Source organism: Artemia sp. Qi Xiang Cuo, chromosome 3, assembly GCF_049724085.1.
Source record: "Artemia sp. Qi Xiang Cuo chromosome 3, ASM4972408v1, whole genome shotgun sequence".
Taxonomy (NCBI): domain Eukaryota; kingdom Metazoa; phylum Arthropoda; class Branchiopoda; order Anostraca; family Artemiidae; genus Artemia; species Artemia sp. Qi Xiang Cuo.
The window spans coordinates 33,071,386-33,143,474 of record NC_142796.1 but is presented as its reverse complement, the minus strand read 5'-3'; the positions used below and the strand labels follow the sequence as shown (position 1 = coordinate 33,143,474).

At 36.4% G+C, this 72,089-nt stretch overlaps 1 protein-coding gene across 2 annotated transcripts; it reads left to right on the top strand.

The window, feature by feature from the left end:
• The first annotated feature begins 16,204 nt into the window (after positions 1–16,204).
• Positions 16,205–71,146, top strand: TfIIA-L (transcription factor IIA L). 2 transcript variants are annotated; one of them, XM_089086888.1, is made up of 7 exons: positions 16,205–16,340; positions 32,197–32,395; positions 40,554–40,738; positions 46,600–46,741; positions 47,899–48,065; positions 53,914–54,003; positions 70,914–71,146. In XM_089086888.1, exons 1-7 carry the CDS (start codon positions 16,320–16,322, stop codon positions 71,019–71,021), a joined length of 912 nt encoding a protein of 303 aa, XP_088943014.1. In that variant the 5' UTR covers positions 16,205–16,319; the 3' UTR covers positions 71,022–71,146. The 2 variants fall into 2 exon arrangements, with proteins under 2 accessions (XP_088943014.1, XP_088943013.1); XM_089086887.1 differs by lacking the exon at positions 70,914–71,146 and adding an exon at positions 55,289–55,752.
• Positions 71,147–72,089: the final 943 nt, after the last annotated feature.

The following is a 72,089-nucleotide window of genomic DNA, read 5'->3' as shown; positions in this document are numbered from 1 at the left end:
CAAATAGAATCAGACACACACACAGAGACAGACAGACACATTAGACATTCAAACCCACAAAGACAAATTCTTGGACCTTCAAACACCAACCCAGACATGCAAACAAATAGAATCAGACACACAAACAGAGAAAGGCTGACACATTAGACATTCAAACCAACAAAGACAAATTCTTGGACTTGCAAACACCAACCCAGACATGCAAACAAATAGATTCAGACATGCAAACAGAGAAAGACAGGCACTTTAGACATACAAACCAACAAAGACAAATTCTTGAACTTGGAAACACCAACCCAGACATGCAAACAAATTGATTCAAAAAAGTACTTTAAAAAATGTGGGGGCCCGGGGGGCTTTGGGGCCCCGGAGGGGAGGGGGGGGCTTTGGGGCCCCAGAGGAGGGGGGGGGGGTCGGCAGCCTTTTGGGGCTCGGGGGCATTTGGGGGCCCAGGTGGTCCTTTGGAGTTGGGGTAGGGGACCTCACAACACTGTTCAAATCGAACTTGTGTATTATAACGACCATAGAGCTTCACCCCAAATAATCTTCTAAATCATCTTGTAAAATCATCTTCTAAAATGTCTCTAACGGTTTCGCCCAAATAATCCCCTAAAAGTAATTTCTGCGTGTTCCTTTTGTTTTGGCATCCCTGCGTGTCACATTTGAAATTCCCAGGGAAAAATTCCCGCGTTAATCTCTTCATCTCTAAGATTTTCCTAGCTACGCTATAATAGTTTCGATAGAATATCAATTTATCACTCCGACCTAAAGATTGGAGAATCTAGATTTAAAAATAGAATATTAATTTATCTCTGTCACTAAAGACCAAAGAAGCCATATTTTAAAAGAGGATTTCTATCTCTTTAGAGTCCCGCATAATTCCTAGGAAACAAGTGATGTCATTTCTAATTGCGTTAGACTCGATCAATACATTCCCCACCGATTATGTAAATCAATTTCTCGGAAATCAGTCCCCTTTCGTGGATCAATAATCCTTGAATAAATTATGTAGGGTCAGTATTCAATAGCATTGTACCGTTAGTATTCAGTGCGCATGCGCAAACTTCGTCCAGGAGTCAATACACCTAGAAACAGCAAATAAATCGACCTTGAAAAAGGGGGCCGTTGACCCCATTAGACTCGATCAATAATCCTTGAATAAAGTATAGCCTGTCAGCGTTAGACTCAATTATAGATGGCAGCACGGTGTTCATCCTGAAGTTATTATGCCCTCCCTACTCATATAAGGTTTTACTAGAAGGCGTTGTCGTAGAAACTTCAAAACAGGCTCATTCGATTTGGAATTCAAATGGCTAGTCCCCTTTTTTAAAGTTAAAAGTGATTGGAGGGCAACTAGCCCCCCACGCCCATCATTCCCCCAAGCACATCCATTCAGAATTTTGAGATAGCCATTTTGTTCAGCGTAGGGTAGTTGATTTTCAGATAGAAAATATGTTTTTTAGGGGGATACTCCCCCACAATCCTCAGGGCAAGGGTTTTAAGTTATGCCCTGGGGTATATAAGGTTTTTATGAAAAGGCGTTGTCGTAGAAACTTCAAAACAGGCTCATTCAATTGGAAATTCAAAGGGTTAGTTCTCTTCTTAATAGTCGAAAGGGATTGGAGGGGAGCTAGCCCTCCCCCACACCCATCATTCTCCCAAACACATCCAATTAAAATTTTGAGATAGCCATTTTGTTCAGCGTAGTTGATTTCTAGATAGAAAATATGTTTTTGAGGAGGATACTCCCCAACAACCTTCAGGGCAAGGGTTTTAAGTTATGTCCTGGGGTATATAAGGTTTTTATAGAAGGCGTTGTCATAGAAACTTCAAAAGGGGCTCATTTGATTGGAAATTCAAATTCGTTCCAAGATAACACAATACCTGACATCCATTGCTTAGGTAAGCTTATTACCATTATCATTTTTAATAGTTGAAAGTGATCGGAGGACAACTAGCCCCCTCCCCCCACGTCCACCCTTCACCTAAACACATCCAATCAAAATTTTTATATAGCCATTTTGTTTAGCGTAGGCTAGTTGATTTCCACATAGAGAATAGGTTTTTGAAAAGGACACTCCCCCACAACCCTCAGGGCAAGGGTTTTAAGTTATGCCCTGGGGGCATATAAGGTTTTTATAGAAGGCGTTGTCGTAAAAACTTCAATAAAGGCTAATTCAATGGGAAATTCAAAGGGCTAGTGCCCTTTTTAATCGTCAAAAGTGATTGGAGGGCAAATAGCCCCCCCCCCACCCCCCTCCTTCCCCCAAACACATCCAATCAAAATTTTGTGATAGCCATTTTGTTCAGCGTAGTTTATTTCCAGATAGAAAATATGTTTTTGAGGAGGACACTCCCCCACAACCCCCATGGCAAGGGTTTTAAGTTATGCCCAGGGGGCATATAATGTTTTTATAGAAGGCGTTGTCGTAAAAACTTCAAAAAGGCTCATTGGATTGGAAATTCAACGGGCTAGTGCCCTTTTTAAGAGTCGAAAGTTATTGGAGGGCACCTCTCCCCCCCCCCCCCACGCCCATCATTCTGCCAAACACATCCAATAAAAATGTTGATATATTCATTTTGTTCAGCGTACTTGATTTACAGATAGAAAACATGTTTTTGACGAGGATACTCCACCAGACGTTGTCGTAAAAACTTCAGAAAAGGGCTCATTCCGATTTAAAATTCAAAGGGCTAGTGCCCTTTTTAATAGTGGAAAGTGATTAGTAATATTTTTTGTGGTTGTTGTTGTTTAGACCAGGGCACTTCGTATCGAAGGAGTTGTCGTGGGAACTCATTCGATATAAAATAGAAAGGGCTGATGCCCTTTTTAATAGTCGAAAGGGATTGGAGGGCAAGTAGTCCCCCTTCCCCTCCCCCCCTCCACTTTTCCACTAATTTTTAAAAAATAAAAGTTTCCTTAAGAATAAAACAAAATGCACAGTGATAATGCTAATTCCCAATGAGGCATCTCAGCAAAATCCCAAGAACGACCGAGGGTATTATGTTCAAACTTTCGAGGCTACTTCTGCTCTTAAAATTTAACAAATCCAAAGTGTAAGTGTATCAAGGCTATCAAAGAAAGTAAACAGATTTTTTTGCGAATGGTATCAAGTTTTCCATTTCAGGTCAACTAGAGGAGGTATGAAACTAAGTTAAACAGTACTATTTGTGTCCAGATTTTTAAAATGGTGTATGTTGTTAAAAATTGCTGAAAATTTTTCTCCAGCATACAAATACCAGGTCAAACTATAAAGTATTAAAAACGAAAAGATTTAAAGTGTTATTTTCTTTTTCCCTGAAAAGACTATGTCAATATAAAGCGAACAGAAATTAATTAAAAAAACTTTTCCACAAAAAAAATTTTTGAACGAAAAGTAAAGAACTCCATTAAACAAAAAATGAGCAAAAATAAAATCAAATAATCTACCAAGCTCAAAACTACCCCCAATCAGCATAGATAAGTAAATGAAACCTAAAACAAACAGAAATTAATATAAATAACCAAGTCAAACTCAAAATGAGCAGAAATTAACATAAGTTGGGCGCAAAACCCCTATACCTTCCCAAGGCCAGAACAAAATTTGCACTTTACTGAAAAAATTATTAATGTTTTTACTTTTATAACTTTAATAAATCAAATAATATTAACATTTTGATTACTAAATATCAGTATATGTATATTAAACTGACAATGCACATTCATTTGTATTTTTTCAGTAAAGTGCAAATTTTATGAAAACCAATTTCATGACAAATATTTTCTTTTGTACTTAATGTTGAAAATAAACATTAAAATTATAGTAACATTTTGAACTGATGAGCTTTCAGCAATTAATATCATTATACATCAAATATTCAGTTTAATTTATTAGTAGAGTAGTACCTTATACTTTGCTCACGCCCCTAGGAATTCCCATGCTATTTGCTTACGCCTCTGCACCTTTTCAAAGAGAGTCAGAACTCCCTCACACAGTTTTTTTTTTTTTAAGCTGGCAAGGTATAATGTGGTCAAACAAGTTTTGAGAGTATGGTCATAATTATATAACTTAAGCAGACTGGTTTTTGAGTCAACATCCGTTTTTTAGGAGCCAATCAGAGAGTGGAGGTTACTCCATATACGATAACTTGATTGGTGACAGGATTTGAATAAAAGGAATGGTTTTCTTTACAATTCATATTAGTAAGAGAATTGAATTCAAAGAGAATAGTTTATTTGAGAGGATATTAGTAGAGAAAAATGAGTGGTGCATTTATATTATTGGAGATTAATGATGGAGCCGATAGCAGCAGCAACGATATACGAGTACCCAATGTGTACTGGGACCATTTTTCAATAGATTCAGCCAGATCGTCAATAATCAGCCAAGAGTTTGCTTCAATAATGTTGAAAACATCAAGCCCCTGTATGAATTGTATCTGCACCAATCCCGTCGTGGCAATTGCTTTTATTTCAATCCCGTCGTGGCAATGACTCCTGCCAAATACTGTACTAATTTTAGATTTTTTTTCGGCTTTTCACAAATATTTTACCGAAATTTTTTATTATTTTAGCTATAAGTGTGGCTCTTCCTGGCGCTGACAGTCCACACAGACGTAATCTGCCTAATGCTTCATAGTTAAAAATGTTACTGTCTATAAGTCTCATGGACCGCTAACCGTAAACCATAGCTGACTTCTTTCTAAATGAAATCCCCTATTCCTACTCTGTGCGGTCAAGAAAAAAAAAATCAATAAAGAATCATATTTCTTATATTAAAAACAGCACTTTACAGAACACAAAGAAAAATACACTTTTTAAATTTATTTATAAAAAAAATGCACTAGAAAAAGCACTTAAAATAATATCACTTTTTCTTCAATGCAACATGTACAAAAGAACAAAAAAAAATTTGCTCTAAGTAAAAACAAAAAAGATAACTTTGGTAGTGGCGGTGCGCCCCCCCCCCCCCCGCTGGCGGCTGCCCCCCCCCCGGGCCGCGAGCCCCCCCCCCAGGTTTTGAGAAAAATTAACTGGACTTTATTCGAACCGAGAATTTCTCTATGGATAACACATTCGGCCCAGTCTGAAGTTAAATAGTGCCCAAGGGGGAGGGTAGTCACACCGTCTTGACAAACATAGACCTTGTCAGAAATGGTACTCATGGCAATTTTTTCTACATTTACAGTAAAGTTCCTGTAGTTGAGGGAACAAATTGCCAGCAATATGGCTCGGGGAATTGTATTTTGAACAATACAATTCCTATAAATGTCCATTTCGAAATGCTTATCCACATAGCACGTGGGTACTCCTTTGCAACGTTTTTTGATTTCCTCGTCATATTTCTGTATAAAGTTCACCTTCGGACTTACAAACATACCACGGGAAATCATGTCGCTTCCCGTTTCTGATTTAAAAAATAAAAGCTGATTTTGCGCCCGACGTTTCACTAGCTCTGGGTAAAGACCACTCCAATTGGTGTAGTCCTTCCGTGAGCTGATGATTTCACCGTGCGCCAAATCATCAATTAGATTTGGGGTTTTTACTTTTAACAGTAGAGAATCTGTGTCCCCGTAGCAGACCTCTACTTGCCCCTTTTCCGGCAACTGTACCCTACCCACATTGTAGTAGAATTCGAAAATCAGCTTTTTAGATATCTCCAGCATAATACTGCTTTCAGCAATATTTTTATTTAATACAATGCTTCTTTTTTTTCTATTCAGGAGTAAAACATCTGCGTCTATGTTTGGTAAGAATTTGCAGTTTAAATTGAAAATAATTTGTGAACAGTGAGTGGGGTGGGCAATGTCGGTATAATACCCTCTTATGCGAACTCTATCACATATTTTGCTACAAGCTGGATTCAAAATGAACTTATAAATTTCTTTTTCGGCTTTCGTTTGTGCTTCAGAGCGTTTCTTGACAAAAGTGTCAACAAACGTTTTCAGATAGGGTTTTTGACTAAACTTGAGCGCTCTGTGAACCTTTGTGACGCTGAAACCATTGTTGCACATCCATTTTAAAGCATCATGATGTACAACAATAGTTTTTTTTTCGGCAGAAGGTCAGCAATAAGTTTTTGTTTTGAAGGTGACCAATATGATTTGTCCATCTCGACTAAACTCCTATCGAATGGGTTGAAAGAATCTTTAGTCACAGATAAGCTGATGCATGAGAAAACAAATCTTTTAACGAATCATGGAGCTCGACTGGTATCTCCCAATCAATTTCAAAAAACCATCCAACCGGTCCATTCTCCTCAACACTGTCAATGTTGGGGAAATGGGGAGCATGAGGGTCATTGAGCCATTTATAGTCATCGCAAGGATTTAATCAATTCGCTTCTGCATTTTTTTTACTAATAGAAAAACATCGCTAATTCTAATAAGCCGTGTAGTGACACCACAGTTTATATAATTAGTGATTGACACAGATTATATAAATCTGACACAGTTTATATAATTGACACTAATCATAAAAACTGTGTCTGACACAGATGGGTTAAAAATTGCAAAAGGCTTCAACCCAACTAAAGGTCCCATGAATATTTTCTGCTCGACACTAAGCTGGCTAAGGATTTCTTGTGGACTCAAAAAAATGTAGTAGTATCTGACTAGTGCCGTAATTTCGTCAAAATCTTGGGGGGGAAAAGCTGGAGCTCATTTTCCCAAATTAAGTGAACATGACAATGAAAAGCATGTAGTACCATAAAGGCAAATATATACCGTGCCCTCTAGGACGAGAGTCACACACCTCTTCAAGACAGGAATTACAACCTTTAATTTTTACAGCATATCCTCTATGCAATTTACACGGGTTGCATAATCTACACTTTTCATCATACTCATCAATCATTGTGCAATTCTCACATGATGACTAGCTGCCCAGTGTATACATACATAGCGGGCATGTATGGAACATTTTTTCATGTGTTGACATTCTCACTGCCACAGTGAAACCGAGCTACCAACAACAAAAAATTGTCTGAGATAGAGAGAGGAGTAAATCATCCTTGAGCACCATCTTTCTCATGAAAAAAAGTCCTAAATTTCTAAACTAATGTTCAAAAGCATCTTCAAAATATCATTTTATACCCTCGTGATCAATATATCAATAAATTGTGTAAATACATTTGGACCGCGATGTAGAAGCTTCATACAATAGTCTAATGATGGAGAATCAGTTTTCATTATATCGACAAGCATTCCCGGAGAAAATATCTTCCTTTGAATAGACAACTCTAGAAAATCGTCATCTAGAATCAAACGTTTTTCCATAAGCACTAGATTCCCCATGATTCGCTCTTTCTCAAATCTATCCATTCTTTAGAGTCCTAACTCTCTCACAACCAACTACAGACTAACCAGAATTTGTTTTTCTACTCTAAAAAATATACGCTAGTCTACTATAGAAAGAAAAATACCTTTAATTTAGAAACAATTTTATTGAGTATAATTACAATAATAATAATATTCACTGATGCATTTAGTTCTCATCAATATATTTCGATAGGACATCTAATGCTGACCGAAGTTTATTTATATGGTGAATATTCACTTTGCCAGCAAAACATAGTTGCTCCTCCTGCTTAAACTTGCTTAATGATATCACGTATCTAGCATACATATTGTCCCATTCAAGGCATAGTCTACAGCCTCCAGATATTTCCACAGCCACATTGAGTACTTGTATATCGTTCCTGCTGCTATTGGCTCCATCATTAATCTCCAATAATATAAATGCACCACTCATTTTTCTCTACTAATATCCTGTCAAATAAACTATTCTCTCTGAATTCAATTCTCTTACTAATATGAATTATAAAGAAAACCATTCCTTTTATTCAAATCCTATCACCAATCAAGTTATCGTATATGGAGTAACCTCCGCTCTCTGATTGGCTCCTAAAAAACAGATGTTGACTCAAAAACCAGTCTGATTGAGTTATATAATTATGATCATACTCTCAAAACATGTTTGACCACATTATACCTTGCCAACTTAAAAGAAAAAAAAAAAAAAACTGTGTGAGGGAGTTCTGACTCTCTTTGAAAAGGTGCAGAGGCGTACGCAAATAGCATGGGAATTCCTAGGGGCGTGAGCAAAGTATAAGGTACTAATCTACTTTTATTAGCTCTTTTCAAAGTTGTTAAAGACGAATATAGTTTCAATACAAACAAGTATTTGGATACTGCCTCCTTTCCTAACTGTAAATAAAAACCAAAAGCCTACTGCGTGATTGGCTCTTAACTGAAAACGGATTATATTACAAATATTTTCTTTTCAAGTTCTTACAGCATTGAAAATAAAAATACAATTACAGTGAAAAAAATTCTTGAACTTATGGATCCTTCATCAATTAACATCATTATACATCAAATATTCAATTTTATGTTATTTATACTTTCCAAGATTGTTCAAGACGCATATAGTTTTCAGTAAAGCGCCAATGACGCAGTAGGTTTTAGACTTTTACAGTGAGAGAAGGATTTCATACCCAAACCTTTGTTTGGGGTGATTTTTGTTCGTTTCATGCTTGATTTGCATATTCAATTTAAGTTTCACTCGTTTTAAGATTTATTTATTAATTTACATTAATATCTATTGTATGTTTGTTTGCATTGATTGTTTATTTAATTTCTGTTCGTTTTAAGTTTCATTTGCACTTCAATAGGAAAATATTGTTTTCGTTTTAAGCTTGATTTTCATATTCAATCGAAGCATTACTCGCTTTAAGATCTATTTATTCATTTATATTATCACTTGTTGTATGTTTTTGCTATGATTGTTTATTTAATTTCTGCTCGTTTTGGGTTTTATTTATTCTTTAATAGTAATTTCTGGTCGTTTTGAATTTGAATTTTAAAAGGTATTTGTATCTGCTGAGCTTAAGTGTAAAATGGCCTTTACTTTTCTTTGAAAAACTTATTTTTCGGAAAGATTTTTTTCAATTAATTTTTTTCGGTTTTGATTGCAAAAAATTTCAAGTTTTTAGAAATCCCTTATATTAAAATCAAACTTAAATCAAATATTCATCAAAGTACCAAAAGTGATATCAAAGTAACAATAACAAAGTGAAAAAGTGGGTTTGTGTCAACCTCGGAGTTTTCATTATTTGATGTTTGAACTATTTTTAAGAAAATGGCTATCAAAAAATTTTATCGGATGGGTTTGAGGAAAAAGGGCGTGGGGGGACTAGATTAAGCTTTGGTCTCTTTTGACTCTTTAAAAGTGAACTAGAACTTTCTATTTTCAATCAAATGAGCCTTCTCTGAAGTTTATACGAGTATCCCTTATATAAGAACCATATATATCCACAGAGTATAACTTACAACGCCTGTCCCTAGGCTCTGGGGGGTTGTGTCGACCCTGGAGTTTTAATATCTGATGGCTGAACTATTTTCATCAAAATGGTCACCTGAAATTTTTATCTGATGGGGTTATCCCTCCAATACGCCCAAAGGCATGGAGGGCAGGAGGGGCCCTCAGATCTTTTTTCACCCTGAGAAAATGAACTACAACTTTTAATTTCCATTCTAATGAACCCTCTCTGAAGTTTCTACGAGCATACCTTCCCTAAGAACGAAATATGCCCCCAGAATAAAACTTACAACACCTGCCCCGGCCCTGGGGGGGTGGAAGGGGTTGTGTCGACAAAGGAGTTTTTCTTATCTGACCTTTGAACAATTTTTAACAAAATGACCATACGTAAAGGAGTTTTTGTTATATGATTTTTGAACTATTTTTAAAAAAATGGCTACCTCAAATTTTTATCAGCTGTATTTGAGGAAAAAGGGCTTGGGAGGGGGCCAGTTGCCCTCTGATCACAATTGACTCTTAAAAAGGGCACTGGAACTCTCGATTTCCAATCGAATGAGCCCCCTTTAAAGTTTATACGACGACCCCTTCTATATGAAGTTCCCCTGCGAAAAAAAATAAATGGAGTGTGGGGGGAGGCTAGCTGCCCTCCAATCAGTTTCGACTCTTAAAAAATGAATTATAACTTTCAATCTCCAATCAAATGAGCCCTCTATGAAGTTTATACGAGCATCCCTTCCATAACAACCATATATGCCCCCAAGACATAACTTACAACGCCCACCCCCGGGCCCTGGGGTCTGTGTCGACACCGGAGTTTTTTCGTTATCAGAACTTTGAACTATTTTAACAAATTGTCTATCACAAATTTTTTATCTGATGCATTTAGGGCGTGGAGGAGGGGGGGGCTAGGTGCCGTCCTATCTGTTTTGACTCTTAAAAAATAAAAAAGAACTTTCAATTTCAAATCAAATGAGCCCTCTTCAAATTTAATACAAGCAGCCCTTCCATAATAACTATATATGTCCCTAGAACATTACTCATAATGCATGCCTCCGGGCCCTGGTGGGTTCCGTCGACACAGGAATTTTTCTTATCTGACCTTTGAACTATTTTTAATTAAATAGCTATTATAAAATTTTTATCGGATGGTCTTGGGGAAAAAAGGATGTGCAGGGGGGGGTTAGTTGCCCTCGGATATCTTTTGACTCTTAAAAATTGAACTAGAACTTTGAATTTCCAATCAAATGAATCCCCTGTGAAGTTTATACGAGCATCCCTTTCATAAAAACCATCTACGCCCCTAGGACAACACTTACAACACCTATTCCCCCGGCTCTGGGGGGAGTTTTTGTTATCTAATTTTTGAACAATTTCCAAGACATTGGCTTTCTCAAAATTTGTAGCAGACGGGTTTGGTGAAAAAAGATCGTGGGAAGGGGGCTAGTTTAACTCTCTCGATTCTTAAAATGTAAACTAGAACTTTCAATATTCAATCAAATAAGCCCTCTATGAAGTTTATACAAGCACCCCCTTCATAATAATCATACATACCCTTAGGGCATAACTTAGAACGCCTTCCCCTGTGCCCTGGGGGGTTGTATTGACACCAGACTTTTTCTTATCTGACCTTTGAACTATTTTAACAAAATGTTTATCTCTAAATTTTCATCAGATGGATTTTGAAAAAGAAGGTGAGGGGGGAGGGGCTAGCTGCCCTCGGATCTCTTTTGACTATTAAAAAGTGATCTCGAACTTTCAATGTCCAATCAAATGAGCCCTCTCTGAAGTTTATACGAGCATCCCTTTCATACGAACAATATATGTCCCAGGGCATAACTTACAAAACCTGCCCCCAGGCCTCGGACGGTTGAGAAGACACCTGAGTTTTTTTATCTGCATTTTGAGCAATTTTTAACTTAATGGCTATCTCAAAATTTTTATTGGATGCATTTGGGGGAAAAGGGGCTTGAGGGGGGGGGGCTAGTTGCCCTCCAATCTCTTTTGACTCTAAAAAACTGAACTAGAACTTTCAATTTACAATCAAATGAGCCATTTCTGAATTTTTAACGAGCATTCCTTCCGTAAGAACCATATTTGCCCCCAGGGCATAACTTATAACCTTTGCCCCTGAAGACTGTGGGGGGAGTGTACTGCTCAAATATATAATTTCCAGAACTTTCAACAACGTTGAACAAAATGGCTATATCAAAATTTTGATTGGATGTGTTTGAGGCAATGGTGGGTGTGGAAGGGGTGTCAGTTGCCTTAAAATCACTTTCAACTATTAAAAAGGGAACTAGCCATTTAAATTTCCAATCGAATGAGCCCTTTCTGAAGTTTCTATGAGAACGTTGTCAATACAATACCTTATATGCCTCCTGGGAATAACTAAAAACCTTTGCGCTGAGGGCTGTGGGGGATTCGTCATCCTCAAAGACCTAATTTCCATAACTTAAAACTACGTTTAATAAAATGGCTATGTCAAAATTTTGATTGGATGTGTTTGGGGAAAAGGTTCCTATCGAATGAGCCTTTTTAAAAGTTTCCACGACAACTCTTTCTATAAAAAAAAAACTTTATATGCCCCCAGAATATAGCCTAAAACCCTTTCCCTGAGGGCTGTGGAAAAGTTTCCTCCTCAAAAACAAAATTTCTATCTGGGAATCGAATACGCTGAACAAAATGGCTACTTCAAAATTTTGAGTGGAGGTGTTTGGGGGAATAGGGGGCGTGGGGGGGGGGGGGGGGACGGGGCTATTTGCCCTCCAATCACTTTCGACTATTAAAAAGGGAACTAGCCCTTTCAATTTCCAATCGAATGAGCCTTTTTTGAAGTTTCTACGACAACGCCTTCTATAAAAACCTTATATGCCCCCAGGGCATAGCTTAAAACCCTTGCCCTGACGGTTGTGAGGGAGTTTCCTCCTCAAAAACATATTTTCTATCTGGAAATCAACTATGCTGAAAAAAATGGCTATCTCAAAATTTTGATAGGATGTGTTTGGGGGAATGATTGGTGTGGGGGGGGGCTATTTGCCCTCTAATCACTTTTGACTATTAAAAAGGGCACTAGAACTCTCGATTTCCAATCGAATGAGCCCCCTTTGAAGTTTCTACGACTACCCCTTCCATTTGAAGTGCCTCTGGGAAAAAAAATATTGAATAATAATAAAACATTGGAGCCTTATGGCCTTTACGGCTGCATTTTTATTGGATGCATTTGGGAAAAAAGGGTTTGGGGGGGGGGGGGAAGCTGGTTACCCTCCAATATCTTTTGACGCTTAAAAAGTGAACTAGAACTTTCAATTTCCAATCAAATGAACCCTCTCTGAAGTTTATACGAGCATTCCTTCCATAAGAACCATATGTGCCCACAGGGTATAACTTATAACCCTTACCCCTGAAGACTGTGGGGGGAGTGTCCTGCTCAAACATATAATTTCCAGAACTTTCATCTACGTTGAACAAAATGGCTATATCAAGATTTTGATTGGATGTGTTTGGGGAAATGGTGGGCGTGGAAGGGGTTTCAGTTGCCTTAGAATCACTTTCGAATATTAAAAAGAGAACTAGTCATTTAAATTTCCTATCGAATTTTCTATTGAAGAAATTCCTATTTCTTCAATTTCGAATTCCTATTGAAGTTTCTGCGACAATATTATCTGTACATAACCCTACAATACCCCTGGGCATAACTTATAACTCCTTCACTGAAGGCTGTGGTGGAGCTGTCATCCTCCTATATCTAATTTCTAGAACTGAAAACTACGTTTAATAAAATGGCTGTTTCCAAAATTTTATTGGATGTGTTTGGGGAAAAGGTGGGCGTGGGAGGGGGGGCTAGTGCCCTCCAATAACTTTCGGCTATTAAAAAGGGCACTAGCCCTTTGAAATTCATATCGAATGAGCCTTTTTTTAAGTTCCTAGGACAACGCCTTCTATAAAAACCTTATATGGCCGCAGGGTATAAATTAAAACCCTTGCCCTGAGGGTTGTGGGGGAGTGTCCTCCTCAAAACATATTTTCTATCTGGAAATCCACTACGCCGAACAAAATAGCTATCTCAAAATTTTGATTGGATGTGTTTGGATAAATGATTCGCGTGGGGTGGGGGGCTAGCTGCCCTCCAATCACTTTCGACTATTAAAAACGGCACTAACCCTTTGAATTTCCAATCGATTGAGTTTTTTTCTGAAGTTTCTACGACAACGCCTTCTATAAAAACCTTATATGCCCCCCGGGCATAAATAAAACCCTTGCCCTGAGAGCTGTGGGGGCGTGTCCTCCTCAAAAATATACTTTCTATCTGAAAATCAACTACGCAGAACAAAACGTCTATCTCAAAATTTTGATTGGATGTGTTTTGGGGGATGATGGGCATGGGGGGGCTATTTGCCCTCCAATCCCCTTCGACTGTTAAAAAGGGCACTAGCCCTTTGAATTTCCAATCGAATGAGCCTGTTTTGAAGTTTCTACGACAACGCCTTCTATAAAAACCTTATTTGCTCCCAGGGCATAACTAAAAACCCTTGCCCTGAGGGTTGTGGGGGAGTGTCCTCCTCAAAAACATATTTTCTATTTGTAAATCAACCACACGGAACAAAAGGGCTATCTCAAAATTTTGATTGGATTTGTTTTGGGGAATGATGGGCGTGGGGGTGGCTAGTTGCCCTCCATTGACTTCTGACTATTAAAAAGGGCACTAGAGCTCTCGATTTCCAATCGAATGAGCCCCCTTTGAAGTTTCTACGACAACCCCTTCCATATATGAAGTGCCTCTGGGGAAAAAATAAATAAGTAAATAATAATAATAAAACATTGGAGCCGTATGGCCTTTACTATAGGCAACGCTATAGCGTTGCCTCTGATTTTGCATCGTACAAATCTATCCAATCTATCCTCTTAGCTCATGACACTTTCCTCAAAGGTGTTGAGCAGATCTGAGCTGTTTTGTGAAAATTTTCGATGCAAATCCGAAAATAATCATTTTCTTGTCTCATTGGCCGTAAGTAAATCCCCCATGAGTTCCAAGCCAATCGGTAAAAAAAATATGCTTACTTATCTAATAAAACATTGAAAAAAGAAGGAGAGTGCTTGCAGGCGCATCGTCAGTTAACGTTTATGCGTTTGATTTTCAGTTGACATGGTCATTTTTCTGTGAACCAATTCTACTAGAATCAGTAAATTTGTTATTGTGAGTAATCCGTGATCTGAATAGGCATCGAGCCACTTTCGAGGCCTTAGGATTTGAATAGTCTAGGAATGAAAATTCTAGAATGATTCCGATTCAAATAAGGTTCCGTCTATCTACGTTTTTGCTAAAAACTAGTGAGGGCAGTGTTGGAGAGGCCACAGCACAACTGAATCCGCTCATACAAATGGAATTTTACACCACACTAGAAAATAAATACAAAAGAATATCATATATTATACTTTTTCTGCGGGAACATCACATCAACAAAACCCCCACAATAAATAAATCAATGAATCAAAGCTCAATTTGTTATTGTGAGTAATCCGTGATCTGAATTGGCATCGAGCCACTTTTGAATCTTTGGGATTTAAGTTTAGGAATGAAAATCTCAGAATGATTCCGATTCAAATAAGGTGCCGTCTATCTACGTTTTTGCTAAAAACTAGTGAGGGCAGTGTTGGAGTGACCACAGCACAACTGAATCCACTCATACAAATGGAAGCTTCTTGCATGAATGTTATTCAAACCCGGAACACAACCCGCAAAATAGTTGCTGATGGGTTAGGGGACTGGGACTGGGTATTTTAGAGGTAACTGGATGATTGGAAAAAAACAAAACACTTTGGTTTTTTAGTCCTCTACACCGAAAAACCGTGCCGATTTCCAACTAAATGCTTACCTATTTTCGTCAATATGTTTAACTTTCTTCTAATTATCTGGTAGTCAAGGAAGCGGGGTATGGAAGGACCATAGAAACTATTTGTGCTTTCAATCATGCCTGGTTTTGCAATATTTAGGGCCCTAACCCCTAGGCTAGGCTATTTTCCAGTAAAGGCACAGTTCTGTTTTATTTGTCAGTGATTTTGGGTAAAATTGTTAACTATATATTTTTTTATTAGATACCAAGAAAGACTATAAAGGTACGGGGGTAGCAAAACAGAAAAGGTATTGAATACCGTCTGATTAGGCTTGGTCTTTAAAAGGAACAATAGATCTCTCACTTTCGATTAAATTCAGTCGTTTATAATTATAAGACCACTCGCTGGAAGAGGAGTTATGTTGAACATTCACGCCCAACACTACCTTGTTGACTGAAGGAGAAAGTGAGGGGACTAAGTGTTAAGAGGCGTTTTAACAACAAAACGCCAAGTGATTCAACCAATTGGAAACTCATTTTCCTGTTATGTGTTGAAAAAATATTTTCCTGCAATTTTCATTGGCTGATTTGCTTTCTGTTTTGTCAGCAAAATACAGAATAAAAAGTGGCTTTAGTTACGACTTTTCCAGGGAATAGACTTTTCTATGAATTCTTCATCTACTCATCATTTTCAATTAAAATGACAAGTCGCTGTAAAACTGAGCTATTAAAAATCTTGAAAATTTTAACTATAACATTACTGAGTCACAGTTAACTTGATACTATTTCTAATTTTTAGAGCACCTTGAATTGTGATTCTTCATAAATTCCTCCAGTGGTGACACTGTGGGTTCGAGCTCTGGCTGGTATTACTGAACCCAGAGTTCAAACTTAACTGTTGAGCAACACACTGCAGGGCCGATGCAGAGATCGTAGCAGTTACGAAGCGCCGTTAATCAAATAGATACATGCATACAAATTTGATTCTTCACAAAGTTTATCGCATTTTTCATAACCATTCCAGAATTTGTGAAAGTTTATTGTTATAGGTAGCGCCATGATAGTTTCATGGGCTCCATTCATTAATGAGGAAGAAATTAAATACACAAGGAAATCTAGCAAAACTGATTGAAGGATATTGAAATCATCCCATAGAGTTGTGTTTATAGTTCTAACATATTTAGGAAATGGTCACTATCAATCCTGTTGTAAGTTAAATCCATATATATATTCTGATCTGATGAGCTCAAGGCCGCCCCACAAATCATTAGGCTATAAGCTGGAAATGGATAGAGTAGGCTAAATATTATAATATAAAATAGAGTAAATATGTAGTGTTATGCCACTTCTGAAGGAAATATGGGTAAATGGTAAAATTCTACTTTAGCTACTTTTGGCTATCTTGGAATGGGGTTAGGTTAGGAAAATGAAACTTTCAGGGATGGGGCAAGCTAAAATATGGGTCAATATTTACCAAATCATATTATTGAGTTTCAAATAAAGTGAATATACCATTCAATGTCGTTTTTTATGCTGATTATGAATATAACAATCATTTCTATCAGAAATGAATTTTACCCCCCCCCCCTATATATGCCAATTCAGGGTATATATTTCTACATTACGGGGGGGGGGGGGTCAAATTTTATTTCTGATGTAAATGGGAGATAAGTTTAAACTTTACCCCACCCCTCCTAATGTAGAAATATATACCCTGAATTGGCATATATAGGGGGGAGGGGGGCTAAAATTCATTTACGATAGAAATGTTTGTTATAGGCCATTCGTAATCAGCATAAAAAAAGGCATCAAATGGTGTATTCCCTTTATTCCTAACTCAATAATATGATTTGGTAAATATTGACCAAAGTAGGCCTATGTCCTGGGAAGGTATTTTAAAGTACCTACCTCTACTTCTTCTCTCTCTAGAGGGTCCTGAAATTTGCCTACATGACAAGTCTGTACCCATTGAAATTTTGACAAAACTTTAACTTAGGCTAATTTTAAGTTATCAATTTCTTTTTCTCTGGCTTTAGCTCTGAAAATGCAATTTCAGTTATTTGAGCAGAATTTTAAGCCATGTCCATGTTTTATTTCAAAAATTTATGATATGTATTTGCATATTTTAAAACCTGATAAATTGGGTGTGAGCAAAGTTGTGAAGCTGAAAACCATTTTGCTGTACTTCCTTTAAGCAGAAGAGCTATTAAAGGTCAACAAAGGTCAAGACCCTCTAGAGGGAGTAGGAGTAGAGGTAGATACTTCAAAATACCTTCCTGGGACATACTTTAGCTTGTAGACCCAGCCCTGAAAGTTTCATTTTCCTAACCTAACCCCTTTCCAAGATAGTCAGAAGTTGCTAAAGTGGAATTTTACCAGGTAAATTTGGGGCAGTTTATGTTAATGACCCATGAATAAGGTGAACATGCTACTTGATATCTTTTTTATGCTCTTTCCAAACATAATAGGGTAAAAAACCAGTATCCAATTGAGCAAAATTATGTAAAACTAAAACCCTCACACCTTGTTAACAAAGAAGAATTGTATATCTCAGAGAAAAGCTTAAAATCGAAGCTATACATCAATATGGTTATTATTAAAATTGTTTGAGATCAAACACTTGAAATGATTAGTTTATTGACTTACCTATATAAGCCTCTTTTTGGAAATGCCAACTGTCCTATTTTGATATATAAATCCTTTTAGTGTTTCAGTTTTATTCACATATTAACAGAAAGCTGATTTTCTTCTGATTCTAGAAATGTAACTTATTGCTTGATAGCCTATTTATTCTATAGCCTAAATCACTAATATTAAATATAATGTTTCTTAAAATCTCTCTTTAAAAATTTCTTTTCAGTTGCTTGTCAAAACAGAGACCACATTTTTAATTTATGCTGACAGATTATTGGTTAAAATTTGACCCAGAAGGTAGGCTCTTGTTACTGCCCTCACATTGCATCATGCTGTAGTAAAATAGGGGGGTCCAAAAACCCATTGCTATTTTTCCAGAATGCCAAAGAAAAGTGGTCTTTTCCAAAAAGAGAGCTTTTACCCTAATCACTTTAGCCTCCTTAGAAATTGAATTTTAAGCCCATTACATACTCTCTAAGATGATACCTTATTTTTGGCAATATAAAGGGGTTACAAACAACTTCCTTATATGCCAAATAATTGTAGTTAAAACTTTTCATCTGCAGCTTCACTATGGTTTACCACCTTCCCCCATTATGTGCAAGTAAATAGCCCAAATTATGTATTTCCCATGTGTTTTCTGGTTTTTGATGTTGTCAAAGTTGATTCAACTTATGGGTAAACTGGTTTAAACAAAAGTGATGGTAACAGCAGTATATATGTGGCTTATCTAAATAAGAGATAAAGGTATCATATTTCACAATCTTTAAAAGACTCAAAATTTAATTTTCAAGTAAAGCAGCGCTCACAAGCATGTCTAGCCAGAACTCAATGTCTAGGCAATGGCCATTCACAAGCAAAATTCAGTGCTTAGCTAAAACTACAAATTTAGTTTCAAATTGTCATTTCTAGCCAATCAAGAGAGCTTATGCACTCAAAACTTTCAAAATATCAATCCCTATTTTTACTGTCAGAAGATAATGGTTGAGATGAGCAAAACAATTGCCTTAGTGTGCTTCACTATTATGTCTAGTGTTGCATATTTGCCTAAAATGAAAAAAAATCAATTAATGAGAAAACAAAAATTAAATTTCAGTTTAAAAATATAAACAAAAATGATGAAAATAGTGGAACTTGACACATTCTGATTGGCTGTAATCAAAATCCTAGACATTTAGTTCTAGAGTCTGGAACTCAATGTCTAGCCAAGTGCCTTGTCTAGCATGTCTAGCTAAGCCCCAAATTTTACTGGTGAACAGTCATTGCCTAGACATTGAATTCATTGAACACTTGTTTAGACATTGGATTCTAGCTAGACAAGCTTGTGCATGCTGCTTAAAGCAATTATAATGTTCAGAAAAAGCATAAAAAAGGCATTGAGTGGTAAGCTATGTTCATCTTATTTGTAGGGCAGTAATATACAATATGCCCCAAATGTACTGAAATATGTTGGTAATTTTTAGTTTACAACATAATTTAGTTAGGATAAAAGTGATTACATCAATTGATGCCTTTTCTTATGCTCTTTCATAGTTTAATAATAACTTTTGTGGCAAATCTCATTTTGAGCCCACACTTTACACAAAATACAAGAAAGAGGGTTGTGACTGTGTTTTCTGCCCAGTGACAAGCCTTCCAACTAGGAGAGTGCTAGGATAGATGCAATTTAACCCCACTTGGTAATGGTAACAACCATTCTTCTGTGGTTTAGAGTATATACCACTGCACAATGTCAATTTCTGATAGAGACCATCAGCATCATAGCCCAACTCTTATATATACATACATATTAAGTGCAATTGAATAAATTTAACAAATTCTGCAGGCAGAACTTTTAAACACTGTGAAAAGTGACCAGTCTGTTCAGAAAAAATTTGTGAAAAAAAGGATACATTAATACTGACCAAATAATGCCACCAAAACAGCCAACTCATAATATGGACGCAACACCTAGAGGGGGTTCAAAAAGAATTCATATCAGCCCCAAAAAAGGATGTGATAAGTGTTTGGCGTGTGAGACGGATCTTGATGATGACTCTTCTGCAATTCTCTGCGATGGATGTGAGAAGTGGATATGTATTGACTGTATGGATATGCCTGAGCCCAAATATGTATTGATCACAACAATCTCTTGATGGGTCAAGTTTGGATAAAATGTCCAATCTGTAAACACTCCGGTACAACTCCAAGCAGTTCTAGTCAGAACCCTAGCATCGAAAGTATTGTTGAAGCTGCAATAAACAATATGAAGAGCAACATCATTGACAAAATCCCGTCCCAGGCTGTTATACAAGATATTGTGCAGTCCTCAGTAAGAAACCTTGAAACTACATTGAAAGCTGAAATTTCTAAGTCAATCAGTGATATTAAAGCACAGGTGTCCGCTCTTGAACATCAGGCTGCCGATAAATGCTCAATCTCTGATGTGCGTGCTGAGATTCAGACCCTTGTTCAACAAGAGACTGCTAGCATAAAAAATGATTTTTCTCAATATCTTGACTGTGAGGTCCAGCACCTTTTTGCTGAAGAGCGGGATAGGCAGCGCAGAGCTCTTAATATAGTTGTGTATGGTATCCCATCACAACCTGACTAACAGCTCTACATCCAGTCGTACCTCAGCCAGAAGTATAAACTTCAGGACATATGTATTACAAATGTGAGAAGACCACCCACCCCTGCAAACCCACAGTGTGCAAGTGCGCGCCCGCCTCCTATCCTCTTCTCTGTACCAAGTTTTGACATCAAAAGGACAATCATCAACCGTTCTTGTGAACTCCACAAAGACATTCAGTTTTGTGGTGATGCTTCAAAGGCAGAGTGTAACAAATGTAAAGCTCTTATAGATGAGGTAAAGAGGCGGAAAAACGCTGGCGAAACAGATCTCATCATCTTCAAAGGACAGATAGTGTCGAAAAACGTAGCTGTTCATTGCGGTTGGAAAACTCCAAAGCCAGCCTCAAACCAGTCCGCAATGGAAATCTAATAGTTTGTCCCTCACCTGTAAATAGCCCTGTTTCCTTGCAGTTATCTTCTTTGTTTCATAATACTTCAAGTGTTGATATAAGCATATCCTCTACAGAAAATGAACTTAGTCAATTACATAGTGAACTTTTCTTGTCATGTGATAGCTCGAGTAATTCGTGTTTTGTAAGTGCCGTTTCTAAACTTACTTCCATGCCACTTGTGTCTATCGCAGTTGCAGCTCCTGGACCTCTGCTGCTAGACGGCATGTCACAAAAGTCTCGGAAAAATAACACCCTACGTGTCATCTCGAGCAATGTTGACTCTCTTACAAACAAGCTTCTGGAAACCCAAGTGCTCTTAAAAGAAGAGGCAGCAGATATTGCTGGTTTGGTGGAGATTCTGCCAAAGTATACTGCAGTTCCTTCTACTGAGAGTTTGCTGCAGATATCTGGATTTCAGTGCTTCACTAATCTAGGACAGCCAAACTGCAGAAGAGCAGTTGGTGTCTACGTCAGAGAAGGCTTCCAGGTTAGTGTTACCAACCTTCCTATTTTTAATGTACCTTGGGTTGAAAGTGTATGGCTTGATATTAATCTTCATGACAAAAATGTCTGTATTGGGTGTATTTACAGAAGCCCTAGCGCACCCACTCTTGAAGAATGTGAATCATCACTTGAAAAAATTATTGATGGAATGGCTTCCTTGGTATCACAAACGGTTGCATCTGATTTGATAATAATTGGCGATTTTAATTTCCCCTTGGTTGAGTGGGTGGATGGACTTGGTCATCCGGCATCTGGCGATGGGGATTCACCGTTTGTGTCCTGTTTATCTGACAATTTCCTTCACCAAACTGTTGAAAAACCCACAAGGCACGGTGGTGACCAGAACCCTTCCTTGTTGAATCTTGTAATTCTGAGTGACCCAGACTCTCTCATCAGAAATGAATTTCTTCCTCTAGTTGGTAACAGTGACCACTCAGTTATCCTCTCTGTGCTGTCTATGAATAGTCGTCTTCAAACTAACTTGCGCCCTCAAACTTTTATTGACTATCATGAAATACAGCAGGAATTGGTATCAATTAATTGGTCAGAGCTCATTACTTCTGATATCAACACTTCATGGCTGAATGTCAAGGAAACTCTCCTGTCAACAGAAAAGAAGCACTCCCGTGTTATTTATCAAAGACAACCAAAAACACTTCCGTTTCTCACAAAGGATATAAAAAGGACTATCAATAGGAAAGCCAGAGCTTGGAAAAGGTACAAAAAGAAAAAAACACAGGAAAATTGGCTAAGGTATGCAAAGGCTTGGAATCTCATCTTGGACTCAGTTAGGAAACTGAAGTCTGAATATGAGGAGAAGCTTGCCACTGATATCAAGCCAAACCCCAAATCCTTCTGGAGGCATGTTTCTGCTAAAAGTCCTAACCGTCACACCATTCCTGGCCTCAAACATAGCAGGGTAACGCACTCGTTGCTGATAGATAAAGCTAATTTACTAAATGTCCAGTTTGCCTCCGCTTTCACCACCTGGTCTTGTCCAACCATCCCTGCAGCACCATCACATTCTGTATCTACCCCAATGCCTAGCCTGTTAGTTACTGAAGAAATGGTCTTATCTAGCCTCAATAAACTCAATGTCAACAAGTCCAAAGGACCTGGCAGGTTACACCCAAGGCTTCTTCAAGAGTGTAGAAATGTCCTCGCTTTTCCTCTGTGCAGACTCTTCCAGCTGTCCCTAAAAAACGGAGAGCTACCTACAGATTAGAAAACGTCATATGTCTTGCCAATCCACAAAAAAGGCCCCAAGGATTGTGCTGAAAATTACCGTCCCATCAGCAATACTTCTGCAGTTGTAAAGGTGCTCGAGAGATTTGTAAATAGAGCTCTCATTCAGAACTTTGCAACTAACAACATACTAACTCCTTCTCAACATGGCTTCAGATCTGGTAGATCCATGGACACTAACCTAATACAGACATACAAGTATGTAACATCACTGCTGGATTGAGGATTTCCTGTTGATATGGTGCTCCTGGACCTCTCAAAAGCTTTTGACAGGGTATGTCATGAATTCCTGATTGCCAAACTGAAGGCAGCAGCTGTTGATGGTGTTACTGTGCAGTGGATACAGAGTTTCCTATCAGGTGTTCCTCATTTATCGTCATCCATAACTGTGTTAAGTGGCATCCCCCAGGGGACCATCCTTGGACCGAGTCTCTTCAATTTTTATATTAATGATGCACCAAACCTTCTCTCAAACCTCCTCACACTTTATGCTGATGACTCAAAACTTGTTGGCAAAGCTGCTATACCATCTGATCTCCAATCTATACAAACGGACCTTGATATTCTTGGAAGATGGGCTGATAAATGGCTCCTCTCCTTTAATGCTGAAAAATGTCATGTCATTCATTTTGGCAAACATAATCCACATCATCAGTACCATCTCCAAGGTAACCCCCTCTCTGCAGTTACTGAAGAAAGAGATCTTGGAGTCATTGTTGATCATCAGCTGAGTTTCAGTACCCATGCAAAATCTGTATCTTCTTCTGCCTTCCAATCCCTTGGACTTATTAAAAGAACTATATCTAGCCGGCATCCTAAAGTATTTATGAAGCTATACAAGGCACTGGTTTGTCCACGCCTTGAGATTGGAATGTCCCTGGTGTCCCCCTATTTTAAGAAGGACAGGGAAATACTAGAAAAAGTACAGAGAAGAGCAACTAAGATGGTTGATGCCCTCAAACAAGTGCCATACAAAGAGCATTAGCGTCATCTGAAGCTCTCTACTCTCACATACCAGAGGAAGCAAGGCGACATGATTCTAACCCACAAAGTCATTTCAAAAAATACTCTTCCTGGTCTCCTTGCTCCCCCAGAACACCTTGTGACAAGAGGACATTCAATGAAAATTTTCAAGAAGCACTCTTCTATCCAAGAGAGAAGCCATTTCTTCAGCCAACAAATAACCAACTTTTGGAATCAGCTCTCTAAAGACACAAATGGTGGGCAGCACTGGTTGTATCTTGAAGCTTTAGCTTTCCATTCTTTGTCAAGTCTCTTTTTGAAAACTTTGGCTGATGTTGAAGACATGGTCTCCTCACTTAAACAGTTCCAATAATTAGTGACCCTTGGCTATAACAGTCCTTGTCTGATTCTGTAGTTTAACACTAGGCTTCTGAAGCTTCTTAGAGTGACCTTGTGTTTGTCTTTCTCTGGGTAACTGAGTAAACAGCTGATTTTGGGGATGGTTGACATATTTATTTATGAGTAGCATGTCACTGTAATTGTGTTGGAAGGTTAAAGTTGGGAATTTTAGGGTAGATAGCCTTTCACTATATGGTTTGTCATCAAGTCTAGAGATGGACTTGGTGGCCCTCCTTTGCACATTGTCAATCATCTGTATCCCACTTCTGTAAAAAGGACCAGAAAGGCAGGTACCATAGTCAAGAACTGGTCTCACAATTGCCTTGTATAACTTCAAGAAAACTCCATGTGATTGGCTAGTAAATATTCTTTTAATAAGGCCAAGACTTGAATTTATCTGGAAACAGTTTGTCCAGAATGTTTGTGGAACTTAAGAAGGTTATCTATAGTGACTTCCAGATTTTTACCACTGGTGTAAATTGGAAGAGGAATGGGGGATGATGTCTGGTTATCATTCATAGTATACTGGTGCTGAGGATTATTGTGACCAAAATGAATGGTGACATACTTTGATATTAAAAGAGAGAAGCTACCTGTCTGCCCATGCCTATATGGGTACAAGGTCAGATTGTATTGATGATTTGTCTGGTACACCAAATAGTTTTGAATCATTAGCATAAAGAGTTAAGTGGCTGCTGACTTTGGGAATCATATCATTAATATATAAAAGAAAAAATGTGGGTCCAAGAACTGTTCCATAGGCAACACTACTTAGAACTTTACAGGACTGCAATTTGTTAATTTTGTCATCTGTTATGAAGAGTTATACAGTCTGAGATCTACCAGCCAGAAAGTCCATTAGCCAATGCACCAATTCTTGGATGATTCCTGCCGCTGTTAACTTAAAATGAAGCCAATCATGCAGGACCTTGTCAAATACTTTGATTAGGTTTAAAAGAATCAAATCAACAGGAGGGTCTTTTTCCAGAAACTGATTAACCTGTTCATAAGTATCTAGAAGGTTAGTTTCTACAGATTTTCCTGGGTGAAAGCCATGCTGCCTGCTGAAGATAATTTCATTACTAAGAAGGTGTTGAAGAAGTGCATCATTAACAATCCTCTCAAGGACTTTTGCAAGAGTAGATGTGAGGCTCATTGGTCTATAATTTTCTGCTTTGGATCTATCCTATATCACACCTATCTTCCAAAAGGGGGATAGATCATCTATCCCCCTTTTTGGAGATAGGTGTGACATAGGCTAGTTTCCATTGGGAGGCGACTTGCTTATGATCAAGGGAATGCTGAAAAGTATAGCCAGTGCAGGGACAATTTCACTTGCAGCTTCTTTTAGCAGATAGGGATGAGTGTTGTCAGGACCAGCAGTCTTGTTGATGCTGAACATTGTTTGAGTCAATTTTTTTTACCACAGATGCAGTAATGGTTATATAACTCATTTGCTTCTGCATATTGTGCTTTAGGTTGGGAATGGGAACATTATCAGGCTCATTAATGAAGACTGATGCAAATTGCTCATTCAGAAGATCAGCTGTAGTTTGGGTGCCAGTGACATTGTTTCCATCACTTGTTATTAAGTGTTTTATGGATCTCTAGTTGTGATATCTGCTAGATACAGATTTCCAGAATTTCATAGGGTTCAATTTACTTTGGTTGGCAAGTCTTGTCTCAAAGTTACAGTACAGTTGATTGGTCAGGTCTCTTAATTCATTTTGGGCTTTGACATATTTTTCATAATGACCTGACCTATCCTTTTTTCTCTAGTGGCATTTCTTTAAGTTTCTTAGCTGTCTTATGCTAGCTATCAAATATGGTAAGGTCTTAGGTATGGGATAAGATTTTCTATTTTCTTCTGTTGCCAAGTTTCCATGACTAAAGCCTGAAATTTCTTCCACTGCTCATTGATCCTGCCCTGGAGCCTCAACTCCCAGTTAATTTTACCCGATTCAACCTTAATTGCCTTGTAGTCTGTAAATATCTTTTTTTATGTCTGTGTCTTGCTTTGTGTCTATGAGTCACAAATTCAAAGGCAAGGTGGTTACTTTTACTGATAAGTGGAACATAGTTTATCCTTTGGATCAGTTCACTATTATTAACAAATAGGTGAAATAATGTTGGCTGCTGGTGGGGGCAAAAACTCATGGGTTGGCTTCATAGAAAGTAGAGAGATCATGAAATATAATCAATAAAGAGATTGATGGTGGTTGAAATACAAGTAACAAGATTATATGGCAACCCTTCCTTCCACAAGAGATTAGGGAAATTAAAGTTCCCTCCAACAAGTGCATACTTGATATTGTTGCATACTTGGTGCATACTTGATATCAATATAAGAGAGAGCTGAGGGGCTACAGTATACACATCTAATCCTGGTTGGACGTAGTCCATAATATCAAATCAAATGGTCTTGATGGATGGAAAGCTATATTCTATGTACAGTTCCTGTAGATTTCTTTGATTCAATAGTTTAATTTAGACCCAAGCACCTATAATAAATAAGCACAATAAGCACAAGCAGGCAATATAAGCAAAAACATACACAAGTAATACATAAGCAAGCACAAGCAAATATAATAGATAATGCTACATCTCCCTTCTTCACACTTAACAAGGTCTACATATCAAGCCGTGTTATTGGCCTAATCACTCTGCCACTGCGGGTCCGGGGCAAGTTCACTGATACAGGAGGGAGTGGTGTAACTTCCATATGGCGCGAGGAGGCAGGTCTGATGTTTGGTGATGAGTTTTGCGCCAGTGGCGCCTCTTCTTTGTGTGACTCCTGATCAATTTCGCGGGCTTCTTCTGTTGGATAAAAATCATTGTGCAGAATTGCTGCATGGGAGGTGTCCAGATAGGCTGTGTCATTGTTTTCGTTTCGAGTTGTTGGGGTGCCTGGTGATGTGGGGGTAGGGAAACGGCGTCGAGAGATATGGGTTCTGTTTCTTCGCAGCCTAGATCCATCAGCGGTTTCAACAATGTAGGATCTAGGATTTGCATGTCGCGAAATGATTTTGGCTTTTGTCCAAGAGCTATTTGCCATTTTCTGGATAAATACTTTGTCACCCGTCTGAAGTTCTGGGAGTTGCTTTGCTGATTTGTCATAGTAAGGTTTCTGCCTATTCTGTTCAACCAACCTGTGCTGGATGAAATCTATTGTTGGAACAATTCTGGGTTTTAGCTGTTGGTATGTTGATGGCAGGATTGACTGGAGTTGGCGACTCATTAGAAGCTGGGCTGGAGAAGCATAACTGTTAACTGAGCTGTTCCTATATTCCAAAAGAGCAATATGGGGGTTGGTTCCAGCTTCTTTTGCGTTAGTGAGCATTTTCTTGCAGATTTGAACCGACTTTTCTACAAGCCCATTGGATCTTGGGTCTATGGGGCTAGATGTTTTCAAGCTGATTCCCCAGGACTGAGCAAAATCTTTGAATTCCTGGGAGAACAGTTGTGGACCGTTGTCAGAGGATATGAGCTGGGGAATCCCAAAACGTGAAAAAAAGGTTTTCATTTTTTCTATAATGGTGGACAAAGTTTGGCTTGGCAATTTTGGCTTGGCTTGGCAAACTTCAAACATATTTCACAATTCTGGACAAACCTCTCTATATCAGCATTCATCTTTGGCCAGTATACGATCATTCTTGCGCGCATTTTAGTTTTGTCTATTCCCAGGTGAGCATGGTGGAGTTGGTGTAGAATGTTAGTTCTTAGCGTGTGAGGTATGATGATCCGCTGGCCTTTCAATAGCAGACCATCGTGGACGCTCAGTTTGTGCTGGATATTCCAGAAGGCCAAAACTTCCATTGGGCAAGACTGACGTTTCGATGGCCAACCATCACATACAAGGGATGCGAGTGTTGCTAGTTGGGCATCTTGGCGTGTCTCATGCTGGATTTCCTCAAGTTTAGAGTCGCTCACGGGTAAGGATTTCATCACTGTATGGACATAAACTTTGATGTCGTTCTGTAATTGAGTGTCAATGTCAGGTAAGTGAAGATGTGACAGTGCATCAGGTATTGGTATTTCTGCTCCAGGGCTGTATCAGACTTAAGTCGTAGGGCTGAATCTGTATCATTTGCTGGAGCCGGGCAGGTGCATCATGGAGTGGGCGTGACAGGATAGTCTCTAGTGGGCAATGGTCAGTTGTAACAAAGACTTTGCGACCATAGATATAGTGGTGGAACTGTTTGCATCCAAAAACGATGGCATGCAGCTCTTTCTCTATCTGTGAATAGTTCTGCTCTGTCTTGCTTAGTGCCCGAGAAGCAAAACCAAAGATTTTACCTTTCAAGGATAGTTCGGCTCCCAGCCCATGTTTTGATGCATCTACCTTAAGGTCCAGTGTTTTGCAATCAAGTTCAAAAAAAGATAAGCTGTCTAATATGGACCTTTTTATTTCTTCCATCGATGATTTGTGGACAGCTTCCCACTTGAATTCTGTGACTTTTGTCAGGTCTCTCAATGGCTTATTCTTTGAAGATAGATCAGGTATGTATTTTGATAGAAAATTCAACATTCCAAGTAACGTCTGAAGCTCGTCTTTTGACTTGGGATTCGGCATATCCCATATTGCTTTTATTTATTCAGGATCAGGCTTTATTCCTTCTTTGCTGATGATATGTCCCCAAAGTATTTGACCTGATCTTTTGCAAATTCGCATTTGTCTTTGTTGAATCGAATTCCTGTTTCTTTAGCTCTGATGAGAACTGCAGTAAGCCTTTCATCATGCTCTATATGGGATTTTCCGTATACTAAGGTGTCATCCACAAGTATTCTGATGCCTTTAAGACCTTCAAATGCTTCTTCCATTTTCCTCTGGAATTCATCTTGCACCAACACAAGGCCAAAAGGATATCTCTTCCACCTGTAACGTCCAAATATTGTGCTGAAGGTTGTTAGGTATGAAGATCGGGTAGAGAGTGGTAGTATCCAATAGCCTGAGCGAGCATCTAACTTGCTGAAAATAACTGCTCCATCTATCTCGGCAACAGCATCCTCGAAGGTTGGGATAGGGTAATATAATAATATTACCCTATAATAATATTATTATATAATAATAATATATAATAATATTATTGTATATTAAAATTATACAATAATATTTTTGTTGTAGTGGCAACAGCAACAACAGCAACCTTATAAGAAAATCGAAATATATTTTCTTGTGATTATTGTCTCTTCTAATCTGCAGTTGTACTAAACAAATTCTGCTCAAGTCATCCTCAGGGCTATACTGTGGTGTTTATCCTCCCCATAGTATAGTGCAGATGGTTTGATCATCTATTTTTCCCTTCTTGTTTTAGTTTTATTTTTGTGTTTAAGCTTTTTCCAATAGGCAATGATTAGAAGTCCTCAAAAAAAAAAGTCCCCCCAGATCCCAAATCAAATTCCAGTGAAAGTGTAATAGTGAAAGATACCCATCCTGGCTGGTCAAGCACCCTATCTCAAAGTTCTAATGATAGCTCCAATTCGGAGAATAGGACGATGATAAGTGTAGGGGCTAATGTAACCATAAACGATGATAATGGGTTTCAAGAGGTCCTCTCTAGAAGTTCTAAAAAAAGGAAAAAAATCTCCCCAATTAAAAGCAGTTCCCCTCTCCCTGCCCAAGATCCTCCCTCCAAAAACTTAGGAATTTACCTTAAAATTACTCCCACTACCCCCTTTGAAATAAAAATGATCACTGCAATAAGAGTTGCAATTTTTAAATTGCTAAAGTCAATGTTCTCTCTTAACATTAACAGTGATGGATCTCTGCTAATAGCTGTAGAAGATCAGAAATCAGCAGATACAATAATTAACCTTAAATCCCTTCTGAATACCCCAATTATTGCAGCTAATTGGAACCCAAAACAATCACCAACAAAAATAGTAGTGTATAATGTTCCCCCAGAGATATCTACTCAGGAGTTAAAAGAAGGCCTTTCAGATAGGGCTGGAAACATAATACCAGTTGAGGATGTTACCAAACTTGGAAAACCTAACTCCAATGGCCTAAAAACTAGTAGATCCTTCTTATTCACACTGAAGTATAAAATTGATATCCCAGACAAATTATTCCTATTTGGGCAAATCAAACCACACAAGGAATACAAACCTAAGCCTATTCAGTGTCAGAAGTGTTTCAAACTGGGACACACGACAAACAAATGCAATGAATTTCTCCAAGAGTGTAGTAATTGTAAATCCTTCCATCCTAAAGAGCTGACTACTTGCAACAACACTCAGCCTACATGCATCAATTGCAAAGGCCCACATGAATCTACAAATAAATCACTATGCCCTGCATACAAGAAAAGAGCTCTAATACTCCAAATATCAACAGAGAAGGCCATCCCATACCCCTTTGCAGCAATGGAAGCAAATGCTGCCCAACGATACCAAATAAAGCCTGTAATGAAACCAACCAAAACCCCCAAGTCCAGCGCCCCCAATGCCTCACGCACCCCAGAGAAAACACCAGCTTCTAAGCCCCCTAGCTCAAATCCCGATCCGACGGACTCACCAAGCCAACAAGCCTCCTTGTCCGATGAGATGAGGCCAGCCTGGCCCTCCCTCCCAAATTAATTTTGAATCATCTTCACAAAGGCTGATTGAATTTTGATATTAAGAGGTGCATCATTAATGAAGATATTGAATATAATTGGGTCTGGAACTGTGCCTTGAGGCACTCCATTTCTCACTTCAGCAGCATCCAAAAGAAATGTCTCCCTGTTTTCCCCAAACACTTTTATTACCTGTTTTCTATTGCTCAGAAAAATTCAGATCACTCAGTTAGTAGTTTATGTGTTAATTCCAATAGTTTCTAGCTTAATATGCAGTGTCCTGTGGTATGCCTTATTGAATGCTATTACAAAGTCCAGCAAAATCATGTATACTGGAAAACCCTTATCTGTAAGCTTGGTGACATATTCATATGCATCAATAAGGTTAGTCTCAACCAATCAAGTGAAATGGAAACCATGCTGGCATGGGGACACGAGCTTTTCTTGAGTCAGATGTTGAAGGTCTGGAGAGTTAATTGTGCTTTTAAGTATTATATCAACAGTAGAGGTGACACTGATTGGTTGGTAATTGACTGGTAATGACTTAGTTTATTAAAGGCAAAAGCGTATTTTTGGGCTCCTTTGGTAAATTTTTCAGGATAATGTTTTGTATTTTGTCAGAACTGGTTGCTCCAGGCCATAGCTTCTTTAAGATGGTTTCAAATTTCTTAGAAATGAAGTCTGTTTGGGGTTGATTCATTTTCTTTTTATTTGCTCCAATAGTTCCTTGATGGATAAAATAATTTTATTTTTCCATAGAACTATCTGGGAGGATCTTCTTTTTTTCCTCTGGTTCTGTAGATTCCCTACCATCTTTCTTGAAGACTGTACAAGTTGTAGGCTTTAAAAGTAAATAATCAGATTAACAGTGTATCTTGACTAATCAGGTCCCTGTGTCAGACCTGCAGTGTGTTGCTAAAGGAAGGTTTGATATATGGGTCCCATATTAACAAGGTAAGATCAAACCCATAGTGCCACCATATGACCTGTAGGCTTTTTTTCTTATCTTTAGATTTTGAAAGTTTTGCCACACATCTTTGATCTGTGCATTATTTTTATTGTTTTATCAATTGTCCATGCTTTTTCTTTCATGGAGGAATTCTCTCATTTGTACCAAGGGAAAGAACAGCCTTTGTGTGGATGCAGAGCTTATAGACTCCCTACTAATCGTATTTTTTTACTTAGCAGCATAACTGCTGCCCTTTTTAGTAAAGATTCAGTTTAGAGGCTTAAAGCTTTTTTGAAAAGCTGTTGAACTGGGTGAATAAAACTTCCAGGAATATACCTATAGACTAAATTATGGTTGATTATAGTCCCTCATGATAGGTTTAGTGCCGTCTCAGAAAGTAGTTGTGTTAACTGAATAGAACATTCAGGAATGCATCAGGAACCTAAATTATACCCCACAAAGATCCTTTGAAGCATCTAACTCCATCCCTTTTCCCCTATAATAGACACTAACCTTTGAGTTTTGAGTCATTTTCTTTTAAAAACTAAAGCAGTTTTAGATCTTCACAATTAGATGTACACCATAACTGAGACCCAAAAAAGTGTTTGAGCCACATATCTTTTCTAAATCCTGACTTGATTATTTAAATAAAAGAAAGGAAAACAAAATTAAAACTTTGGTTTAATCACCATGCTTTAATAGTTACTCACATGACCTTTATCTTAAACTTGATTTCTTGTACATGAAATTCACTAAGTAAAGATGTATTATTACTAATCTTGTTTACATATAATTTTCCCGTTTTTAGGCAAAATTTTATCGACAGATAATTGAAGATGTTACTGCTGGTGTGAAAGATGCGTTTCTTGATGAAGGATATGATGACACAGTTTTAGGAGAACTCAAACAGTTGTGGGAGCAGAAGCTCCAAGCTTCAAAAGTGCTGAGGCCGCAAACAGATACAGCTGATCATGCTTTACAACACAGGCTTAATGAAATGTCCAGAGGTATGTTTTACCTTTCATGGTGTCCAAAAAGGCCAAGTGCATTCAGGAAAAGCTTTCAGGAATTTTAAATTAAATCAAAACACATTGTGTGCATGCAGGTTGTCAAAATGGCCTATCTCAAGGATGACTTAGTGTATTAAAATGGAACTTTCAGGGAACAATGAGGGGGGGGGGTATCAATTGACCAAAATGCAGTATGTGCACACCACTACTACTACTATTACTACTGCTGCTACTACAGCTACTACTTCTATTGTGACTAGTGCTAAGGCTGAGAATATTAAGGGTGATGTTAGAGAGGGGTGGGGGGGGAGTTGAACTAAATCAAAACACTATGTGCATACAGGTTGTCAAAAGGGCATCTCAACAATATGTATGGAACAGCTTTGTGTAAGTTCAAACTTCTGGGGCATGATGAGTGGGATATTCAACTGAGAAAAAGGTAATAGGTGCATACTACCACTGCTACTACGTTTACTACTTTACTACCACTACTACTGCTATTACTACTAACACTACTGCTACTACTGCTCATACTATTACTGTTATGACTCCTACTACTGCTAAGGGTATGAAGGTGAAAGTTTCAGAAAATATTGAGGGGAGAGTTAAATTAATTCAAAATACACTATGTGCATGCAGGTTGTCAAAAGAGCATATTCCATGAATGGCTTAGGACATTAAATTGGAACTTTTAGGGGATGACGAACTGCCCAAAAGGCAATGTGTGCATGCTACTACAACTAACACTACTACTAATACTACTACAACCACTACATCTATGGTGACTACTACTAAGGCTAAGGGTATTAAGATGAAAATGTTAGGAAATGTTGAGGGAAACATTAAATTAAATTAAAACCAACCATTTCCATACAGGTTTTCAAAAGGACATATCAGCAGCGTCTTAGGAACATCTTAGAATATTAAGTCAAAATTTCCAGGGCATGATGAGAGGGATGCTCAACTTATCAAAAGATGATATATACGTGCTATTACTGCATGCAGGTTGTCAAAAGGGCGTGTCAGCTATATCTTAGGAACGGCTTGGAGCATGAAGTGTAAACTTACAGGTCTGGCTTCAGGGGATGTTGAACCAACCAAAAGGCAATATTTACATGCTTCTGCTGCTACTACTGCTACTTCTGTTACTACTGCTACTGATACTACTGCTAAAGCTAACGGCATTCAGTTGAAAATTTCAGGGAATAGTGAGAGGATGTTGAACTAAATAAAAAAAACAACATGTGCATGCAGGTTGTCAAAGGACATACTGAATTAGCAATTTCCCAGGAACAGTTTAGGGTATTAAATTGAAACTTTTAGTATTTGTTGAGGGAGAAGTAGAAAGAAAAACCATAATACTAATGCTACTACTTCTACAAATATTGCTACTACTGAAGTTAAGAGCTTTAAGATGAAACTGTCAGGTAATGTTTAGGGGGATGTCGAACTAGATCAAAACACATTATGAGGATAAAGATTGTCTAAAGATTGTATCAACAATATCTCAGCAATTGCTTAGAGTATTAAGTTGTAACTTTCATGGTATTTTAACGGGGATTTCAAACTTATGAAAAGGCACTATGTGCGCACAACTACTACTACAATCACTGTTGCTACTGAGGCTAATGTTATCAAAGTGGAACTTTCTGAGAAAGCTTAGGGGGAGTTTCAACTAAATCAAAGCACTATGTGCATGCAGGTTGTCAAAGAATATATGAGTAATGTCTTAGGAACAGCTTAGAGTATTAAGTTGAAACTTGCAGGGCATATTAGGGGGGGGGGGGGGGTGGGTGTTGAACTAAATTAAAAACACTAAGTGCATCCAGGTTGCCAAAGGGGTATATCAGCCATTTCTCAGGAAGAGCTTAGAGTATTAAGTTGAAACTTTCAGGGTGTGTTCTGAGGGATTTTTAAGTAATCAAGAAGCACTGTGCATACTGCTGCTGCTTCCACTTCTACTACTACTACTGCTTCCACTTCTACTAGTACTACTACTACTGCTACTGGAGCTAAGGACATGAAGTTGAAATTACCACGGAATTTTTAACTAAAGCGAAACACGCTATGTGCATGTAGGTTCATGGAAGGGCATACAAAAAAAAACTTCAAGAATTGGTCTATTGTATTAAGTTAAAACTTTTGGAGTATGTTAAGAGGGATGTTGAAATAACCAAAAGGCACTATATGCATACTACTATTACTAGTACTACTACGGCTACTATTGCTACCAGTACGACTGCTACTAATAGTGCTACTGAAGCTAAGGATATTCCAGTGAGACTTTCAGGAATGTTGAGGTGGAGGTTGAAATCGAGACTCATTATGTTGATGTAGGTCATTAGAAGGGCATAACTGCTATGTCTCAGAAATAGCTTAGAGTCTTAAGTTGAACTTTCAGTGCGTTTTGAGGGTATATTGAACCAACCAATAGGTACCATATGCATATGGTACCAGGGGTCACCATATGCATATGGGACGGGGTCAGTGGTGTGACTATATGCTCAGCCAGAGTCAACCCAGTTCTGAATGGGTACCTGGAGAAATCTGGGGAAGGTAAGCAGGAAGGGTGTGTGAAAGCATAGGATGGTTGGTCCCCAGTCCCCCATTACACTTCCTGGCTGAAGGCCCATGAAATGGTGATCAGCACTGCCGGTTTGGACCTTAAGGGTCTATTGCCGTATTACTTACCATATGCATACTGCTTCTACTGCTACTACTATATCTACTACTAAGACTAAGGGAGTTAAAGATAAATTTTCAGGAAATATTCATGGGGAGGTTCAATTAAATTGAAACATGCTATGTGTGTGCAGTCTGTCAAAAGGGCATATAAGCAATATCTCAGAAACGCTTTAAGCATTAAGTTGAAAATATTAGGGCATGAGGAGGGGATGTTGAACTAGACCAAAAAGACGCAATCCAGAGAATGGTGAGGGTGGTGTTGAACTGAATCAAAACACACTATATACGTGCAGGTAATCAAAAGGAAATACCAGCAATATCTAAGGAATTGCTTTGAGTATTAAGGCAAAGCTTTCAGGACAACATAAGGGGTGTGTTAAACTGAATCAAAACACACTATGTACGTGTGGGCCATCAGAGGGGTGTATTAGCAATATCCCAGCAATGTCTTAGGGTATTTAGCTGAAACGTCCAGGGCTACTAATAGTATAACCACTTTTGCTACTGCTTCGACTGCTACTACTGCTACTGCTACTACTACTACCACTACTACTATTGTTGTTACTTTTGAATTAAATCAAAACGGTGTAAGTGCATCCAGGTTATCAGGATATCTAGGCAGGATATCTTAGGGCTGGAACAGGGTGTAAAGTAGGAAACTTCAGAGAAAGTTTATGTTGCTTTAAAACCAAATCAACAGGCACTGTGCATGCTGGTTGTCAATAAGACTTCTCAAAAATATATCAAGATCTAAGCTTTCAGGGGCACGGCTTTTAATACTTCTGCTCATGCTATTGAAATAAATCAAAAGGGTGTAAGTACATTCAGGTTGTCAAAATAGTATAGATACAATGTCTTAGGAACGGAATAGAATATCAAGTTTTATTTTTCAAGGAAAGTTGAGGAGGTGTAGAACTTAATTAAAAGATAGTATGTGTATCCAAATTGTCAAAAGAGCATATGTTATTAAAATTGGTTCAACAATTTTGTTCAACTTGTAAATAGTAAGCCAAAATCTGAATTCTTATAGAGAAAAATCAAAAAGATTAAAGTATTCTTTTCTTAACCAGTAAAAAAGACTATTTTAATTAAAAACGAGCAGAAAGTAATTTTATAAACTTTTCCACTAGAGAAGTTTTTCAAATGAAAGATCTTAAGCCTAACTGGCCAGCCATGACAAAAAACCAACAGAGAGAAAAATCTCAATAAAAAAAAAAAAAAAACAACAAACGAGACTGTTGGTTTCTGTGATTTAAAAAAGTGTGAGCACATTTTAAAGAGTAAATTAGAAAAACACTTTGATTTAATAGAAGATGTTACCTTAGCCAGTTTGGATATCCAAGTCATTATGAAACTAGTTATCCTGGAAAATGTATTCTGTTTTTATTTTGGTCTTAGAGGAGAGTCTTATAGGCAGGTTTTTGAGTTACCTACGGGGGCTTCTCTTGCTCCTTTATTGGCAAATCTTTTCGTAGTCTGCGTTTGGAAACAAACATGGGCTGGACTCCTTAGACCTATTTTGTAAACATTTAAATAGTTTTGATAATAATATTAAATTTACAGTTGAGCTTGAAGAAAATAACAAATTGCCTTTTCTGGACAAGGCCGTACCCAGAGGGGGGGTTAGGGGTGTTTGAACCCCCGCCCCCCCCAAATGTTTTGTCTGACTCGTAAAAGCATAACAAAAACGGATATAAACAAATTTCATATGAGTTTTTTTGTGTAACCTCCCCTCCCCCCGAAAAAAATATCTTTGAGTAAACCCCTTCCGAAAAAATATCCTGGGTACGGCCTTGTTTCTGGATACTTTATTATTTAAAACGGATCTCCACTTACTTTTCTCGATTTATAGAAAACCGACGCACAATGATAGGTATTTGAATTTCCATTCATACCTCCCTGTGTCGGTCAAACAAGGGGTTGTAATATCACTAGTTAACAGAACCTTCAGAATTTATTCCCAGGAATTTCTGGATTTGGAATTGTTATATTTGAGGGATATTTTGTTTTGAAATAATTACCCAATTAAGTTTATTGATAAAATAATTGAAAATAGACGTGTTAAACATTGGGGTATTGGGGTTTCTCAGTCTTCAGATTTAAACGTATCTAAAAGTTTCATTTCATTGCCATATGTACCTGGTTTGAGTGAGAAGCTTTCACGGATTTTGCGTAGATTTGACATTGATACGTGTTTTCAATCGATGAAACCAATGGGTAATTTCTTAAATTTTGGGAACTCATCAGCCCGGAAATAAAATAAGCGGGGTTTATAAAATCCTATGTTCTTGTGGGAAGTTCTATATTGGTAAAAATCGACAATAATTTCTGGAAAAATTGATTGAGCATCGAAATTCAATAGAAAAATCCCTACAATTAACCAAGTCTCTGGAAACCTTTGTTACAGCTTTAGCAGAGCTTATTTGGTTTCAACCTGATCCTTTTGTAAAATTTTATGAGGCCTTAGCTATTCCAAATGGTAGGGATAACACCCAATGGGCGAGAAAATCCATAGAAATTAAAAAAAATGTGTTTTAACTTTTCATTAAATAGGGATATGAGAAATTTAAATATTGACTGAATTTATGATAGTCTTTTCAAAAATGAATGAACAATCAATATGGAAATTAAGATATTTAATAACCACTAGGGTAATATATTACTTATTAGACAAAAACAAGTTGATCCACTAATACCCAACAAGAAATTTATTTCATAACAGAATAATTAACGTAATCTCTTTTTTTATTTTTATCTCAGTTGCTTTGGTGTCCTCACTAAAGTAACTCTAATAGCTGATTTTCCCTACGTGGATCAGTTTGCGCCAATTGTATTTTTTGGTGGTGGTTTTATTTGTTTTTAGTTTAGTTTTTTTATCTTGTGCTGAAGACGCATTGTTTTATACAGGCGAAATATCCGTGTTGTTTTACATTTTTCGTCTTTTCTTTCCACTGGCCGCAGTCTCCTTTTTTTCATTGAGATTTTTCTCTCTGTTGGTCTTAAGTTTTTCAAAGAAACATGGAGAGCTCAATTAAACCAAAGATGAGCAGAAATAAAGTCAAATAATTTTTCAAGTGCAAAAATGCCATAAATCACCATTGATAAATAAATAAAACCCAAAACGAACAGAGGTTGCAATAAATAACCGAGTCAAACTTAAAACAAACCGAAAATGTGAGGATTAGGTTTGACTTCCTCATGCTATCTAAAGACCAAAACACAATCTGCACTTGACTGGAAACAAAATATATTTTAAATATTTATTCTGTTTTTAACTTCAATAAATCCAAAATTATGAAGACTTTCAGGAAGGAATATCAGTATAGACATTAAACTGTCAATCCACATTCATTTGTTTTTTTCAGTAATCTTGGTATTATGGTGATCTTTTTCTTTTTTGTTTGATGTTATGAGGAATAAAAACACAGCTCGAAATAAGGATTATTTTCATTAAAATGCAAATATACTTGAAATAGGATGGAGAGGAGGAGGAATGCTCACAAACAGGGATGCCACTTCTTGAGATATTCATCAAGATTTTGAGATTCCATGCCTGAGCTTGGGATCTTCAAAAAATTACTGATATATTAAACAATACCCTTAAAAAGTTTGCAAGTGTATGGGATATTTATTATTATTTAAAATCTTTTGATATCTTCGAAACTTTGAAGTTTTTCACAAGCGGATCTTGGGATATTGTTAAACTCTCAATGACAGTCCTGATACACAAGCCACCTTAAGACTGCTCTGAGTTAGTTTGTTGTTATAGTAAGTGTAGTATTCACTTCATAAGTTTTATATCTTTTACAAAAAAATATATAGATATAATTCTTCTAATGGAGGGTGGAGTGCAGCATAGTCCCGCTTAAGATAGGTAGGAAAAATCTGATTGGCAGAAAAATGATTGCTAAAATTTTTTTTTTTTTTTGATCCCCCTCCCCTGTTCAGGAAAACCTCTTTGACAAACCTCTCTTCTCCCTAAAGATTTGACATATGAACATCTGTGTTTGAAAAGAAATCACGAAAATGGAAAGCAAGTTGCCGTAGGATCTGATTCAAATTTTTTGAAATAGTTTTTTTTTCTGCTGTGCTCCTATCACTATTTAATAGTAACACTTGTATGACGTAATTTTTGAACACCTGGTTTATATTAATGTTCCGATGGAATTAAAAACTGAGTTGAAAAAAAGGTCAGTCGTTTCCAACACACTTATTACACTTTGGAAATAAAAGCTATTAAAAGATCAGCAATGGTAGTTTCAGCTGTTATAAGCCATAAAATATAATATTAAATGATTCTAAAAGTATCTAATACGAAACGGTATACAAAAGTCCTCAAAAATCACGCAAAAGTACTTTAGAAACGAACAATTTGTTGTCAGCATCTTGGAACCGTACACCATATAATATGACCCCATTGACCTGGTCCTTTGGAATTGGAACATTTCTTATGGAGCACAGGGGGGGGGCTATTCAAACCGAAAAAGGGGCGTATTTTTATGCTGCCAATTTTTCCACAGGATTCTTTTGACTAATCTTGGGTGACGGAATCCCTGTGAGTCATAGATTGGTTAATCAAAGCTACTCTTTATTTTATTTTCAGATCTGAATGATATTTCTCTGATTTCGGAAACAACCCCACGGAGACTGGGGCGTCAAATCGAGGTTTTTAATCGTGATTTAGACCCTTCCCGCTCCAGTCGTGATATCTTCAAGAATGAAGATATGTCAACTATCTTCATTGGATAGATACAGTGTTTTTTTATTTGACGGAAGGTTGATGGGAACAATTATTTGGGCACAAGTATGATTTATAGGGTACATTTCCTGTAATTTATTTATAGTTTAATAGGATTAGGGTGTGTGTTTGTTTATGATTTGTATAGTGTTATATTTTTTTTTATTAACCATGACCTGTATAGGCTTTTAGTTTTAATATATACCCTGTCATATGAGTGGGTTCAGAAGGTGTTTTCCAATTGGTAGTATTTTTTTTCAAAAAATTGTTTGTTTTTTTTAGGAAAAAATATACAAATTTGTATCCATTTCATGTATTTCCTCAAACATTTTTCTGAAACAGTCCTCAGGTATTTCTCAGGCAAGTCCCTCATGTCGTCTTCCCTCATGGGTGAGTTAGCCTTGAATATAATTTACAGTTTTTCTTTTAAGTTCACATGCAATAACACCTCCTTGCCAAATATTGGAAGAAAAATAAGGAAATTATAGCCTAGACAGTCATAGTAGAATTACAAGCTCTGATTTTAGTCCAAGTAGTCTAGTCTCTGTGTAGAATATGAAACATTGTAATGTCCAAAATAGTTTTTTCAACCTTATCAATAAGTGTTCTTTTATATTTGTTTAACTTTTGGAAAACAAATGCGATCTTGTTAATAACAGAGCTAGGTGTATGGATCCTTTTAGGTCACATAGAATGTAAAAATAAGAAATGTATGCATAATTTTTGTTCTAGGTGGTGGAGGCCTTGGAGGTCAACCTGGGACGTCCAATCAAGTACTAAGAAACGTCCCATCGAATATTCCAACTGCTGGCAGTGTAAGCATGGTCCCTGTAAAAATTTCGGTTCCCGGGCCCCCTGGAACTGTACAAGGTCCAGCAAAAGTCATAACGGTTCAAGTACCTGCTACATTTTTCCAGGTACTATTTACTGTCTTTCCAGGGCATTGTTAAATTGCATTAACTTGTTAAATACAGTACCAGGAGTAATTTAATAGGTGGTATCTGTTAGATAGGGAATATCATTTGTGTGGTTGAGGTTTGTAATTAATCAAAGAATTTCTACCAAGATCCTCAACCTTTACCTGTGGGTCTTAAACAATGTTCCCATTAAATTGAAAAGAGTAAGTGGCAGAACTTCTGATGATCTTAACGTCCTGTTAACCATCCTCTACAAACATTTTGACAACTTGCTTTGGGGAAATTTCATATCTCAGTCGAGATTGTCAAATTGTGTAGTTTGCTCTTTCTGCTTGGGTACATTTTTAGTTGTCTTTTTGGAAGATCAGTATCACCAAACGTATAGTGGTAATTAAAACTAGAAAACATCAGAAACACCTCAACATTTGGCAATTTTTGTTTAGTTCAGAGCAAGCTTTTAGTATGTCTAAACTTGACGATATTTTTAAGTAATATATTTTAGGAGAACCAAAGGAAACACACACAAAAAAATGGTCAAAACTCCACACAAGTTGTAATGGATGATAGGCTATTACTAGTCTTTGGTTAGAAAATTTCTCAAAAAAGAAAAAAAATCAATGTGAAACAGATTTCTAAGGTACTTTTTTCAGATACCAATAAAAAAACTTTCCGAAATAAAATTTTAAAAGAAAAGTGAAGAGACATATTAAAACATAAGACGAGGAAAAATAAAGCCCATAATAATTCAAACTTAAAACGACTAGAAGTTGTTATTAAAGAATAAATGAGGTGTAAAATGAACAGAAATTAAAAGCCTTCTACATTCTATTGCGTCATTTGCGTTTTATTGAAAAGTATTTGTATTTTAACAGTGCGCTTTAATTTTTCAGAACATCAACGAAAAATAAAAAACAAAGTCACTATAATAATCAATATGACTGGAAAGAAATATTGAAAGCAAGCTGAATGTTTAATATACAATGATATCAATTCCCGGAAATCTCAGAAATCCAAGATTCAAGATTTTATTTTTCAATTTTATTATTGTAATAAATATTTATAATATACTATTTGGTTTTCAGAACAGCTCAAATGCCGCAATGGACTTTGTAAGTCTATGGTTAGGGGTGTAGCCAAGCTCCTGTTTGTAGCAATTTCAGCTCTTTTAAAGTTTGACTTGAGTCTTCATTTTAATTTGTACTCGCTTTAGGATTTATCAGTTCATCTTTATTAGTATCTGTTATCTTTATGTTTGTCGTGATTGCTATTTTTTAATTTCTGTTCTTTTATATATATATATATATATATATATATATATATATATATATATATATAATATATATATATATATATATATATATATATATATATATATATATATATATATATATATATATATATATAATATGAGAATTACATTTGATTATATTCAATATAAGTTTTACATAAATCTCGTTCAATTTGAAATTAAGGCTTAGGATGGTTCTTGAAGTAAGTTTTTGATTCAACAGCAATTTCTGGATAATCAAACAGTTCGTGGTAACGAACAGTAAGTAAGGAGCGACCTGGCTCAATAGTAACCGAAACTCTAAAAAAAGGAATTTTGATACCAATAGATACATCAAAAGAATCAGACTTTTATGGTGATTTCAAATATGTAAGTTTTGTCAAGTTTAGTTTTATCTATCAAGTTACGCGCCTGAGAAAATTTGCCTTATTTTCGAAAAAAGGGGGAAATACCCCCTTAAAGTTATAGAACCTTAATGAAAATCACACCATCAGATTCAGCATATCAGAGAACCCTACTGCTGAGGTTTCAAGTTCCTATCTGCAAAAATGTGGAATTTTGTATTTTTTGCCAGAAGAAAGATCACGGATGCGTGTTTTTTTTTTTTTTTTTTTTTTTTTTTTTTTTTTTTTTTTTTTTTTTTAGGGGTGATTGTATCGACACGGTAGTCCTAGAATTTCGTGGGAGGGCTCATTCGAACGGAAATTAACAGTTCTAGATGCCCTTTTTAAGTGACCAAAAAAATGGAGGGCAACTAGGACCCCTCCCACGCTAATTTTTTTCCACCCAAAGTCACCTGATCAAAATTTTGAGATAGCCATTTTGTTCAGCATGGTCAAAAAATAAAGTAACTATGTCTTTGAGGATGACTTAATCCCCCACAGTCCCTGGGGGATGGGCTGCAAGTTATGAGCTTTGCCCAATGTTTACATACACTATTGGTTATTGGGAAGTATATAGACGTTTTCAGGGGGGATTTTTTCTGGTAGTGGGGGGGGGCGGATTGGTGGTTACGTTGGATGATCTTTCCAGGGGGGAAGGGACATTACTATGACGGGGGCGCCGTATTTCCCAGAATTATTGTAAAAAAATGATCAGAAATTAAATAAAAAAAAACAAGTTTTCAACCGAAAAACTTTCAACATCAAAACTTAAACCGAACAGAAAATGTTACTTATATGATTGGGTTTGCCCCCGAGTTAATACCTTGCTCTTTATGCTATATTTTTTTTTTGTAATTTCATAAGAGCTATTTATTCTAATTAACGGTCTTTGTGATTAAGGGGTCATTCTTAGAGAATTGGAAAAAATTCAAACTTTAGCGTGAAGATTTTCTAGGGGGGCAAATCCCCCTAATATACGTAATAAAAATATACGAATATAGAAGTTCGTTACGTAAGCGAATTCGTAAGTTACGTATATTTATAAGTAATAAAAACGCTCGTAAGTAAATTAAACAACTTCCGAGAAAGCAATTTAGCCAAAAAAGGTATCATTAATAGGCAAATTTTGTTTTAATTATTCATGTACGGTGAGCTAAAATCAAAACCTACATTAATTTAAAAACGTTCGGAAATTAAATAAAAAAAAATGTGTTTTCAACTTAAAGTAAGAAGTGACATTAAAACTTAAAACGAACAGAAATTATTCCGTATATGAAAGGGGCTGTCCCCTCCTCAACGCTTCGCTCTTGCCGCTAAAGTTTGACGCTTTCTCACAACTTTATTTTTTAAAACAATAAAAACCTTTAGCGTAAAGAGCGAGGTGTTGAAGAGGGGACAGTCCCTTTCATATACGGAATAATTTCTGTTTGTTTTAAGTTTTAATGTCGCTCTTTAGTTTCAGTTAAAAAACTTGTTTTTTTACTTAATATAATAGAAAGAAGTCTCCTGAGAGAACATTCAAAAGATTGCCCAGGAATGAAAATTGTAATAAGGAAATAAATGTATATCAAAGGTATCACTCAGCTCTGTTTATTTCTGACTCTTTAATTTTTTTTTTTTGTGACTTTAACGTGTGTTTGCCTGATGCGACTTGAAAAGATGTCATTATAACATCTGGATAGACAGTATGTCTTTTAATTGAGATTAACGTCCCTTTCAACATTCGCAGGAAATTTCAAGTTAATACTCTTATCGTTCCTGAGAAAATACAGGTGGACCATTTCGACAACCTGAATATACATAGTGTCTTTTGATTTAGTTCAATGTTCCCCTAAACATTTTCTGAAAGTTTTGATTTAATACCCTTAGCTGCTACTTAGTAGGTTCATCTTAATAGTCTTAGTTGTCTTTGAAATATTGCCGATATGCCTGTTTGGTAACCTGGATGCACATAATGTCTTTTGGTTTAGTTCAACACCCCCTTACCATTCCCTAAAATTTGTTACTCAGCCTTAGTCATTCCTTAATTATTGCCGAAATGCCTTTTTGGCAACCTGGAGGCACTTTAACTCTTTTAATTTAGTTCAATAGTAGTAGTTGAAGTGGTGGAGGTAGTGGTAGTAGTAGAAGTAGCAAACCGGGATGCACATAATGTCTTTTGATTTAGCTCAACATCCCCCTTAACATCGGAAGTTTTACCCTAAACCCCTAGCCTTTCTAGAGACTCAAACATGCCCACATTTCTCAATATCGAATCTGATGTGCAAAGCATGGGGGTTTGCACATCTTACACTTGCATAACTTATATCTCTTGCCCTTGGGGCTTTGGGGGTCATGGCATCCCCTAGGTTACAGCTATTTGTCGTTTAGCCTATTTTGAAAAAAAATGACTTTAAAAATTGTGATCAGATGTCATTGGGGGGTTGGGGGTAGTTAAAAAGGGTATGAGAAGGGGTTGGTCCCCACGGTCACTTTTGACTGGGTGGGGGGGCAGTTAAAAAGGGTGTGAGAAGGGGCTGGTCCCCTCGCTCACTTTTGACTCTTAACGGGCACTAGAATTTTCAATCAATTGAGTTCCTTTCGAAGTTTTTTACGACTGACATTGTATATGAAGTAGTTCTATAAAAAAAAAAAAAAAAAAAAAAACTCATTGAAGGCTTATGGCTCTTTACTGCAGGCAAAGGCAGAGCATTGTCTCTGATTGTCTTGCTATTTCAACCTTTGGTTCCTTATAAGGTTCGACTGTAGTGATTGAGAGCTTGAGATTATCACCCATTAAAAAATATATTTTCTTTGGTATTTCAGACATTTGTCTGCAAAAAAAGACGTGGAAAGTAGAGGCGAATTTGTACAGAATATGTTTGTGCCAGTACAGTTACGGTGACTCATAGAGTATTATGGTACACTTTTTTCTGATCAATTTGAGGCTTTAATCCAGCCTCCCAAGCTAAGCATGTTCGATTGATTTGTCTAACTAGTTTTTGAGTTGAACAATAATCCTTACTGTAGTTGAAAATTATATATTTATTTATTTTTAGTGATTTGTGATAGTGATTGACACGATCAATAAATAAATGAAACCCGAAACGACTAAAAATTAAAATAAATAGTCAAGTCCAACTTAAAACGAATAGTAATTACCATAAACAGCAGTAGTAATTTGATTTACCCTCCCTTTTGCGACATATGGCGGAATTTAATTAAATTCTTTGATTCATTACGAGGTCATTGATGAAAAGTCAATAGTGTCAGCTAACCTCTTTGCTGTCACCATTTCCAGCAGTTAATTAATTTATATTGCCAATAACAGCGTGGAATTTTTTTTAGCTTTTCAAGGTGTATTGCTGAAAAGCAATTTAAAGTAATCTTTGAAGCTCAAAAACCATTTCACGAGCTTTTAACGTCGGCTGACCGTCATAAAGACAAAGGGTCTATTAGCAAGTTCTCCCAGGGGACTAGCAATCATTGAGATCAGTCAAGAATTTATGGTTTGACTTTGAAATTTGACTGAAAAGACCGTAAAATTTTACATCCTTTTATTGGCTAGCTTGTCGATTAAAGCGGATGATACCACAGGGAACTCCCCAAGTGCCCAAATGATAAATCCTTTGAGATGATTTTTAGCGTTTTTCCTGCAGGTATGTCACAATGTTTTTAAGGACTGAATTTAAAAAATATTTTTCTGCTCCGTTTAATCGAAAAAATAAAATTCACATTATCTGATGATGTAAGTTTCATTAAAACAGTATTTCGTGCGTTCAGCACAACGTGAGAAGTTATATGTTTTTTCTAAGATTCCAGGGAAAGTAGGTGTTGGCTTTTTATTTCTGTAATTTATTCAGATCTCTTACCCTATCTCTACAAGTTATGGCAAGACCCCCCAATCAATTCTAATTAGTTTGGCCACTAGATAGGACTAGATAGTTCGCAATAGTATAAACCACAGTTCTTTATTGACATTAATTAAAAAATATTTTCCGCAAAATAGGTTTTTCGAAGAAAGGCAAAGAGCTACATTAAACCAAAAAAAAGCAGAAATAAAGCAAAAAATGCAAAACTTGCTATGCGCACAAAATTGGGTTAAAAATAAAATAAAAATATGGCTAAATTGATGATAAGGGTGAAAACGCAAAATAATGTACCTTTGCTGACTCTTATTTTGTGCTATTCATGTATTCATTTTTCCGTAGGTTGCTCAAGATGCAGGGGCACAACTCCAAGCCATCTTGGGTTCGCCGAGAGTAACACAAACTTTAAGCTTGCCAGTTGAAACAGCAACACGAGTTCTTCAGGAATATATGAACGATGCCATAATCACATACATGACTTCCCGTATGTATCTCATGTTCTTTTCATTGTTGTTAATATAAAACGCTGAACAAGCTTTGAGATGTATTGGGAAGGGAGGGGAACATTTTTTAAAGCTGCTAAAGCATATTAGAAATCTTGAAAGTTTCCTTAAAAGTCCTAGAAATCATTTTGAAATCATGTGAATCATTGGATAGCACAGGAGCAGCGCCTACAGCAACACCCCCCCCCCTGCAGCAACATACGTCTCTTATAGCTAAATGCAAGGAGTTTTTGAACTGCAGGCTAGTATCTAAATCTAAGGAACTATTGTCCACATACAGGCAGAGTTTATGAATGATGTATATGCCGTATGGCTATTATACATTTATCTTTAGTAAAGGGAGAAACTGAATTCTATTTTTGTGAAACTATTTTCTATGGTTAGATAAATTGTCTAAGTTGTTAAATTTAAACACTCAAAAATTTCAAGATAGATTAAGAGTTCACTAAACATGTTTCACAAGTTCTTATAACTTAGTGCAAAATGTAAATGATTTTTCAGGTTTTAATCCCTGCAAATGCTTCGATTGTTCATTTTATATTTTTATTATTTTATTACTATTGTATAGTTTCTAGCATTTTCAAATGTATGAATTAGTATATTTACTAATGATTCTATATACATATTTTACCGTCTTAGTGAATGTCACCATTTTTGTTCAATTCAACATTTTTTTTCTTAACTGGATACAAATCAAGGCTATGGGCAGGCAAAATCTCTTAATTATTTTTCCTTGTAATATATGTTGCAACACTAAAAGTAATAGAAGTATCTCGTTGTTTTTCGTTTCCTAGTGTAATTTGTCCATGTTAAATGTATTTCCACAAATTGTGTGTCTTCTACTTCTTTATTTTTTCTGTGTTTTCTAATACCTTATTCTGTAGTAAAAATAAAGAAGGGACTGTGTACGGAACTGTTTTTACCTGAGACTGTTTACCTGGAACTGTTCACCTGAGGAAATTATTCTTGCCTAAAGACATCTATTGATTCTTTCAAGCAGAAAGTTCAACAGATGTATAAAAATTTGTAATCAAACTGAAAAAAGGACCAGTGAGGCATTGGGCAGTTGATGTGGCTGGTGCTCCAAAGTATATTATATAAAATATAATGGCAAAATGGGTAATCTAACATCTTTTAGGAGGTCATCCAAGGCCTGTTGTACCAATTGTATCTCAAATGGACGGTACGAATGATTCGTCAGATGAAGATGACGATGATGATATTGATGATACTGAAGATGCTGACGATGACCCAGACCTTAATGATGATGAAATCGATCAAGAAAACGAAGAGGTTGAAGAGGATGTAAGTTATTGAATGATGACGTTATATTTTAACTAGGGCCTGATCGATATGGTTTTTTGGGGTCCGATACCGATATATAGGTAGCGTACCAATACGATACCGATATAATTTGCCGATAAATTTCCCCTCCAAAAAAACCTTACCTAAAGTTTAAACCCCCTATTCTCTGCCCATATTCATACTCACATGTTTATCCCTGGTCTATTACACACCAAAAATCAGCCTTAATAATTCACTCTGGATTCCAAAAATTAGTCTATTTACAAAAATTATTTGAGTTTCTTTATTATTTCTGATCAGCAGCTTCTGAGCACACAAAAGAAATGTATATATATATATATATATATATATATATATATATATATATATATTATATATATATATATATATATATATATATATATATATATATATATATATATATATATATATATATATATATATATATATATATATATGTATGGTTTTTTCTTTTTCTTTTTACACATATTTACATTTACAATTCAAAATCACAAAAATATTTTCTCTACTCTTCACTTGAATTTAATAATACAAATTTCCTTTCAATTTGACTTAAAATATTCCAAACTCACTACTTTTTTTCAAATTTTACCAGATTCCTCTTTTCTTCATCACCCTGAACTTTAATTTTGTACCTTTCGCTCAAATTAAAAACAAACTGAAAAATTCTTTTATTTTGTTTTGCACTTAAGGAACTCGTGGTCTAAACCATCATCCACTACTTCCAAACAAAAGGAGTACTTTTCATCTTCGTTTCTCAAGAAAGGTGACATTCTATTTCGGTATGATAATATGTATCGCTTGAAACATAAGCTCCCTTACTTTTGGCTCCATAGGGAATGAATGCAGATTCCTGAACGCTCTTTCAAAATTTACAAACGGTTCTTTTTCATTTACGTGGTACCCACCATTTTCCCCTTCGGGAGTTAAGAGTCTGGTAATCTCCATTTCTTTGCTATCTGCCATGAGAAGCCTTTTCTGTTGCAGTTGCTTCAATATCTGGACTGAATCTTTTATGAAAGCTGGGACATTTGTCTCCCAATTAGTTGCGGTAGGCTCATTTAGTATGGGAAGCAACCAATTCTTTGTCATTTCAAAGTGAACTTGGGATCCATTTAAAAATTTGAGTGTCATCCGGGTAAGCATATTTTGGCACATTTTTCGAAAATCCATAACACCAAGACCTCCTTATTTCTTTGGGAGAAAGAGTATCTTCTTACTCAGTTTTTCTAGCTTACCGCCCCATATGAATGGCCACATATAAGTTCCTATTTTGTTTGCTATAGGCTCCGGGAGGGGTATTACTGGGGCCAGATAGAGTATTCATGATACGCAATTCATGTTGACGAAAGTTGATCTCTGAAACAAGGTAAGATTTCTGTCTATCGTCGCCTTATAGAAGATGCTGATTCTCGAGCAGTTTCTTGCCCCATGCATTTTGTTTGCAGTTCCCTCTGACTGATAATTCAATTCCAAGTATCGTCGCTGATGGACTGACTTCTAGCCAAGTCTCTTTTTCCAAGTCCCTTGTCCAGGACGCCTTTGGGTTTTCAGCTAAAGGGAGGATCTTACTCTTTTATTTATGAATCCTTACGGCAAAGTTTTTCTCATACCGTTTTAGGCCTAGCATTACTGTTTTAACGTCGCTTAGCCCATCGGCGAGGAAATTGACATCATCTTTAAAAGCTTCTGACTTGAGAACTACAGTTGGCAGTACTCTGATACCCGTTATTGTAGCTTCTATGTATTTTAGTAGCAGGTCTAGATATATCTCGAATAAAAACGAAGAGCTTGGGTCGCCTTGTCGAAGAGATATTTCGAGGGGAAATTGTTCGGTGAGGCTGCCGTTAACTACCACTTTCGCTGTTGCATGACGGTATAGATTCTTGTAAAATTCCACAAATTCACTACAAAAAGAATACTTATCCGTCATCAATTTTCACAGCAAATCAGGGACAACTGAATCGAAAGCTATGATAACATCAACACATATTTAACACCCATTTGAGATCACTTTCTGATAACTCTTCTCTTTCAAGGAGCAAGTCCCTTTAAATAGCAAGAATATGCTGGACTTTCCGACCCTTTATGCCCCGTGTTGGGTCTTACCCAGGATCTCTCCTATTAGTTTTTTGAGCCTATTCATTAGGTGTTTTGAACATAATCGGGTATCAGAGGGGAGTAGAGAGATGGGCCTCCAGTTCTCAATACTTTGTTTATCTTCCTTTTTTAAGCACTAATTTAATAATCGCCAGAGTCTGTTCCGGTGTCACTCCTTCACGAATCATTTCGTTCATTGCTGTTAACAGAATTTCCGAAATTTCACTAAAAAAAAAAAAAAAAACTTTGTAAAACCATGACTTAAACCGTCTCCTCCTGGGACCTTCCCTGTTTTAGTAGAACTCAACGCTTTCTTAAGCTCTTGTTCAGTTATTGGCTGAGTCAACATTTAATTTTCATCACTAAAAACTTTTTCTTTACATCGAAATCATCAAAAGCGTTTGCCTCTCCTCCTTCTTTCCTTTTATACATCTCGGAAAAAAAGCCATAAACCGTCTTTTTTATTTCTTCATGATTTGTTATTATCCTTCCGTCACTTGTTTTGATTTTTCTTTATTCTGCTTCCCTCTCGATTCCTTTTGGCTTTCAAAATGGTCGCCCGGCTTATTTGCTCGCCTTCATGCAGGTCGTTAAAACGATTTTTTATTGTCCAGTTTTCAAACTTTTTTTGTTCATCATGGTATTCGAAAACGGATTTCCTGTCTTCTGGTCTATTTCATCTTTCATTTGGCTTAGGATTTTTCGTAAAAAATGTTCGTGGGCTAAAGGCTCTTTCCCTGTCTTTCTGTAGGTCTTTTTGAAAATTTTTGATTCCCTGTTTAAAGTTGACCCATGTTGTGAGGTGGCTTTCTTTCTGTTTTCTTCCAGTAAGTATTTGTCTGATTTTTCCTCGAATTATTTCTTCGTTTCCTTTATCCTTAAGAGGATCGGAATGTAGGTTCCAGTACAGAGCCCTGGCAAATCTTGTTTTCATATTTACATCACCTATCTGTACTCGGACAGCATAATGGTCAGAGAAAAAACATGCTCATGCTGAATAGAGTTTACAGTCTTTTCCATCTCCTTTGATATGTAAATCCTGCCAATTCTGCTTGCTCCTCGGCTTCCTATTCGGGTGATTTTTCTTTTTCATTCTTTTTCTTTACTATCCATATATCTCCTGAATCATATACTTTAACCTAGTTTTTTAGATCTTCACTCACTTCCTTTTTAAGATTCGCTCCCTTTCTCGTTGGTATATCCTTTTCTCTGGCTACGCAGTTGAAATCGCCCATCAATATTTTATAACCTGTTACCGGAACGTATCTAGGTGTGATGTTCTGAATAAAATCAGCTCTGGCTTTAACGTTGTTACTTCCCAAAGGCAAGTGTACGTCTACGAGCGTGACGCTTTCAACCTGGAGGCTACATATGGTTCCATCTTCTTCAAATTTGAAGTTCTCCAGGTTCACTAGAATATCCTTCTTTAAGAAAAATCCTCTATCGAAACATCCACTTGTTGAGAGAAACGAATAACCACTTTCTTTTATTCCTGAAATGCTTGATGTATTGACCTCTTGGACTGCTAATATATCAAAATATGAGACTTTCAAATACTTTGTAAACACTTCCTGCGGTTTTTTTTTGTTTTTTTTTTTTTTTGCTTTAGGGAGTTTAAATTTAGGGTTCCGATTGTTAAATTCATTTTTTGACCCTAATTTGTTTTTGTTATGTTTTTTTTTTTACTTCTTCTTATTTCTTTCCTTTTCCTTTGTTTAATTTGGTCTCGTTTTCCGTTCCTTTTGTTTTTCTTTCCTTTGATTGGTTGTTTCCGTTGCTGCTCCTTATTGATGCTTCACTGAGGGTCCATTTTGCTGTTGGTATCTTTCCTCCTTGTTTCTGAGCCCCTTCAGCGGGTTTTTGAACGGTAGATGGTCTCATGGTTCTCTTTTGGGGTTCCTCTTTTTTTATTCTTCTAATTTTTCTCTTCAGGGCTGTTTAGTGTTTTTTTTTTTTTTTTTTTTCTCCAAGCTCTTCTGTACATTCTCTTCTGAGCTCTTTAGAATAAGCTCTATGGTCATTGATGGTGTCAATTGATTTTATTCCTTCCATGGCACTACTTGAGCGTGATTGCTCATTGGCGACAGGCCTAGGCGTTCCCCATGGATTGAGTGACTGTCCGCCCAGCGGGTTTGGGCTTAGAACACTGTTTTTCTTCGTGGTTTTTTTTTCAGTTTCTGGGGCGATCTTTTGCTTCATGGGTTTCATTATGGCATATGTTGCATGCCTTGGGCTGCTCTGGGTAAAATTTATTAATTTTTTCATCCACATTGAAGATGTTGATAGACGGGGGCATTGGTGTTTCAACATACATTAGTGCTGTAGCTCGACCAGTGTAAACTTGTATAAACTCGTCACGGCTGTATACTTTTCTTCTAATATTCAAGACTGTTCCTTAAACCTGTAATTCTTTCTTTATGTCTTCGCTGGTAGCTTCTCCTGGAATTTTTCGCAACTGGACAACGGTCAGGCGTCGCCCAGTTCTGTCTCCGTTTACGGGATATACACCGTTTTTGAATCGCATCTTGGGTTCGTTTGTTTTGCATTTTGATACAAGGTCGTCTGCCAGTGTTACCGATTTCATAGTGACCCGCCTGTCCGAATCTCTTGAAATCGTCGGAGTCGATCGCTCTTACTAGTCCAGCGTTTAGGCCCAGTTCCTTGAAGAACCGATGAATGTCGATCTTACTTCATTAAAAACTGATTCTTCCATCATTCTAAAATCGAACACAACCGTACTTCCAGACATATTTTTATTTTTTAATACACTTCTAATAAACACTATCGAAACTTTTTCTACATTATGAAAAATCACAAAAACACACCAAACAAATCAATACTATAAAAAAAAACACTTTATTCTACACTCACACTAACAAAAACTTTCTAACCCACAACTTATTTATCCTTTCTTTTTTGACGCGCAAGTTCTCAGGCCGAACTGTTTCAGCCGGCAACCCTGCGCGCTAAAATTTTTCAGACGCGTAAGTTCTCCGGCCAAGATATAAGCCGGCAACTCTGCATAGTGACACTTCCAGCCAGGTCACAGGTGACTCATCAAATTCAAGTCACCTACCACTTATATACTAAAAACGGACAAAAACAAATAAAAAAACTGCAAATTTCACACACAAACTCTCCCTTCTTTATACCATAATTTCCATATAACGGAATTATTTTTATATTTTTTCACGAACACAGCTTCCATTAACAGCGTTGCCAGCGCTTTGAAGTAGTGTTTTTGTCGATTTAATCCAGATGTTTGCACAGTAAATACAAATGGCAAGCACTAGACAACTCTAGACGGACTTCGTAATCAAATTGAAGTATAAAAAGGTTTCAGCATTTCGCTTCACTATAAACAAGTTTTAAATCTCACCTGGTTTAAATGGTTCTTGCCCAAATGAACAATTTAATAGTATCCTATGGAACTTGGAAGCAGTAGCGCGAATTCACGAAAATTTAGAGTGTTGAAAATATATTTTTTTAAATCTAGGGGAGAGGGCAATTTAGCTGTTTTTCGAACTTCTCAGAGATCTAGATCTTTTTCAAAACCTAGAAGAGGAGGCAAAGAGATCTAGGGAATGGAGGGGGCCAAATGCTTATCCCACCTTTATCGGTTTCTAAATCTCATTTTCAATTAATATTGGATAATAATTTATCCGAGAATTCTTTAAGTATTGGATATTAGTTCTGTTTTAATTCTTGTTCTTTTCTCCCTTTGCAGGAACCTTTAAATTCAGAAGATGATGTTAGCGACGATGATGTATCACAAATGTTTGAAACAGACAATGTTGTTGTCTGCCAGTTTGATAAGGTAAGATCAAACTATCATACGTTTAAACGTGCTTTTCAAAACTGTATTTTTTTTTATTTGACCGATAATTACCTTAATAAAATTATTTCTTTCATCTTGAAATGACGACGCTCTCGTTTTGTAACGCATTTTTACCGCTTTTGAGTTAAACATGCTATCTATGTTTGTTTCCCTTGCTAAATTGCTTCATAAAGCGATTGCACAGAGACTGCAAACTCTCAATTTCCAGGATTTGGTTCATTTTTTTCACACCTGATAGTGGGTCAATGACTCATTAACTTATGTAATCAAAATTGAAATATGTTTATACAGTTCTTACATTTCGAGGGAGGAAAGGATTTGAACTTAGTATACCTAGCAATGTTCTTGCCCTTGAAACCAATTCATTGTTGTCCTGGCAAAATACTTAAATTATCAGAAATGAAATTAATGACTTTATTGATAATTAGAATTATTCGATTCATAATCCTTTAATGCTGCTCTGAAGCAAGACATTTTGGCAACAACCCGATGCTTTGGCTCTTTACCGATTTTCGGGTTTGAACTTGAAATTTAGTCCATATAGCACGTGCTGATATAAAAAACAACAGAATTTTATCTATCTCCTCACAAGGAAAAATTGCTCAGGTTAACACTGTCTCTGTTTTTGTCTTGTGTCTTGGGAAGAGGGTTAGAATATTAAACGTGTTTAATATTAAACATACTTTTAATAATTACAAAGATTTAAATATTGAAGACATAGTAAGGCTTGTTGTTTCATTGATTAACGAATTTACTAGGTTAAATTGAAAACCTTAGGTTAAGTTGAAACAGTCAAATTGAAAACCTAATAAGGCTTGTTGTTTCATTGATTAACGAATTTAAAGGGTTAAATTGTTATTATATTGTAACTATTGTTTTTCTTGTCTGTCGGTGCATGTTCAAAATTGCTATGTTACGTTTTTGCTATGATTCTGAAGGTTATTTGCGATTAATTATTAAAATTTAGATTTATAAAACTCCAAAGATATATGCCTTCCTTGGGAAATTTCAAATTACACAACCAAAGGATAACAAAATTCTTTCTCTGCTTAAATAATTCCTTCCAATATGTTTTTTTTGTGTGTTGCAGACACACTATCTTTTACCTGGTATTATAAAATACAGGCTTTTCATTCAGTTTATAATAAGTACTGTTGGGTGGGGGAGGGGGTAGCCCCTTGAGCTCTTTCATTCATGTGCTCTTGTGCTGGAAGTAAGGAAGGTGAATTAATAGATAACAATTATGGACTTGTTTTGGTTTCAGATCACACGAACCAGAAATCGATGGAAGTTCCATTTAAAAGATGGTGTAATGAACATCAATGGCAGAGATTACGTATTTCAAAAAGCAAATGGGGATACAGAGTGGTGAACAAATGCAATAAAATGCTGAAAGATAGTGAATGTTTCTTGTCACATTTGATTTTTTTTTCTCCTTTGTTTTTTTTATGCTGTATAAAGTTTACTTTGGTTTTAGCGATTTCAGCGTCAAGAGAATAATTTTTATACATTGTTTATTCTAATTCTGACATTGAGCTGTTAACGCAAATGAGGAAGAGGAAAAATACAGAGCTGCTGCGATAATGGAGCCTTTTTTTTAATTTAGAACCCCTTCTCAATTTCTCTCCTCCATTTTCTTGAGGACATTTTTCAATTGCTTAAAATGCTTACCATTTGCTCCCCAAAATTAATCACTGCAAACACTTTAGAATTAAACTTCACGCTTTATAGCAAATGTGACAAGATTTTTTTTTTTTTTTTTTTTTTTTTTTTTTTTTTTTTTTTTTTTTTTTAGTGAAGAGGAAAAACTAAGCAATGGCTTAGACTTAGGGAAGAATACTATCTCATATGTTTTTCACTTCGTCTTTTTTTATGGCAAGAAGGTACAAAAGAAGCCTCTATCGATTAGTACATTTTTCTTGTATTTTTTTTTTTTTTGCAATAAAACTGTAAGTAGATTCTTTACCATAATACCATTACTGTGGTGTAAGGCCGTATCAAAGGGGGGGGGAGTAGGTACAGGGTTTGATCCTCGGCCGAATATTTTTATATAATAAATATCGGTTTCGATAATACGCTTCGATATTCGATATCGATATTTGGTCCGATATATGGATATATCAATATTGATATCAAATGTCGCCCAACACTAGTCAAGAGCCTAATTTTTATACATTGTTTATTCTAATTCTGACATTGAGCTCTTAACGCAAATGAGGAAGAGGAAAAATACAGAGCTGCTGTGATAATGGAACCTTTTTCAATTTAACCCCCTCCCATTTTCTCCTCTCCATTATATGGAGGGTATTTTTCAATTCCCTACCATTTGCTCCACAAAATCAATCACTGCATACTTTAGAATTAGACTTCACGCTTCATAGCAAATGTGACAAGATTTTTTTTTTAGTGAAGATGAAAAAGTACACAATAGCTTAGACTCAGGGAAGAATAGTATATCCCATGTTTTTCACCTCGCTTTTTTTCTTTTTTCTTTTTTCAAGAAGGTACAAAAGAATGTTTAATGGAATAGTACACTTTTCTCGTATACAGATAATGCCACTTGCTAGTTTCTGATGTGCTGCTTGGGCTGAAATTTTTAATACTTATCTCATAATGTGCAGGTATGAAATTACGGCATCTTTTATTCCTTAAACAATATCGTTGCTAGCGTTTCTCTTTATAATGATCTTTCTATGACTGTTAGCAGTAGCACTGCCTAAAAATGGGCTAAGTGGACTGTATGTATTTTTAGTTTCACTAAGGCGCTTCGTATGAAAGAGTTGTAGAAACTTCGGAAGGGCTCATTTGATTGGAAATTAAAGCTTATAGTACTCTTTGGAAGAAAAAAAAGTGATTGTAAGGCAACCAACCTCCTCTCGCACCCTCTTATTTCCAATCCATCCGATTAAAAGTTTGCGTTAGCCACTAAAAACTTGAGCGTGGGTTGGAGGAGGGGGGCAGCCCCCTTTATATAATAATCTCTGGTTATTTTTAGTTTCAATCCTACTCCATGCTTTCAGTTTAAAAAACTTATTTTTTTACGTAATATCTGATAATTTTTTAAGTCATGTCCGTGGAAGATTCTGTGGGTGTTGAAACGCACTCTTATAGATTTAACATCAATAGCATTTATATATCAGATCCGATTGAAACAGACGTATAAGATATAACAATTTATTATCAGGAATAAGAAGTAAGGAGCGACGCGGCTCAATAATAACCGAAGCTCTAAAAATGGATTTTGTTACCGATAGATTTATCAAAAGAATCGGTTTATTATGCTGATTCCAAATATATAACTATCATAAAGTTTAGTGGTACCCATTGAAGGCTACGAGCCTTGATTTTCGAAAAAGGGAGGAAACACCCCCTAAAAGGCAAAGAATCTTAATGAAAATCATACCATCAGATTCAGCGTATCAGAGAATCCTTCTGCAGTGGTTTCAAACTCCTATCTGCAAAAATGTGGAATTTATATATATTTTTTTTTGCCAGAAGAAAGATCACGGATGTTTTTTTTTTTTTTTTTCAGGGGTTATAGTATAGACCAAGATGTCCTAGAATATTGGGAGAGAGCTCATTCCAACAGAAATTAAAAGTTTTACTGCCCTTTTTAAGTGACCAAAAAGATTGGAGGGCAACTAGACCCCCTTCCTCCGATCAAAATTTTGAGATAGCCATTTGGTTCAGGATAGTTGAAAGGCCCAATTACTATACTTTTAGAGATAACATCACCCCCAAAGCCCCTGGGGAAAGGTCGTAAAGTTAAAAATTTGCCGATTGTTTACGTATACCATTTGTTATTGGAAAGCATGTATATATTTTTGGATGGGGGGGGGGGTGAGTTTTCTGCTGGGAGAATTTTCCATGGTGAGAGAAGTTTCCGGGGGTGAACTTAAGTGAGGAAATTTTGCACTGGGAGAATTTGCCATGATTCCTATACGAAATTATTTTTATATGTCTTGCTTTCTCTTTACCAACTAAATTTTACGCGTGGAGATGTTAACTGTAATTTCCCGGGGTAAATTTTCACCGGGATTGAATTGTCTAGAGGATATTTCCATGGAGAGAAGATATTTTTCCGTGGAAGTGGAGCCAGATTTCCTGGTATTATTAAAAAAAAAAAATATCTGAAATTAAATATAAAAAACAAGTTTTTCAACCGAAAGTAAGGAGTAACATTAAAACTTAAAAAGAACAGAAATTATTACTTATACGACGGAGGTTGCTCCTTCCTAAACACATCCCTCTTCACGCTAAAGTTTTTGAGTACTTTTAAAAAAGCTTCATATTGTTCCATATTGTTCCCTTGTTTTTCAAGAGTCGCTCTTAAAGAACTGGGACAAAATTCAAACTTAAGCGTAAAGAGTGATGTGTTGTGGAGGGGCAACCCCCTTCCTACATACCCTCCCCCCCCCCCCGCACGTAATCATTTCTGTTCATTTTAAGTTTTAATATTGCTCCTTACTTTCAGGTGCAAAAATTGTTGTTGTTTTTATATAATACTCAGAGAAGCATGAAATTGGACAAGTAATTATAATCGTGTAGTTCTTAGGCTCTTTAGCTTTAGAACTGTTAGGTCTTTTAACTTTAAAACTTTATGCAAGAAGCGAATCTAGCTAATAGCATGAAGGTCTTAAAAAGGATATTTTTTTTAACATACATACATAAAAAACATAATTTTTCAGATATTTCTAAATTCGTAAAATTCTTCAAGTTTAAACTTACCCATCAAAAAATACAAACTTGAGACAATTAATCCGATTTTAGGAAAAGGAAAAAAAAATCCCCAAATGGACTTAATCATCTTGATGAAAATTACACCATCAAACTTAGGATATCAGGGAGAGTTTATCAATTACCTAATTACAAAAATGTGGACTTTTGTTCTTTTTTCGAGAAGAAAATCATCAAGGGTTGTTTATTTGCTTTTTTTGCTTTACGTGAATGTACCCAGCCAATAGCCCTAGAAAACCAAAGAAGGCTCATCCAAACAGAAATTAACCGCTCTATAGCACTTTTTCAGAAGGCGCAGAGTGCGTCACAGCAGAGGTGTTTTCTACCATTTCATGGAACAAAACTTCAATTTGCTACAAAGAGGACAACTAAAAAGTGAGGGCAAACTGAGGACAACTGCATCAGAGTGTGCCTGATGCAGGGTGATGATGAGATTTATATTATTGATTCAAAATTATCGAAAACTCATATATGAGCCTACTATGTTCAGAGGCAGTAATTGTTCCCAAGAAATCGTGTAGTCAATATAAAACAGATTAATATGGACATTTGATTTATAAAGCTTCATTAACTAACTTGAATCACTTGATATTTGATAGAAATTATGCAAAGTAATGTATTAATGCGCATTAGCTAATATGTAGGAGGCCTGATAGGCATTCTCTAGGTATGGGGGAGGATGTGCCTGAAAAAGCGCATTTTTATCACAAAAATTGTCAGACTCCCGTGAGCCTTCAAATAAATATAAATGAGGTACTGGGTGGAGACTAGAGACTGATTTTTAATCTACCTTCATTTGAACTAAGCCTGAATATAATGCAGCAGGGTGATGGCTCCCCTTTTATTGGAAAAAAACGTTCTCTTTGTAATATTAGACATTAAATTTATTTCTTTATTTTTTAAATATTAAACGGTTCGTCATAATGAATTTTAACTAAATAGTGACTCGTACTAAAACTAACCAAGACTCTAAAATGAATTTTGAATTGCGATGTCTATACTCATACAAATAGCTTTTTATACCAATCGTAAACATATAAAACTTACCGAGTTTAAAGATACCCACCAAAAGCTACAAGCCTGAGAAAATCTCTCGTTTTTGAAGAAAAAGGAAGGGGGACATCCCACGAAGTCATTTAGGGGGGCGTGTCATTTAGACAGAAATTACACAATCCAGTTCAGCAAACCAGAGAACTATGTCGTAGTTGTTTTAATGCCAGCTAATAAAATGGAACATTTTTAATTAGTTATTTTAAAACTGCTGATTAAAAGCTACTGGCTCTTCGAAAATTTGCATAATTTGTGAAACTGCAATCAAAATTCCCGAAAAAAGAATGCAGTAATTTCCAAGCTATTTTATTTTAAGTAGGCCTAATGAAAGTATATTTCCAACTCAGGTAGTAAGCCGTCCTAGCTAAGTGGTTGGCGTGCTGGGTTCCGCCGGATCAATATCGCTAGTTTGGACCTTAAGGGTCTAGTGCCGTCATACTGAACTCAAGTATTTTCAATGTTTATTGGATGTTTGAACTCCATTTGTCTCTAATGAACAGGAGGGCTCACACCCTTTCCCCCAACTGGTGTAAATCTCAGAACGTTGCGTGTACCTCATAGTTCCTCCACGCTTGGCACAGCCTTCACCACACATCTAGAACGCTGGGCACGCATTTCCTGATATACATAAATTCTGGAAGTTCGCCCTCCCTTCAACCATTAATAATAATAAAATTTCAGAAAGCTTTCGTTCTGGCTGAGCTAAGAGTGTTTATTGGTAAACTTCAAAAAGAAATTTGCACCGAATATTTTCTCGTAAAAAATTGTTGCCAATGTGTCAAATACAAACTTTCTAGCTGTTTTTGTTGGTTGCTCTAATTTTCTATTATTTTTTTATGACTTACCAGCAGGAACAGTACTTGGTGCTTTATTATTCCTTGGAATTCGTAAAAAATATTCTATTTCCGATTTAAATTTATGCGTTCTTTGTTGTCCTGAATTCTAGTGCTGAATTAATTTTGTATTATTTAAATACTACCTACTTTTAGAACAAAAGTTTATCCTAACGCGTTTTAATATTTATTATTTATTGAAATTAAATAAAAAAAAAAGCAATAAGTTTTTCAGGTGAAACTAAAGACCAACATTAAAACTTAAAATGAGCAGAGACTATTGCGTATTTGAGGAAGGATACCCCTCCCTCAACTCTTAATCTTTGAGCTAAAGTCTTAAGGTTCTTTTCAAATAGTTCTCATTAAAATTCTACGGCTTTTGTGTTCGAACCTAAAGAATTAAGGCAAAAAGTCAAAACTTTAGGGTAAAAAGTGAAGCTTGAGGAAGGAGTGGGCTCCCTCACATACAGAATAATTTCTGATCGTTAAAAGTTTTAATGTTGCTCCTTAATTTCAGCTGAAAAAACTTTATCCACTGGAAACACATCCGTGTTAACTTCTCTCCTTGAAAAATCCTCTCCCCATCAAAATAGATCGTCCCAAAGAAATCTTCCGTATACTTCCCAATAATATTTATTATACGTGGACAATGGGCAAGTTGCATAACCTACAACCCTTTCCCGGGGGTTTATGGGGGGTCTTGTCATCCCCAAAGGTATAGTTATTGGACCTCTCAACTATGTTAAATAAAGTGGCTATCCCAATATTTTTTTTCAGATATCTTCACAGAAAAAAGGTCTTGGGAGGGGGGGGGGGTGCTAATTTCACTTAAACCTTTTGGTTACTTGAAAAATTCGCTTGAAACTACGTTATAAGGACTGTTTTAGAACTATTTTGAGACACAACACTCACTCGTCTTAGTGGAAAGTCACGGCAAGCTGGAGATTTAAATTTCGTCTACTGTGGCCTGTATACTTTTTTCTAAGGGTATTAACACATTCACTTCATCATCTTGTTTTTTTCTGCAATAAATTAAAAAAAAGTCACCCATTATAAATATTTCCTCGCTTTTCCTGTAATATACCCTATATGTAAACATTGGACGAATTGTGGAATCTAAGTCTTAGCCCCAGATACTGTGGGGGACCCTGTCTTCACTGAAGACATATATATTATGCTTTGTGACAATTTTTAACAAAGTGGCTGTAATAAAATGTATAACAATGCATAGGTGGGTGAGGAGCATATAAAAAGAGCGAATGGTACCTGGTTGCCCTCCAATCCCTTTTGACTCTTGAAAAGGCCACTAAAACTTTTAATTTCTAATCGAATTAGCTCCTTCCGAAGTTCCTACGGCAACTTCTATACGAAATGCCTCGATAAAAAAAATTGTGCCCATATCGCTTTTTACTTTTACATCGCTCCGTTGTATGCTTATTAAAAAGAAAAAAAGAAAAGATTTTTCAGCTGAAAGTAAAGAGCAACATCAAAACAGAAAACGAACAGAAATTATTCCGTATAGGAGAGGGTTGCCCCGCTCCTCAATACCTTGCTCTTCACACTAAAGTTTATTTTTAGCACTTTTAAGCTTCTTATTTTAAAAAAAATTGTGAAAGACAATCAAACTTTAGCGTAAAGAGCAAGGTATTGAAGAGGGGTTCCTCTCCCATAAAACAAAACCCTTGTAAAATTCATTCTGGACAATTCTATCCTCGCTGAAAATTCCCTCCCACTAAAATTTCTTGCGGACGATTACGCCTAAAAAATTCTCCTTAGCACACTTTCATTTGAAGAAAAACTTTAATTTCGAATCGTTTTCAATTCACTCCAGAATTACCCCTTCTATGGAAAATTTTTCCTGGAAATCTCCCCCTCCAGTGGAAAGTTGCTTCCGTAGAAAATTATCCCATGGAGAAATTTTCCTGCAGAAAATTCTCACATGGAGAACTCATCCCGCGGACCCCCCTCCACTAAAAAATCCCCCAGACAATTCTAAACCCGCTGAAAATTTCGCCTGGACAATTCCCCAGAACATTTCCACATGCAAAATTGAGTTGGAAAAGAAAAAGTGAGACAAATAAAAAGAATTTTGTATAGGGATTCTGTCCTATCACCCCAGGGTAAAATTTCCCCTGGAAACTTCATCCCAGAAACTTTCTCCCCATGGAAACCCTCTCCCAGCAGAAAATCCCCCTTCTGAAAAATGAATGTATATTTCCCAATACCGAATACTATATATAAACAATGGGCTAATTTCATAACTTAAAGTGCTCCCCCCTGGGGCTCGGGGGTGGGGGGGGGGGTCATGTTACCCCCAAATACATAGTTATTGGATATTTCAGCTATGCTTTACTAAATACTATTTAAAAATTTTGGCCGGACGACTTTGAGGGAAAAGGAGACGACTGTAGGACGACTTTACGTGGTGTTCTCGTTTTTTTTCCGAAAATTAGGCAATTTTTCTCCTGCTCGTACCTCTTGATGGGTAACACTAAACTTAACGAATCTTGTATATTTTGAATTACCATAAAAAGCCAATTATTTTGATGTATCTATTGATGTAAAAATTCTGTTTCTCAGAGATTCGGTTACTATTGAGCCGAGTCGCTCCTTACTTACAGGTCATTGCAACGAACTGTTTGAAATTTCAACTTGTGTTTTAAAAAGACGAACCTCAATTTCAGACTCGTTGTTTAATAAAACAGCCGAATTTTAGTTTGGAAAGCAAAGGAACGACAAAACGCTCATAATTTATTACCATCATCTTATATTTGATGAATTATAGTTTATATAAATAAAACATTTTGTGTAAAATCTGGAGAAGCTGTAAGGAAGTCACAAAAGCTCCCACACCCAAATGTCATTTCACTTTTTCGAGTTACTTCATACTTCTTTTGAATAAATGCATCCCTTGAATGTAATCTATAGAAGTTTTAAATTTGTTTACTAAAATCATAAAATAAAAATACTAATAAGAATCGTTATTCTATTCCCTTCTTTCGACTGCCACATGCTGCTTTAGAAGATCAGCGAATAATGTTTCATTCTCTCCAAGTTTAAATGACATCTTTGTTCAAAAAAGCTCATACCTAAGTATGACTCGATTTACCTCTGCCATTCTAAATACTGTGTTGAATCTCATACCGAGGGTTAGAATATTAAACATGCTTTTAATAATTACAAAGATTTAAATACTGAGGAATTAATGAATTTACTTGGTTGAATTGAAAACCTTAGGTTAAATTGAAGTATTCAAATTGAAAACCTAGTGAGGCTTATTTTTTCATTGATTAACAAATTTACTGGGTTAAATTGTATTCATGTTGTAACTATTGTTTTCTTGTTTGTCAGTGCATGTTCAAAATTGTTATGTTGCGTTTCTGCTATGACTTTGAAGGTCATTTGTAATTAATTATTAAAGTTTATATTTCAAAAACTCTAGACATACGCCTTCCTTGGGAAATATCAAATTACATAACCGAAGGATTGCAAAATTATTTCTCTGCTTAAATAATTCCTTCCAATGTTTTTTTTTTGTTGCAGACACACTATCTTTTACCTGGGATTATAAAATACAGGCTTTTAATTCAGTTTATAATAATTACTGTTTGGTGGGGGGGAGGATGTTAGCTCCTTGAGCCCTCTCCATGGGCGCCCATAGGCTGAATTTTATGGGGGCTTACCTGGTCTAATCGGCACTTCCAGTGCTGTATAATTGAAATCTCAAGACAAAATATCATAGGCAGCGCGATAGCACTGCCAAAGTAAAGAGCGACGTGGGCACAAAATATTTTTTTTTTCGACCAGAGCACTTCTTATAGAATGAAATGTCATAGGAACTTCAAAAGAGCTCATGGAGGGCAACCAGCTCCCCTCCCCCTGTCAATCACTTCCCCAAACACATCCAATCAAATTTTGAGATAGCCATTTTGTTCAATCTAGTTTAAAGGTCCGGAAATTATGACTTTGAGAATGACAGCCCCTCCCCCCCCCCCACAACCCTCAGAGCAAGGGTTGTAAGTTATGCCCTGTGGGGATATAAAGTTTTTCAAAGAAAGGGTGGTCATATAAACCTCAGAGGGGACTCATTTGATTGGTAATCAGAAGTTTTGCTGGCCTTTTTAACAGTCAAAAGTGATTGAAGGTCATCCAGCCCCCCCCCCCCCGTACACAAATCATTTCCTCAAACACATTTACGGGGGGGGGCTTAACTGGTCTAACCGGCACTTCCAGTGCTGTATAATTGAAGTGTCAAGACAAAATATCATAGGCAGCGCGATAGCGCCGCCAAAGTAAAGAGCGATGTGGGCACAAAATATTTTTTTTAGACCAGGGCACTTCTTATCGAACGAAATGTTCATTTTGCCATTTTGTTCAGTCTAGTTGAAAGGTCCAGAAATTATGTCTTTGAGGATAACTCCCCCCCCCCCCATATAGCCTTCAGGTCAAGGGTTGTAAGTTACGCCCTGGGGGCATATATGGTTTTTATAGGATTTGAATCAGAAGTTATAGTTCTCTTTTTAAGAGTCAAAGTGATCAGAAGGCAAATAGCCCCCCCCCCCACACACACACACGTCGTATTTTCCCGAAACGTATCAGATAGAAATTTTAATATGGCCTTTTGTTGTCATAGAAACTTTGAAAAGGGCTCAGTCGGTTGGTAATTGAAAGGGCTAGTGCCTTCTTTAATAGTCAAAAGTGTGATTGGAGGGCAACCACCCCCTCCCCCACGCCCATCATTTCCCTAAACACTTCCAGTCAAAATGTCGAGATAGTTATTTATTTTGACGTAGTTTTAAAGTCCAGAAATTGTGTCTTTGAGGATGAGAACCCCCTCACAGTCCTCAGGGCAAGGGTTGTAAGGTATGCTCCGAGGGCATTTAAGATTTTTATGGAAACGGTTGTCGTGTAAACTTCGGAGGGGGATTATTGGATTGGAAATCAGAAGTTGAAGAGCCATTTTTAAGAGTCAAATTTATCCGAGGACAGCTATCCCCCCCCCCACCCCCATGTCATATTTTCCCCCAATGCATCCGATAGAAATTTTAAAATGGCCATTTACTCAAAAATAGTCTAAAGATCTCATAACACGGCCTTTGGGGTTGACACAACCCCCAAAGAATGGGGATAAAGTTGTAAGTTATGCCCCGGGGGCATATAAGGTTTTTATGAAGAGGGGGTCTTGTGATCTTAAGAGGAGGCTTGTTTGATTGGAAATGCACAGTTCTAGTTCCATTTTAAGAGATAAGCGTGATGGAGAGAAAATAGCCCCCCCCTCTCCCTGATATCTGGTTTTCCCCAAACACATTCAATCTAAATTGTGAGACAGCCATTTTGTAGCCAAGAGTCCAAAGAGAATGTAAACATGTCTTAATTAATCAAATATAAGAAATATTTAGGCGGACGTTGAACTAAATCAAAACAAACTATGAGCATGTAAACTTTCAAAAAGGTGACAAAGCAATATCTCAAGAACAACTTATATTATTAAGTTAGATCTTAAAAAGTAATTTGTGGGGGATTTTGAACTAGCCAGAAGGCACTATGTCTATACTTTTATTACTACAACTACAGTTACTGTAACTAATGACGCTAAGAGTGTTAAGGTGAAACTTCTAGAAAGTTTTTAGGGGACATTCCAATTAAACGACAAAAACTGTATACATGCAGGTTTTCAAAAAGCAATATCATAGGCAGCGCCACTCTGTTGTAGCTAGAAATATCATTGAAACCTTTAAAGAAGCTAATTCGATTCAAAATTAAAAGTTCTGGGGTCCTTTCTAAGAGTAAAAAAAGATCGGAGGCCAATCAGCCCATCTCTCAAGCCGATTTATTTCCCAAACACATATAGTAAAAACTTTGAGACAACTATTTTGTTCAGCATAGTAGAACGGTCCAGCAACTATTTCTTTAGGGATATTGGGCATGTCAAACCCCCACAATTATGCCAAACTAAAGATTCTTATAGAAAAAAAACGAAAAAGATATAAAATATTTTTTTTCATGAAAATGACTTTGTCAATAAAAACCGAACAGAAATTCACATAAAAAAAAACTTTCCACAAAACAAGCTTATCAAAGAAAAGTAAAGAGCTCCATTAAGAAAAAAATGGGCAGAAATGAAGTCAAGTAATCATCCAAGCGTAAAAACTACCACAAATCACTATCAATAAATAAATTAAACTAAAAATGAACAGAAATTAGAATAAATCGCCGAGTCAAACTCGAAACGAGCAAAAATTAACATTAGTAGGGCTGATAACTCCCATGCCTTCTCAAGACCAGAACTTAATTTGTGCTTTACTGAAAACAAAATATGTTTAAATGTTTTCACTGTTTTGATTAAGTAAGTAAAAAAAAACTTTTTTTACTCACTGTTTTTTACCCATTTTTTATTTTAAGGAATAAATATCAGTGTACGTATAATAAACTGACAATCCATGATCATTTTTTTATAGTAAAGCCTGAGTTATGTTCTGGTCTTCAGAGGGCATGGAGGTTGTCAGCCCTAGTAATGTTAATTTTTTGCTCATTTTGAGTTTGACTCGGCAATTTATTATAATTTCTGTTCGTTTTGAGTTTCATTTAGTTGTTGATAGTTATTTGTGGTAGTTCTACGCTTGGAAGATTATTTGACTTTATTTCTGCCCATTTTTGGCTTAATAGAGCTCTTTACTTTTCTTTGAAAACTTATTCTGTGGAAAGTTTTTAAATTAATACAAACATATGACACCGTCATTCAGCCGGAAGGGAGGGGGGTCTGGCACCCCTCTTGCCCTCCCCCCTTATGGGCGCCCATGGCCCTCTCTTACATGTACTTTTGTGCTGGAAGTAAGGAAGGTGAATTAATAGATAACAATTATGGACTTGTTTTGGTTTTCAGATCACACGAACCAGAAATCGATGGAAGTTCCATTTAAAAGATGGTGTTATGAACATCAATGGAAGAGATTACGTATTTCTAAAAGCAAATGGGGATATAGAGTGGTGAATAAATACAATAAAATACTGAAAGATAGTGAATGTTTCTTGCCACATTTGAGACTTTTTCTCCTTTTTTTATGGTGTATAAAGTTTACTTTGGTTTTAGCGATTTCAGCGTCAAGAGTAGTGTTGTGGTACATTTTGATTAATCGATATATCGATATTTTTACTTTCGGTATTCGATATATCGATATCGATATTTCGGATCAGTTTTTTGCTTTCTCATAGATTTGCCGAAGTTCAGTAACGCAAATGTTAAATAAAAGATATTTTGTATGAATTTTTTTTCAAAATTCAAATAATGTAAAACCAAACAATAAAAATAAACTTAGATTACATAAATGAATATAATAAAAAACCAGATTTAGAATTATTCGGGCTCAGGAAAAGAGAAAAATAAATACTGGCTATTCAAAAACATCAGCATGTCTAGGTTTTTCCCTGAGAGCCGGTTCCGCCTTGGAAAACACTCTTTCTGAAGGGACACTGGTAGTGGGCACAGACATGAATTTCATTGCAACTTCGTACAGGTGTTTCTGGGACCCCATAGCACAAGACTTTCACCACTTGAGTGGACAAGTTTCTATTGAAACTATTGGCTCCCTATTGAAACTTGGCAGAGCCATAATATATTCGGCTGCTGTCGAAACATGTCCTGCATTAACTTTAAGGACTTCATCGCGTGAACCCAACAAACCAGCATGATTCTGACATGACTGTATCGCAGAGACTGCGATGGTACTTGTATCTTCTGATCGAGATTCAACAGCGAGCAAGGCCAAATCTATCTGGTTTGCAATTTTGTTCTCAATTTCCAGAAGATCGTCTGATGAAATATACATATTCTTGAAAGGCGGATCAAGATAAGTGGCAATTGCGACGGGTGTGACTTGACCAAGGCTGATAACCTACAATGCATTTTATTCAGCAAAACCTTCCGAAGCTCATAATCCACATCTGAGAATCCACCAAAATCTACCCGAACAAGGTGGCGTCTCAAAATTTTAGTCAAAGTCAGGACTTTCGAGATGGAGGATAGCTTTTAGATGAGAGCTCAATAGTTGCCTCTTCAAACGGTGTAAGCACCACAATCACGTTTGAAATAATACCCCACTCACTATCAGTGAGTATGAGGTCCACTTTACCGAGAAGCGCAAGCGAGCTTGTTACCGACTCTTTCAAATCTTGTAGACTACGCAACATAGTGAGAAGCAAATTCCATCTAGTGGTCACATCAGGTTTGAGTTTTTTGATGCAAACATTGCCAAACATGTATCCCTCCTGTACCTACTTGGGATGCAGCATCCTTTACGGCCCGAACTACATTTGCTCCATTATCAGTTACTACAGCAACAACCTTTTCCTTGATCCTCCACTCAGTGGCAATTTTCATAAAGTGAGCCTTAATAGCATCAGCAGTATATATATATATATATATATATATATATATATATATATATATATATATATATATATATATATATATATATATATATATATATTTACTTATTTTAATTTATCTGAACTGATAGCTCCTTTTCCTTGACAGAATTTTTCAGACTGAGAAAATTCACCCAGTCTGATCGGCTAGTTCAGCTTTGACAACATTCAGAATCCGAACTTTTCATTATAACATCATTTGTTTTGAACTTTTCATTCTCAGTTGGTAATAATTTACACGTATCTGACTCGAAAGCCGGAAGCGAATTCTTGCGAAAAAGATGCCAGGGTAAGATGTAAGATAAGGATAAATACAATCAATTATAGGTGAAAGAATTCAAACCTGCAAAGAATCTCGAAGATGTATGCTGAAAATTTGCAGAATTCTGATGTAGTGGATTCTCTGCGGAGAATATAGGGGATTAGAGACCCCTAAAAATTATCGGTTTCGATATTTGGTCCGATATATGGATATATCGATATCAAATATCGCCTAACACTAGTCAAGAGCCTAATTTTTATACATCGTTTTTTCTAATTCTGACATTGAGCTGTTAACGCAAATGAGGAAGAGGAAAAATACAGAGCTGCTGCGATAATGGAGCCTTTTTTTTTAATTTAGAACCCCTTCCCAATTTCTCCCCTCCATTTTCTGGAGAGCATTGTTAGTTCCCTACAATTTGCTCCCCAAAATTGATCACTGCAAACTTTAGTATTAAACTTCACGCTTTGCAGCAAATGTGGTAATTTTTTTTTTTTTTTTTTTTTTTTTTTTTTTTTTTTTTTGTGAAGAGGAAAAACTCAGCAATGGCTTAGACTTAGGGACGAATAGTATCTCCCATGTTTTTCACTTCTTTTTTTTTCTATGGCAAGAAGGTACACAAGAAGATTCTATCGATTAGTACATTTTTCTTGTATTTTTTTTTTTTTTTTTCAATAAAACTGCAAGTAGATTCTTTACCATAATAACATTAATGTGGTGTAAGGCCGTATCAAAGGGGGGGGGGGCGTGGGTACAGGGTTTGATCCTCGCCCGAATATTTTGCTTGACTCGTAAAAATATAATAACGATGATAGAAAGACTTTTTGGCAACAACCCGATGCTTTGGCTCTTTTGACTGATTTTAGGGCCTGAATGTGAAATTTAGTCCATATGACGCGTGCTGATATAAAAAAAATAATAATATTTTATCTCTCCTCACAATGAAAAAAATACTTAGGTTAACACTGGCTCTGTTTTTTGTTTTGTGTGTTGGGAAGAGGGTCAGAATATTGAAGATTCTTTTAATAATTGCGAAGACTTTGAATATTGAGGAATTGTAAAATATTCAAGATATTGAGGGGTACAGAAAATAAATGTGCCATTCAAATTGAAAACATAGTGAGGCTTATTGTTTCATTGATTAACGAATTTACTTGGTTAAATTGTATTCATTTTGTAACTTTTGTTTTTTGTTTGTTTGTCTGTGCATATTCAAAATTATTATGTTACGTTTCTACTATGACTTCGAAAGTCATTTGCAATTTATTATTAAAATTTAGATTTATAAAATTCTAAAAACATAGGCCTTCCTTTAGAAATATCAAATTACATAACCAAGGGATAACAAAATTCTTCTCTGCTTAAATAATTCCTTCCAATATCTTTTTTTGTGTGTGCTACAGACAACTATCTTTTACCTGGTATTATAAACCACAGGATTCCCATTCAATTTTTAATAAGTACTGGTTTGTTTTTTTTTGGGGGGGGGGGGTATCCCCTTGAGCCCTCTCATTCATGTATTCTTGTGTTAGAAGTAAGGAAGGTGCATTAAGATAGTAATTATGGACTTATTTTGGTTTCAGATCATTCATGTCAAAAATCGATGGACGTTTCATTTAAAAGATGGTGTTATGAACATAAATGGAAGAGATCACGTATTTCAAAAAGCGAAAGGGTATACAGTTTGGTGAACAAACATAGTAAAATGCTGAAAGACAGTAAAATTGTCTTGTTACATTCGATATTTTTTTTTCTCCTTTGTTTTTTTTTATGTTGTATAAAATTTTGCTGTATTAAACTTATGCTGTTCTAGCGATATCAACGTTAAGGACCTAATTTTTGTTCATTGTTTATTCTAATGCTGACTTGGAGTTGTTAATATAAATAAGGAAGGGGAATATACAGAGCTGCTGCAACAATGGAACTTATTTCAATTTAGAACCCCTCCCATTTTCTTCACCTCCATTTTTGGAAGACATTTTTCAGTTCCATACCCTTTGCATCCCCAAAATTAATCATTGCAATAGAATTAAACTTCACACTTTATAGCAAATTGTGACAAGAAAGTTAGTTTTTTTCTAAGAGAAAAAACTATCCTTTTGAAGGTAGATGCATACAATTTATCTCCAGTTATATGAATTAATGATAAAAGTTTGTAACCAGTAATGATTGGGAGAAAAGAGGAAAAGTTGGAAGTAATCCACGTGTTATCCCCGAAATTGATTGGAGTCAACTTGTGGAATAAAGTAAAGAAGCTTACCTATTTGCACGGTTATTTAGAACATCGTCTTCGATAGTCTCCTGACAAAGTGAAAAACGCGTGAAAAATTCATTGCATTATGTGATTATAAGCTTATCAGAGGTAATGCTCTAGCGTTGCCTGTAATAAAGAGCCCTAATTAAATTAATTCCTATAATTTTTTTCCCCTTAAAAGGAGTGGTCATATGAACTTTTTAGGGGGCTTGTTTGATTGGAAATTGAAAGTTCTAGTGTTCTTTTTGAGAGTCAAAAAGTGATCGGAGAGCAACTAATCTGCCTCCCATGCCCCCTTTTTCCCCCAACGTTATCCAAACCGAGCTTTGAGATTTTGTTCGGAATAGTCCAAAGGTCAAATAACAATGCTTCCAAAGTTTACATACCCCCCCCCCCCTACAGCCCCTGAGGAAAGGGGTGTAAGTTATGCAATTTTTATATTGTCAATATAGACGTTTTTTCAGGGAAAGGTGGAGGCATGATTTACCTTGGATCTTCAAAAAGT

What these genes read in the sequence shown, in the direction of transcription:
- TfIIA-L (XM_089086888.1), top strand. Translation starts at nt 16,320, where the DNA reads ATGGTCACTATCAATCCTGTT. An exon ending in TACCTGCTACATTTTTCCAG is followed by an intron (nt 40,739 to 46,599) that starts GTACTATTTACT and finishes ATTTTTCCGTAG; the next exon opens with GTTGCTCAAGATGCAGGGGC. An exon ending in ACGAAGAGGTTGAAGAGGAT is followed by an intron (nt 48,066 to 53,913) that starts GTAAGTTATTGA and finishes CTCCCTTTGCAG; the next exon opens with GAACCTTTAAATTCAGAAGA.